This window comes from Glycine soja, chromosome 4 (assembly GCF_004193775.1).
Source record: "Glycine soja cultivar W05 chromosome 4, ASM419377v2, whole genome shotgun sequence".
In the NCBI taxonomy this organism is placed as follows: domain Eukaryota; kingdom Viridiplantae; phylum Streptophyta; class Magnoliopsida; order Fabales; family Fabaceae; genus Glycine; species Glycine soja.
In genome coordinates, this window is record NC_041005.1 from 48,528,218 (window position 1) to 48,589,165 (window position 60,948).

The 60,948-nt window shown below is 31.6% G+C and overlaps 6 protein-coding genes and 1 pseudogene across 9 annotated transcripts in view; 4 read left to right on the plus strand and 3 right to left on the minus strand.

Annotated features, from left to right (window-relative positions):
- The window catches only part of LOC114410135 (systemin receptor SR160-like), a 4,122-nt gene extending 2,443 nt beyond the window's left edge, over positions 1-1,679 (plus strand). The window contains exon 1 of the mRNA XM_028373932.1: positions 1-1,679. This exon is cut by the window's left edge and continues 2,443 nt beyond it. Within this exon, the coding sequence (XP_028229733.1) occupies positions 1-1,383 (1,383 nt within the window). The 3' untranslated portion in view covers positions 1,384-1,679.
- A 14,009-nt stretch (positions 1,680-15,688) lies between these two features.
- Positions 15,689-18,953, minus strand: LOC114410136 (probable WRKY transcription factor 13). 4 transcript variants are annotated; one of them, XM_028373937.1, is made up of 4 exons: positions 18,408-18,953; positions 17,949-18,173; positions 16,431-16,504; positions 15,955-16,096 (listed from the first exon to the last, which is right to left on the minus strand). In XM_028373937.1, the coding sequence occupies exons 1-3, from the start codon at positions 18,713-18,715 to the stop codon at positions 16,471-16,473; spliced, it is 567 nt and encodes a 188-aa protein (XP_028229738.1). In that variant the 5' UTR covers positions 18,716-18,953; the 3' UTR covers positions 15,955-16,096; positions 16,431-16,470. The 4 variants fall into 4 exon arrangements, with proteins under 4 accessions (XP_028229736.1, XP_028229735.1, XP_028229738.1 ...); XM_028373936.1 differs by having other exon boundaries at positions 16,431-16,519; XM_028373935.1 differs by lacking the exon at positions 16,431-16,504 and having other exon boundaries at positions 15,689-16,093; positions 18,408-18,951.
- Positions 18,954-31,565: 12,612 nt separating this feature from the next.
- On the plus strand, positions 31,566-35,956 carry LOC114410137 (protein SLOW GREEN 1, chloroplastic-like). Its single transcript, XM_028373938.1, has 4 exons — positions 31,566-32,343; positions 33,967-34,113; positions 34,283-34,363; positions 35,522-35,956. The coding sequence occupies exons 1-4, from the start codon at positions 31,687-31,689 to the stop codon at positions 35,705-35,707; spliced, it is 1,071 nt and encodes a 356-aa protein (XP_028229739.1). The 5' UTR covers positions 31,566-31,686; the 3' UTR covers positions 35,708-35,956.
- A 527-nt stretch (positions 35,957-36,483) lies between these two features.
- Positions 36,484-37,848, plus strand: LOC114410901 (annotated as a pseudogene).
- A 4,744-nt stretch (positions 37,849-42,592) lies between these two features.
- On the plus strand, positions 42,593-45,298 carry LOC114410138 (probable WRKY transcription factor 50). Its single transcript, XM_028373939.1, has 3 exons — positions 42,593-42,899; positions 43,067-43,216; positions 44,887-45,298. The coding sequence occupies exons 1-3, from the start codon at positions 42,658-42,660 to the stop codon at positions 45,083-45,085; spliced, it is 591 nt and encodes a 196-aa protein (XP_028229740.1). The 5' UTR covers positions 42,593-42,657; the 3' UTR covers positions 45,086-45,298.
- A 4,649-nt stretch (positions 45,299-49,947) lies between these two features.
- LOC114410139 (programmed cell death protein 2-like) lies at positions 49,948-52,545 on the minus strand. Its single transcript, XM_028373940.1, has 5 exons — positions 52,316-52,545; positions 51,771-52,197; positions 51,423-51,666; positions 51,118-51,319; positions 49,948-50,634 (listed from the first exon to the last, which is right to left on the minus strand). Exons 1-5 carry the CDS (start codon positions 52,418-52,420, stop codon positions 50,506-50,508), a joined length of 1,107 nt encoding a protein of 368 aa, XP_028229741.1. The 5' UTR covers positions 52,421-52,545; the 3' UTR covers positions 49,948-50,505.
- Positions 52,546-54,494: 1,949 nt separating this feature from the next.
- LOC114410140 (ABC transporter F family member 5-like) lies at positions 54,495-59,630 on the minus strand. Its single transcript, XM_028373942.1, has 9 exons — positions 58,637-59,630; positions 57,642-57,983; positions 57,056-57,196; positions 56,772-56,951; positions 56,487-56,642; positions 55,804-55,905; positions 55,585-55,713; positions 54,858-54,962; positions 54,495-54,743 (listed from the first exon to the last, which is right to left on the minus strand). The coding sequence occupies exons 1-9, from the start codon at positions 59,474-59,476 to the stop codon at positions 54,648-54,650; spliced, it is 2,091 nt and encodes a 696-aa protein (XP_028229743.1). The 5' UTR covers positions 59,477-59,630; the 3' UTR covers positions 54,495-54,647.
- Positions 59,631-60,948: the final 1,318 nt, after the last annotated feature.

The following is a 60,948-nucleotide window of genomic DNA, read 5'->3' on the forward strand; positions in this document are numbered from 1 at the left end:
TCCAACAACTTGCTTACCGGGACGATTCCTGAGTCGGGTCAATTTGATACTTTCCCTGCGGCGAAGTTTCAGAACAACTCTGGTCTATGTGGAGTTCCTCTGGGTCCGTGTGGTTCGGAGCCGGCAAACAATGGAAATGCGCAACATATGAAGTCTCACAGGAGGCAGGCTTCTCTGGCGGGGAGTGTGGCCATGGGGTTGTTGTTTTCCCTCTTTTGCGTCTTTGGTTTGATCATTATTGCCATTGAGACCAGGAAGAGGAGGAAGAAGAAGGAGGCTGCTCTTGAAGCCTATGGTGATGGTAATTCCCATTCGGGTCCGGCCAATGTGAGCTGGAAGCACACCAGTACTCGGGAAGCTCTTAGCATAAACCTTGCAACATTTGAGAAGCCGCTCCGGAAGCTTACTTTTGCGGACCTTCTTGACGCTACCAATGGTTTTCACAACGACAGTCTCATTGGCTCTGGCGGGTTTGGGGACGTGTACAAGGCTCAGTTGAAGGATGGAAGTGTTGTGGCTATCAAGAAGCTGATTCATGTTAGCGGACAAGGGGACAGGGAATTCACCGCTGAAATGGAGACTATTGGGAAAATCAAGCACAGGAACCTTGTTCCCCTGTTGGGATACTGCAAGGTAGGGGAAGAGAGGCTCTTGGTTTATGAGTACATGAAATATGGAAGTTTAGAGGATGTTCTACATGATCAGAAGAAAGCTGGGATCAAGCTGAACTGGGCCGTTAGGCGGAAAATTGCTATTGGAGCTGCTAGGGGATTGGCTTTTCTTCACCACAATTGTATCCCCCACATCATTCATAGAGATATGAAGTCGAGCAATGTGTTACTTGATGAAAACCTGGAAGCCAGAGTCTCTGATTTTGGAATGGCTAGGCTTATGAGTGCTATGGATACACATTTGAGTGTGAGCACATTGGCTGGCACACCGGGGTATGTTCCTCCCGAGTACTATCAGAGCTTCAGATGCTCCACAAAAGGTGATGTCTACAGTTATGGTGTGGTTTTGTTGGAGCTGCTAACTGGGAAAAGGCCAACGGACTCGGCTGATTTTGGAGATAATAATCTTGTTGGATGGGTTAAACAACATGCCAAGCTGAAAATCAGTGATATTTTTGACCCGGAGCTCATGAAGGAAGACCCCAATCTGGAGATGGAGCTTTTGCAGCACTTGAAGATTGCGGTTTCCTGTTTGGATGATCGACCGTGGAGGCGTCCGACGATGATTCAAGTGATGGCAATGTTCAAGGAGATTCAGGCGGGATCCGGGATTGATTCTCAGTCAACCATAGCCAATGACGAGGAAGGTTTCAATGCAGTTGAAATGGTGGAGATGAGCATTAAAGAAGCCCCTGAATTGAGCAAGCATTAGGCATTAAAGTGTCGTGTGGATTCTTTGGGAAACAGACAAGAAGAGAGGAGGAGATGACGGATTCAGCTCCCCTCAGTTTTTTCCTTCTTTGCCGCTTCAAATTATTTCAGACATAAGGGAAAACGGTTAAAAGGGGAATGAATGCTTTTGATGTATGTATTCTTGTTATTTTATACATAAAAAAAAGTTGTTTAACTTGTATATAAACAGCTTCAGTTGTTACCATCTGTGTTTTCCTAGAATTTTCAAAGTACTTTTCTCATTCAAATATAATCCTGAAAAGGTTCTCTGTTCAATCTGCGACCCCAGTGATGGCAACTAAGTGGATCAACAGCAACTTTTGCTCCGATTTGCGATATAATTTGTCAAAACATGCCTCTAAAATCACTCTAACATCAAATTTCTTGAATAACAATTTTATACACTCCCCTCCTCCAACTTGTTATGTGCCCTTCTGACCCTTCTTGTTTTGTTTGCTAGTTAACCATGTAGGAAAAAGTATCACTCCACTCAATAGTATTTTCACTTCATCTGGCCATAAATAATTTTGGCCTAATTCAGCATCACGTATCAGGAGTCAATAAGCTTGTCTGTCCGTCTGTATTTATCATCTCTCTTCGTGCTACTATCACCTCCCCTTTTCTTATGGATTTTTCCTGTTAAAAAACAAAAAGGAACAGGTAACCCACTTGAATTAGGACACCAATGTAGGTGCCACCACCCGTTTCCTTCTGTTGAGTGTGCACGCTTATTGGTTCAACCTCAGAATTAAATTCTTCATAATCCCCTGTTGAGAGAAAATTATAATAGACAAATCAAATTGTGTGGACTTGCCATTTCCCAAAACATTTTCATTTTGTGCGCGTGTGGGTGGTGGGGTGCGTTTTATTAGAATGAAGACTGTAAAAAAGAGGAGTGTAGGATGATAAGAAGTAGTAAATGTCAGTTGTCAAAAGATGAAAAGCAACGGAGGAAGGGACCAAACCTTGACCTATGGAAAACTGAGTGCTATGGTAATTATTGTCACAGGATTTAGGATGATTAATAATAGTTCGGACCACAAATAAACAGCTTTAAGAAGTTCAACTTTCCCCCACGGATAGCAAATTTGGTTGGACCATCTTTGATGAAAGTCCCCAATCTCATAATTGCCAACCTTTTTTATACGAAACTAGTATTTTCATAATTATCAAGAATCTTCAACTCATCAGTGATCGCTCATTTCTGATTAAGAAAAAAAAAGGGTGAGTAAATGAATCCATTTTGTCTGTTCTCCATGGATGTCGTGCTTAGCACGTGATGCATCATAGATGCGGTAAATTATTACTTTCTGTGACTGGGACAATGTGCTCCTCCAGTGGCCACGTATCGGTAAACCTTGTGCCAGAACACTAATATTTATATAATCAACAATAAAGAATGGTAAGCATTAGACAAAGACAAAAAACAATTTTTAATAATTTACCTGTACTAATTAGAAGGGGTTTGATTTAATTTTATTAAACTTGACATGTGCAATATGTCCCTTTGTTTAGAGGAAAACAATTACGGTATTTCCTTACTAACGTAAACTCTGAATATAATCATACATCTGTATTCTGAAAAAGAAAAAAGAACTAGAGATAAAAGCGTAGAAACAACAGTATGTGGTCATAGTCATACACGTAAAGGGATGAAAATTGAAAATAGAACCTGCAGGAAATAAGTTTGCATTTAATTTGGATATATATCTTGAAGTGTAAGGTTAACCTCTCAGCTATTAAATAGTACTACTACTAGCACTCAAATAGTACTACTACTAGCACTCACGGTAACAATCTCTTAGTAGAGATGGGAATAGGCCAGATCGACCTACAGGGACCTACGACTTGACATATATAAAATCTTGTCTGAATTGACCTATTTACTTAAAAGATTAGGTTCAAACTTTCTATTAAATTAAATATATCAGACTTAGACTTATTAAAAAATCTTATAAGCCTGATAAGCCGGCCTATATATATATATATATATATATATATATTATTTTTTTGGATACAATTAATTATTTTTTTGAAACTATCAGACTTTGATTACACATTTCTGCTCCATAACTTCTATTCTTATAATCAAGGACTTTAATTATAATTTAGGTGTGAGTCATGTGCCTTTTTATATTTCTTATTATTTTAATTGACTTTCATTTTTCTTTAACTTTCCTATTATGTGTATACTCCATAAAATATATTAAATATTTATTGTGAAGAAGACTTTTAAAAAGGCTATCAGGGCAGACCAGACTTTTAAAAAGGTCAGGCCGAGCCAAAATAAAAGTCTTTGATAGGCTATAGGCCAAACTCAAGCCTCAAAGATTCATCGTAGACTAGACTCAGGCCTTTCAAAGCCTAACCTAGCCTATTCCTACCCGTACTCATCAGTACCTTCACAGCTCATACTAATGGTATTTGTATAATTAATACCATAGTAGTTGTTTCTTCTGACTTACTCATAATTTCATTCTAGTTCTAATTTATTTTGTGCTCATCTCCTGTCGTTTCTTGTTCCATTTTCCGGGTTACAACTCTGAACGAGTTGGAAACACTTTTAGTCCTCTAATCTGCCATTTGAATTAGAAAATTACGATGCTATTGTCGTTATGAAAGTACATAAGGTGGTGCACTGGTGCGTACGGTTTAATTACCCATTACTAATTCTTAATATTGTGTTATTCCCTACGAATCTTTTTTACCACTCACTTAATAAGGTTTGGCATTTCCAACGAATATGTTCCTTCACTCAACTACACGAAACAAAGGAAAAAGAATACATTGCCAGAAAAATCAATCACGGAAAGAGAATTGGAAAGTTTCAAAAATTGAAACGGAACCTTATGGTTTTGTTTGTGGTTTAATTATATATATTTTTTCTTTTTCTACTAGCTAGCTTACGTTACTGAACCGTATTGTTGAAAGTGTCACGGACATCCATGTACATAGTGATGGAACTGTTTGACCCAAAACTGTATGAGGCATGTGGCATGTAGCTTTTGCAACATCATAGAAGCCCAACATGGGCTTTAAGAATTAAGATTCGTGTGGTTCGCACATTCCCAGCCACAACCATCAGAATGACACGCGCGCGCAGGGTGAGTGACACGTGGGCCAATGGACCATCTGGTTCTGTCGGAAAGCTTACCCTGCAATACGATGCCATCGCTTTCGGGCCCCGCTTCAATTGACCCCAGAGTTTAAAATATTAATCACCATGTGATGATTCCTTAAAATCCTCACTAGTTTCGGATTAGTATTTCATTAGACTAATTTTATTCGATACTATGCTAATATAATAATGAGCTTAAGTAAATATCCTAACGTCCACTAATTTGACATTTTCTTTTTGTAATGAAAAAGCTGAATGTTAAAATTTTAGTTGTCTTCAAACACGCGCATACTTAATGCCAAGATTGATTTGTGTGATATTTTTCATTTAATTAATGATTTTAAGTTAAAAATTTATGTACGCAGTTATATTAAGTAGTTAGAAATAGTAATCATACTTGATCTAAACAAGATTGCATCATCATATAAGATACTTGTTTGTACCCAAACAAATATTTATTACCTTATAAAACAAAACTTATCCATTGTTTGATTTATGGAAATAGGAGGAAAAATAAAATAAAGAGAGGAGCAGTATGATATAATCAAATTTTATTATTTTTATAGGAAAAATAAAAAGTATAAAGTTTTTTTTTTGTTTTTTTAAACCAACAATTGAAATATTATATCTTGCATATCAGTGCATGTTTTTCATTCAATTGCATTTTATATCTTATTTTTCACGCAGGAATGATTAGATTACATGATGTTATTCTTTTTTTAAAAAAATTTACATGATATTAGCTCAACTAGTAAAAATTTAATAGTATTTGATAACTAATGTAAAAATGTTTGCGGAAATGATGTTTTAGTTATCATTATATTACTAAAAGTAGTCGCCATACTTGTTGAAGTAGTTTGTTTCAAGCAAGTAACCATTGAGTTTCGGGCACCATTGTCTCAGCTTTTAGTGTCAATATCATTAAATTTAAGAGTTGTTGGATATGCCATTTTTTTTTATGTTATTCAAATTTACTTGTTTTTAGTTTTCTACGATTGTTCTCTTATTCTCCATTGTTTGTTTTGTATATTTTACTTGTACTTCTTTATTTTTATTTTACATGTTTTTTTTTCCTTATTTTGATTTTCTGTTTTAAACTTCTCTCTCCTATCGACTCCATATTTATGAGGTAGCATATATATTGTGATTAAAAAAAAGCTATTAAGCCATGGATACTCTTGAAAGTGTATTAGGAGGAGCAATTTAGAGCAATGTCAATCCAATCAACATAGTCAGCATGTTAGTTCTGTGGTGAAAATCATGAAACCAATTATTATGAATCATAATCTAGCTAGCATTTCTACCTTTGAGAATGTCTTTATAGATTTCATTGAAGTCAACCAAAGTTGTTTTTAAGAACCTAGCAAAGCTTCAATCAAGAATCTTGAAATTCAAGTTGGGCAATTAGTGGAACAAATTGCTGGGAAACAATATTTTTGAACATCCTATGACCAAAGACGATGAAAGTTAAACAAAAGAGGTAATTAAGATACATAATAAGAACATTTAACAAGAGCATATATACTTCAACAGAAAAATATGAAAGAAAAGGAACAAAAAATTAAGGAGTGGACAGTAAAGTTGGAGGAATATTTGAGGTTATAGATTCAACACAAAAGGTCTTCTACATGTCAAGATTACTCTCCATCAATCAACTGACAAGGAAGAGAGTTATATCAAACATAATAAGTTCTTAGACGTCCTCATGGCCTTGTCCATTAGCACCTTCCTTGCAAAAATATGAAAACCACTCGTTTGTATTTAAGCTTTATGGAATTTATAACTAAAAACCGAAAGTGAATAGAGGATGCATGCATTAATTCCTTGTGTCTACATATCTTCTAGAGAAATACTTAACACATTAACTCAAGATATTTTTCCCTTTACCTTTGGTTTTTAATTCATGTAGTTAATTTAGTTTGTCTTAAAAATTTAACTCCACTTTGTTTTGGTGCAGGGAAAACATAGAAAGGTGAACCGATTGCAGATGCTATGAAAACCCAATGCTGGAAATTAATAATCAAAATCAGTAATGTTTAGTTTCAATGTTCTAAATTTGTAAGTATTATATTTATTGCTGAATTTCAATATGAAGTGAAACTAGACTTATAAATGCATTTATTTTATTATTTAATATATCATATAAAATCTATAACATCTATGATGCGAAATTAAACCGACGAGATCCAACAAAACTACAAAGACATGTAGACAAAACGTTACGGTACAGTAGTAGGAGAGGAAGGAAGAAGGGGGGGCATGCACAATCACAATCACAGATCAGTGCGTGAATTTCACAGGTTAAGTGACGTTGTGTACTATATACATGCTCTAATGATTTTAAGAAAAGATTCTAGTAATGCAAAACGTGTACGAGCATGGAGTGTCGTTTATGCTCCCATGATTGGTCGCATATATATACTAGCTAGATCCATCAGGTAGTAGAAATAGAATTGTAGAAATGCAAAGACGGGTCACGCATTTTTCTCTCTTTTTTGTCCTTAATTTCCAATTTCGTTGTTGCAACTTGCAACAATTTCTCCCCTTGCTTGCCAAATTGGTTTTTTACTCGAACCGTGTCATACACAGGTTCGATACCATACATCCATGCCTGATGATGTCTAATTGTCTACCACTATATTTGATGAATATATACTTAATAGTATCAATTAAGCTTCATTATATAATAATTAAAAAAAAGCTTTAAGCTTTAATATTTGGTTTCTTAAACACTATATATTGAAAATAATTTATACTGCAGACGACCATAAGACTCCGATTTGATGGTCTTTTGTGAAATTTACTGCTAAAGGGAATTGAATATTTTTTATTTTTTTATTTTATATATCGTTAAGTTAGTTAAATGAGGTGGCTAAAAGATCGACATAGTTGGTTCAACATATTTTTTCTCTCTATCTTTTTATTTTATATTTTATATTTTAGGTTAGCATGATATTGATTTGTGGTGGAGAGAATCTCTTTATTAATAAATAATATTTATCGAAAAATTTATCTAATCATTTTTGGTTGAATCTCTTATTTCAATCATTTCTTTTTATTTGCAAAAACTCAAGTTGAAGACCTTGCTCACTTTCATTGGGACTAATGATATGTTGGCCTTTTAATTTTCTTATTTACGATTTTATCTAATGTTATCAAATGTCTTAATTTGCTTATGTTTATTATGTAATTATTATTATTATTTTAGATAAAGAAATTAATTAAATGTAAATTGATAACTATATAAAAATTAAACATTTTAAATAAAATAAATAATTAGTTATTAAAAATCAAGAAATTATCATGCATTAGTATAAAATTAAATATTTATACACAATAAATAAAAAACCCTTGAGCATATAGTAATTTATTTATTTTTATTATAACCGGATGACCTGGATTGGCTAAAAAAATTTTCAAAAGTTGAAGAAAACCTATTTAATCAAATATAATTTGTTTGGATTTGATTTTACCCTAAATCCAAACCAATTCAATTCGTAGATATCAGCAGTAATTCAAGTAATCACCAGAGAGTTTGATTACGCAAAGGGTGTATTAACAAAGTTTGCGTAAGAATTTTTTTTTTTAGTCGTTTGTATAAGAATTAAGATTATGAATGATTTATGATAGAAAAATATTTTAGATTTTTTTAATACATGCTGGTAAGCAAGTGTATGTACGTAATTACAAAAATGTTTTAAATAATTTGAATAGAAAGGATTCAAATAATTTATTACAAAAATTTAGATTCTTATCGAAGTAATTTCTTTTGTAGAAATACTCATAATAATACCATTAAAATTTATAACATGTCTTAAATTTAATAAGAAAATTTTCTATAATAAAACCTAGGAGACTTTTATTTCTTCTTCTTCCTCTCTCGCTTTATTTTCTACTATTCACTAAGAGATTTTGAGAAGGTTATCTTTACTTGCTCTTTGTTCCTCTTATTTACTCCAAGATTTATATATATAAAAGTCATGAGAGGGTTCTATATCAATTCTAAAACTGATGTAGAGTGTCATGAAAAAATGATCACTTTTTACATTGATTTATAATTCAATTATCATAAAAATTGATCACTTTTAACATCAATTAAGATACTAATCAATACAAAAATAAGTTTTTTTTTTTAATATTATTTATGTTTTAGCTTCATCTCAAGTTGCATATAATTATACACATGTCTGTGTTATGTTACAAGAATAAAAGAAATATGTGTTACTATTACAAGAATAAAAACTTTTTAAAGACAGATTATTAAAAATGATTTTTAAATAAATAAATAAACTCAAACTTGTAATCATTGTGTTTAATAATGTTTATGAAAATTTAAACACTTTTTATTTAAAAAATATATATCTAATTAAAGTTTTCTAACATTGATGATTAGGAATATCAAGTCAAGTTGAGTGGAAGAAATTGATCTCTTACAATATATATTCACCCTAACTTAATAAAAAGTATTAAGTACCTCTTCGGTAAAAAAAAAAAATATATTAAGCATCTTCTATTAAATACTTTAAATAATTAAAAGGGTAAATATTGAATTATTTTAAAGTATTTTATACAACAAATATATTTTATAACATTTTAAAAAATGTTTGTTGATGGATAAGAAAATGATAGAGATTCTTGTAAATTAATAAAGGGATGGCGTTGAAAGGCAAAGGTTGTAAGGGTCCCTATGGTAAGTGGGCCACACGAAATTATTGTAACCCTTACGAGCAGCCCCCTTCATCTCTTCTAGTCTTTCTACTATCTGCCCTCTCCACGTGCGTTCTCACTGGGCCCCACCTTCCATCTGGATAAACATCACCTTACCATTTTTTTAAAATATATATTTCTTCACCAGCTGCCAATTTTCTTTTTGTGCGCCGTGTTATTTTCATGCGGGAACCAAAAATCTTTATAACACCAATATTCAAAGCATTCAACTTTTTAGTAAGTTGCTAGTATTTTAAAAAATAAATAAATATTTCTTCTATAAAATTGACAAAAAAAAAAACTAAAATTCTCAGATTCCAAGCACGAACCTGGTCATGCTCCGTTCCTTCCGATTCTCTCATTACTAATCAATGACACATGTATTGTAAGTATGGGTAATCCAAACATGGATTGAGTTCACTAGAGAGCACTAATTTTCCACCAAAATACTGGATTGATCTTTATATTAAACTAAAAAAAAATATTTATCATAAACATAATAAGAGAATATAAAAAAATTCATATAATATAATTTTATGCATTTCAATAAAAATATTTTTTTAAAATTTTTTTAATTAATATCTTAAAAGTACTAATTAAATTTGTCTATATTTAAAGTAGTTTATCATGTTTCAAGTAAGATTATTTTTAATTTCATCTATGAAAAGCAAAAAAGGTGTCCGTATTTTCAATTTACATAGAAAATACATATAAAATATAACTAATGTAAAATAACTCGAAATTTTACAAATAATGTGTATTATCTCTTATCAAATAATGAGCTAAGAAATATAATCACTAAAGAGAATACATTTGACTTTAATGCATAAGAATACACAACAACTACAAGTCCAATAATTTTTTGCGGACACGGCTCAATTTATTTTTTTTACAATATAACTTCTATAAAATCTATTATGGAATATAATTTTAGTTTAACTTTTTCTAATTGATCGCTAGTATTCTTCGGAATCTTTTAAAATTACGCAATATGGCCGTCTTGTCTCTCATGCTTTTGGCCACTTTGTTTATTTTTGAAGGGTTAGACGATGATCATTAATAATAAGAAGAAAAAAAGGGGTTGGATGCTACTAGTTGTAAGTTGTGCTAGGAAATGGTTGGGACGATGGGTGGAAGACGTAGAAGTAAGTAACTAGAAAAGTTTGGGCCAGAGTGAACACAGCTCAATTATTTAATTTGAGGAATTAATAATTCCACAATACATGCTTGGGGTTCCTCATTCACCGGACAAGGTTCAGCATAAAACCTTTGGCTTGTCTACCAAAAGACAAGTTGTTAGATTCAAATCTGGGCCACACACTCCTCCTCCTCCTTCTATCTTAACGCGTTCAAACGCCATTTATTTTTTAAAACTACTACTATACTTCTACCATTCAAATAATTGAGACGGAAAATGTTTTAAATGTCCCCTTCTACTGTATTGATACTATATAGTATTATTTTATGGAACTAAAATAATCAACCACACACCAACTTTTACCATATAATTTATACTCAGCTCAGATCTCATAGGCCTTCACAACTTTCTCCTTTTCAAAGAGAGAACTTCATTAGACATGATATAAACATATATAGGAGATTCCGTGCGAGTGAGGAACACGCAAAAAAAAAAAAAGTCTCGAACTGCTTACAAAAAGTTGTTATGCTACTACATGACGAGGTAGTTTGATTTATATAAGGTAAAGTGACCCTAGAAAATGGAGGTAACCTTCGAAGTAGTTATAAGAAACAACGAGGAAAACAAAAGCCAATTATCTATGAAAATTGAAAAGGCAGCCACGGATAGTGAAAGACGTAGGTTAGTGCCTTAAAATTAGGGTTTGAACGTGCAAGACACGAGGGACCACGTGGGGGTCTCCGGTGTGCGTTCAAGGAAGCTTTGTTTAGGTTTTGGGCTTCTACTTATTTATCGAGGTCGACCCTGCTTTTTACGTGTTTGTTTTACCAATAATAATTATTTGATTAAGATCCATGCCATGCGTATTCTTTTCAAAGTAAGTGATTTTATATTTGTGATGGGCTTAGTAAAAAAATGTAAGGATAAACTTGGATTTTAGTAGCGGCTCACGTGCTTGTCTTATCCTTAAACAACGTGCTCCTTTTCTTTTCCACAATTTTCTAATCCCCAAACTTTGAGCCTCCAATTGTAATCTCTAATTTTTGGTTTTGGGTCAATGAGAATGAGCAATTCAAGGTAAGCATAGTTTGAAGAATCAATGCTAATGTCCGTGGGCTCTTCGAAAAGAAGGTTGGATTGCATAATGCCCAAAATTTTGGAATTTGTTTGGTGAGACAACTTGCTCCTGTGCAATGCATATATTAGTATTACATAAACATTTTATTCAAACTGCATGAATGAATGCATAAACGAACTACTCCAGAACAGAGAGATTAGTACTTAGTAGTAGTATTAATTCAATATACTGTAGCTAATAAGAAGTTCTTTTTTTTATTAGTATCATTAAAGCTAATAAGAAGTTCTATTAGGTCGTAACGCTAAGGCTTATTTATCCAGAGCAGAGAACGATCTGTGAGCCTAAGATATCCCTACAAAAATTAAATTAGTGATGCAATAATTTGTATGTAATTTTTAAATTGTTTATTATTAAATTTTTTGTTATCCTAATATTAGTGATGAAAAAGCTCTTTCGTCATTAAATTGGTCACTAATAACGTATTGATTACATTGATTTTAGAAAATTGCATCTTAGTATAATGAATGAATCCTAAGAACAATGAAACTATTTTCTGTAAAAAAAACAACGAAACGATTTATTCTCTCATTTTGGTACCATTCTAGTCTGGATATTTTTTTCCTTAAATTTTATATTGTATTTATTCTTTAAATTGAGTTGAAGACATGATTCTGCATGTTCTGCTAAAAAAAACTATTCCAAAACATTGTGAATTGTATCTCTGTACTTAGAACTGTTACACATGCATGCTTGTACAGCAAATTCTGTTTTAGAAATATTGTTTTTCCCATATATATACGTCACGTGGTGCAGTACTATTATTTTAGAAGGAGTTGTATTCCCAGCTTCATCAAACTATTTTCCATGTCTTACGTGTGCCAGTTCAGTTTGTATCTACATGGCCCAATAACGCCAGTCCAACAATTTTTTTTTTATTTCTCCATTTTTTCCCACTTCATTGATTGAAAATTAAAAATATATGATACCGATATGACCATATTAGTGATTTTACAAGCTTTCAAACATATATATATATATATAATACTCAAACTTTGAAAACTTTCTTCATAAATTTAAGTCAGTATGACATGTTGGTTGATTTTCTTAATTTTAAATATTCATATTTAATTTTAATATTTTTAATTCATATTTTTATTTACCATAATTAATTTTAATATTGAAATATTTTTTTTTGTTTTATTAGTTTGTTTTAAAAAAGATACATTAAAACATTTCATCTATTCAAAATGTAAATAATGAGTCTGAATATGACTATATAAATACTGATAGTGTAAAAGAATAAGTACAGAAATTACTATCCAAAAAATATAATTTCATAAATTTTAATATTATACTTAAACATTACCCATTCTCATCCCTAACTCTTGCAATGTTATCTTTTTTTTTTCAGCAATTATTTTTTCTTTTCATTTTATTGGTTGAAAACTTAAAAATATATATGATGTATGATACAGGTATACAGTGAACATAGCAGCTTCCAAACCTTTCTTTATGTGAGTCGAGCACCTTATTGCGCGTGCTGAGTTGTAAAACCACAACGTTTGAATCAGAACTTTTCTTTCTCTTTTTTTAATAAAACAAAACTTTTGAATTCGGACCCATGCATAATATTAGGTTTATTGTGCTTGCAAAGAAATTTCTAAATCTGAACCTTGATAAAAAAAATTGATAGAATACTAAAATAGTGTTTAAATAGTTCAGAAGAATTCATTAGTAGTTCCCTTAAAAAATAAAAAAGAATTCATTAGTAGTGATTTATTAATTTCAGCTGACTTCTGCCGAGAATTAATGATAACAGTATGAAAAGTTTTTGCTTATCGTGCTCAATTCTCTATCACTTCAAATCTAATATTGAAATATTTTTCCGACATTCAATCAGATAAAAAAATTAAAACAAGAAAATATAATAATCTTTTGAACTCTCATTGAAATTATGTTTGGATGGGAATTAAAATGAAATAAACTGAAACACAACAGAATTCATAATTACAATTTACATCACTTTTCTGTGTGTGGGTGTAAAGACTAGAAATAGAAAGATAAGAAAAGAAAGACCAAGCACAAAATGGTAGGCAGGACCAGCACATCAGCGATGCAATGTAAGTACAAGATAAGATCACCAAAGGCTAAAGCATGCTACTGTATATACCCGAATCTATCATAGGTACGAAGACTGAACAGCTCAACAGGAACACACTCTCCACTATTTTTGTTTAACTACTATACAAAATTAATTCCTATTTAGATAAAGATGAATATGGGATCATTTCTTTATGAGTTAAACTCTTTTAAACTTTGAATTCTTAAAGTATTTTTTAAATTACTTATAGAACCTTTCGAGATTAAAAATTTGAAAAAGTGTTTAATACACTTTGGAATTAAATTTTCAAAAAATATTTTAATAAATTTTGAAATTAAATTTTTCAATATGATTTCAAACCATTTCTGAAATTCGATATGATTAATTTTGGAGTAACAATTAAAAAATAAGATATAGGACCATTAGCCGAAAAATAAAGTAGTACAAAATGAAAATTTCAAGCTATTAGAACGCTCTTAGCTAGAAGCCGAAAACTGAAGCCCATTGCACCAAATAGGGTGGAGAATTTGGCCCGTGTATAATGCGTCTACTCAATCCGTCCCAGTAAAGGTGGATGGGCCCATTATACTTCAAACAAGTTTCGTTTACTTTTTTTTTCCAGCAATTATAATTACGAATTGACTAATCCATAAGTTAATGGGAATGTCAAAATATTTTTTTAGGCTTCTGGATTTGTTCTGAAAATATCCTAGCATTATTTTGGATTAAGTAATTTGGAATCCATGTTGTTTTCTGGATTACTAAGTTCGAAATAAAGCTATGATATTTTTGGAACAGTTACTCAAGAAGTTGATAGTATTATTCCGGATTAAGTAATTTGGATTATTCAATTTTAAATAATGTTAGAAAGGTACTGAATTTGGTGTTTTGGAACATTTTTAGCCAATAACACTTTGAAAAACTGGTTTGGATTTAGGCACGACTTCATGCTTGTCCAAATTCTCCACAAACCAGACTTCAACCAATAACAACAACAAGAATCCAAGAAAGACGCAAAACAATATTTGTCCATTCACTTTTCTTATGGGGTGCAGATAGCAAAATTTGGGTAGAAGAAGTAACGGCTTTGTCTCCTTATGTATACTTTCACCAACCCTTTCCTACCATGTTTTCGGACTTCTGTTTCATGCAACTCCCAGTTGCTTCCTATACTTCCTTTTTTATTTTTGGAATGACCAATTCAAAATGCATCCTTTTTCTGGTTTCTGAAATAACCAATAGAAAAAATATTTGGGAAAGGTTGCAGGAAGCAACAGTCTCTTTTGGGCCACTTGATCCGTAATTGCTCAGTTGTGTTAGCAGAGCCCGTCCAATTTAGAACTCAAGTTAACACTTTTGTTGTCCAAAACATTTTCAACCAAAGCGTGAGAACAAAATAAAGTCACTGGTGTTATTTTCTACTTTCCAAAGGAAAACTGTTTGATTTAAGACTATAAAGAAGTTACAGCAAGACGTTGCAAAGCTTGAATTAAGGCAGAGTCATTTCTAATCCATGGAAGATGATAAATGTCATCACTAGTTACATGTAACTACAAAAATTCTATTAAGTACCAGTAAAAGAAATGCTTTTTAACTCTCGTCAAATTTGAGGGTGTTTTCTCCTCTTTTTCTTGAGGTATATTATTCTATTCACTACTTTGTTAATATTGTGAAAGAGAAAACAAAATTTTCTAGATTTCTTTGTAATTAATATTTGTGTGTGTGTATATATATATATATATATATATAGAGCACATCAAATATATTTCTCATGAATTTTGCCTTAAAAATTCTGGTAATTTGAAGCAAGCTTTGGATGTGGACAACATTAATGTCATTAAGGATCTGAATTCATTGTACCTTAGTAGATGAATCATTGTAAGACTTGATCGCTTTCATATTTACCTTTTTTTTGGGTACTATACATAGAGGCCAAAGAAACTGTTTTGGTGTACAAGAGTCTAGGACTTTGTTTGAATTTTCCAAATTCTCCTGCCACTAGACCGATCCTAGTGGTTGGTTGAAGAAACTCTTTGAGCACAAGCTATCAAAATATTGTTACGTAAAAAAAATAAAAATTAAAAGCTTGAACACCCAGTTTGCAACTTAGAAATATTAATTATGCTTGTAAAACTAACAAAAAGAAGAAAAAAAAGCACAACTGTATATGTATATTTATTGTGCTCTTGGAAAGGGTGAAAATGGGAGGAATGGATGGAAACGAGTGAAAATTGACAATGAACCAAACAAAGCATGCATGCATCATTTCCAAGATACACTGTCAATTTTTACTCATTCCTCTCTACTTATTCGGTCTTCATCGATCTCTACTCTCTACGATTAAAATATACATATATGTAAACATTATGTTGGTGTAAACTACCACAAGAAATTACTAAGTTCAGAAGGGGTTTGCGAGTCTTCAAGTTCATTTGATGGCGAGTGCACGTGTCTCCCTTCATATGTGGTTATCACCATCCTTGGATCCTCTGCCAAGCGCTCCACGCGTTTCTTTACTCGACAGTTATCTTGTGTGCAACGGTAGTAGCTTCTACACATGCAGTGTAACCAAAACGCATCATTAGAGAATTTTATATATACTGTACTTGTAGAGGCAGTATATATAATTATAACTTTGACAGGATTAAATAATCATCATTATACGTAACTTTGAGATTTTTTTAAAATGTCAATGAATGAAGCCGCAAACAGTTTTTTTTTAATTATTACTTTGTTTATTATGTATGAATTTAAAGCATATGAACCCCTCAAATAGATGAAATTTACTCATCACTTTTTAAAAGTTACTACTTAGTCTATGTTTAAAAAATATATGCATTCAGCATTGCTACATAAAATTTTTATAGTTCTGGCCCCACAATTACCGTTAACCTGTCTCCAACCAAGCCTTTTGGGTCTATCTGGTCAGTCCTTCCAGCGAAAAAGAAGTTTATAATTTCTGCAACATGTTGCACTATAAATAAGTTTAGATCTTTTTACATAAATATGTTAGAGGCTAAAGTAGAATCTTTGAAATGATGCAATTTTGAAGGGTTGGTTTAAACTCTCGGCATTGCTTTGCATCAAATTAACAAGATCAAGTTTCTCCTTAATTAGGCCATTTACGAGTACATATATACTCGTATATTTTTAATTAGCTTGGTATATTCGACAATTCATTTCCCTAAAGTGCTCTAGTACTAATCAAGGCAGAGAATAAGCAGATAGACACTCGATCGCCATTAGGATATTCCTATCTAATTCATAGTTTGTAAATTCTCCTAGCCAGTGTGTGTGTGTAATATACAATTTTGAACCTAACATAAGGTTCCGGAGGCCCTCAAAACTAGCTAGCTAGTTAGCTTCATCGCAATGGCTTTACTATTTTTTCAAATCCTTTTTTTGAATAATAACTGATACTTTGCAAATTGATAGTTAATTAGTTCCCAGAAAACAGCACCCTTTTATAAGAGAGATGTTTATGACTTTGTGTACATCAATTGACAAAATTTTCAACCTCCCAGTTGCAATGTCAAACACCATGATTAAAAATGATAACCACAGTATGAATAAATGTCACAAAATTTTGCGGCATCCCTTTGTTGTAATTAATTACCCCGTCGAAAAATCGACGACGTAATTGAGTGTGAAATCATTGTTGAGCAAATATTCATGATAAAATCAGCATCCAAATATCAACATTGTTTTTTTGCAATAAAAAAGGCACAATAAGTCCTCTATATTTGTATATTAATTTTATGTTTCTACACAGCAAAGCATTCCTCAAGACACGAAAATCCTATGAAGGGATGGATGTCTGTGGGGAAAAACTTTAGTACAGACCTAGAGTAGCAATTCCATCAAAGTGTAAAAAAAGCTGTATTTTTGTACTTAAACATACCATAACATACATCTGAGATAAGTTCTATTTAGTTCTCTCTTTTTCTTTTCTTTTTGGTGTAAACAGCTTTGTGTTTTTGTGATCATATACATACCATAACATCTAAGAGTTATTTAGTTCTATAACATTGGCAGATTTACATCCTCTACTTTACAAAAAAAAGAAAGAAGAAAGAAAAAAACGATTTGCAGTTAACCCCCACAAAACATAATTAAAGTGAAATCTATATAGCTTTAATATGATTAATGATTATAATCATGTCAGCTAACCCAAATTAAGCCTTCCCAAAACCAGTAGTGAGCCAAATATTCAATTCTGATAAAAGTGTGAAACAATGATGAGAGGGGTCGAGAGGTTGGAAAGAAAGAGCGGGAGATCAGAGAGAGAGAGAGCATATCGGATTTAAACAAATATGCTTTCACCTTTTGTTAATCTATATGCAGTCACTCACTAATGAAGCCAAAACAGAAAAGAGAGAAAATTTTGAATTAAGGGGGTATACCTCGGGTGTTGTGTGTTCTTTACCACTTTCTGTCCGTACTTCCTCCACTTGTAGCCATCATCCAACACATCTACATCGCTCATAGTCTTGAAGCAAAACCTTGGCTCCCTCACCTTTCTCCTTGCTTTCATTTTCTTCATCTTCATGGCAGAAACCCCTAGATGATGATTATCATCTCCTCCAATTCTTTTACCCATCAAACAATCGCTTACTTCTTCCCATGCCCTAAATTCATAGGATGATATATATGCAACCATATATATATATATATATGAGACCTATCTCTTTATAAATCTTATCATAAAACAAAATGATTTGACTCCTCTCCCATGGTTTTGAAAACGAGGATATATAACAAGTATTGTTAAGTGATGAGTCATACAATTACTTATAAAACCAAAATGGCTAACTAACATGCATGATGAGATGTGATAATTAAATAACAGTTAATTTTCTCACCATGAATTCACTCTGGATCTGCTCAAGGAAAGGAGTTGGCCTCCTCCTCCAGCTAGCAAATTTGAAGTGAGATCTTCTCGTGGTCTTTGAACTGCGGTTGAAAGTAGGGTTTCAGAAAAACTTGTAGCAGATGAAAGTGAAGGAGCTATTGCACTGATGGATTTCAAAGTGCCTGTTTGGCAACCCAAAGGAGGGTATGTTTGGTTTGGTGGGAAAGGAATATTGAACAACCCCATCTGCGTAGGGATCTGATCTTGCTCTTCAAACAAGCTATGGTTAACATTAGTTTGGGATGTTGTTGACATCATTTCTTGATTATCTTCTCTACCCTTTGAGATCGATCCAACACACTCTCTAGCTATCTATCTCCCTTACTTAAACTAAGAGAAGATCATTGTAACAATAACAAGACAAAAGTGGTTAGTTCCCTTTACCGAAACGAAAGAGGGTTTCTCTCGAACTTTGGCGACGAGGTTACACCATGATCTGGAAGTATGTCTTATAACGACGTAGTTCAACCAACTTTCCCTTTTCTTTTTGGCTGTCTTTACTTGCTTTAAAGAATATATGTCAATTTCTAATAAATTCTTTCACGTCTCGTGTGGAGATTCATTAACTAGATAAATCCCGAAATAGGAAAAATAAATAATAAAAAAATAATAATAAATACATAGTTGGGTAGGGCAGAATGTTGAAAAAGGAAGTGGAAGAATATGCAAAAGGTGAGACTATAGTAACAATTCAATCTGACCTTGTGGTTTGCTTCAAATGATAATGGTACTGTTTGTCCTATAAAGCTTGGAAATTCCATGTCCTTCGTGGTTAGTGGAACTTCACTGTGACATGGAAGTCAACAATACAAGACAAATGAAAAAAAATGTATAATCTTTATTTTTTTACGCCCTAACTTTTATATGAACCTACATTTTTTAAATTATATTATATTTCTTACATTTATTGCTTTTTCTGATCTTTTTTTTTTTTTAATTTTCTCTTTTTTCATGTAAATACGATGTGAATTAATTTTTCATCCAAAATTATGAAACTTTCATGCAACAACCCCGTCACTGTAGATAATAATTATAATATGGGCAAAAGCAAAACTTGTTGAGTGCACAATAATAGAACGAGAGATACATAATCAAGTGTGAGTAAAAAATATCATTCGCCAATTCACCATGAATCTCTCAAAAGAAAAGAAAAAAGTAAAAAAGAGAGCGGATGAACTTATATCTTTTCCGCTTTGTAGGGTTACATTTTATATCTTTTATTATACACATGTGATCTCTTTCGGGGCACCATATATTATAAAAGAAATATCAGAGGACAATGATGATGAATCTTGGGCGCAAATCCATCACACACTCTCTGCATCGGCCGGGAAGATATCATTATGATGGATGAAAGAGGCCCTTTTTGACTTTTTTGCAGCAAAAAAGCTAATTGCCTTTCTCATGTGCCTTTTGTTATTTAACTTTCTAAAACTCGAACTAACCCACATCAATCCACCAACCTTTTCCCTCAAATTCCTCCAGAACAACCTTATAATATAGTTATCATCTCTTGAATTAATTGTGTAACATTCATTATTAACTTTATATTTTGTATGCCTAAACTTTACGTGGACCAATGTGGCGATTGAAAGCATAGTTTTCTCTACCCGGTTGAAAATTACCCACAATTCAATAATTATGTGTTCTTTTTTTGTACTTTATCTAGTTGCTTAACTAAGCACTAAATGATGAACTTCATTTGTAGAAATTAATGAATGAAATAAAAAGTAGCTGTTGAGTAATAATTTATACAGTGAAAGATTATATATATGATTGATGCAATCCATGAACAATTGATTATATGTATGCATTTAGAGTGAAAATCCTTAATTTGTTTTATTTGTCAGTAATGCTTGATACCCACTCTATTCGAAGGTGGGTTGGAAGATATATATAATAGGAGAAATTATATTATCCCAATTTTAATCATAAACTTACCATTATTTTTCCTGTGATAGTAAAAATGAGCTCTTAATAATAATTAAGTAGTTAATTATGTGACTTAGTTTGATTTTAGTTTTAGTGTTTTTGGTTGTTTATTTTATTTTTTGTAACAATATTTAATTAAATGTATCATTAAAAATCATTTTAATTAATTTTGACATGTTAAGTATTTTTTTATGATATAGAAAAATTTAAATTTTTACTCTTTATTTTCGTTATTAATGTTACCATTTTATTTATAATTTATAATGTAAGGGTTTCTTCTCAAGGTAATATTACATGCAATAATTTAATAATGTTATTAATTAATTGTTTCAAGGAAATTTTACTGTATAAAAATATAGATAAATTCTCTCTTCAAGTCAAGACAGCATGCATGCCTGAAACTGAAATGTCTTTCTTTCTAAATCTTTTATCTCCTAAATTCAACAAATAATTACAGCTTAATTCGTGTATAACTTGTTAAAAGAGTGTATATCATTATAAATTAATTTATACAAGCAGCATTCATTTTACACTTTCAAAATATATGTTTAAAGTTCTGCCATTGAATTGAACCGCTTAGCATATAATGGGCATGCTCATAATTCATAAAGTTAATTAAAAAACAGAAAACGTGAAACGGAAAGAACGTCGCTGTTGAAACGGGTCACCCTTTCGTCAGCTGTGATATCACCAAAATACTTAGCTACTAATACAACTAAGCAATTTTTTTAGCTTAATTTGCTTAATTCTTAATTGCGAGTATCTAATGAACGAAAAATTATATGTGCAATAATATATTAAGATTTCATTTTTTTAAATTACATTATTACTTAAAAGTCACATTTTAAAAGTTTATATGACTTATATGTTTGTATAATTTGTGATAAGTCAACACTTATATATATATAATTCTGCAAGTGTTATTTATGTTGTTTTTCAATTAAAATTGAATTTTCACTTCGAAAATATGCTTAATTTTTTTATTATGAAAATCTTTATTTTGCTATTATCACGGTGAAACTGTCCTTCTAATTGAAGAATAGCACAAATAATGTTTATAAAGCTACATGTAAGTTTTGTGTTTGTGACAAGATAAAATGTTCCATATTTATTTATCCTTCTCTTACAGAAATTTAGGTTCTCTAATTTAATATATCTCTTTTACAAAAAATGCTAGAAACATACGTTTTGTAAAGCTTTTTCGAATATTCTCTTTTATTTGTTAAAATTATTGAGAAACACAATTTTTTAAGTCTCATATCTTTTTAATAATTTTATTTTGTGATTTTTTAATTTTTAATAAACTTTAATCAATAAAAAAGCATGTTGATAATATTTGTCTCTGTTATGTCTATAAATGTATATTAGCATTTTTGCCTATCTGGCTTGAAGCTGAATGATCATGTATTCCTCCACAATTTAGCATCCAAGAATAACCTTTGGATATTAGTCTCTTTGTCTTTTTTTTACTAAAGACTGAAGGATTATTTATGTATCGATCCTTAGTTTAAGCACCTTGGTCGAACTTAAATGAAATTAAGGCTTATTCGATCTAGGACCAGTGTGGTTATATATCATTTTCTCTTTACTCGATACCTTTGGGGGATCACGTTGGCCCATAATTGTACTTGTTATTTGTCTGTGCTTAGATGTATTTCAAGTACCTATATTTTGTGGTGCCTTTTAACGATTCAATGTTCAAATATCAATAAGGTCTTTCGGTGATTTTACGGGTATCTAATTATCTGCTAAGAATGGATAAACTGCTACCCCGCAAGATCTGACATGACCTGGTGGTCATGTTTTCATAGAGTATATACCCCAAAGGCGATCGAAATCCTAAGGAACACGAGACAATTTTTTAATGCTCCATTCATTTGCTAGCCCTAAATCAGTAAATTATCTCTTGGGGTATTTAGTCATTGAAACATATATGAAAGTAAGAAGAATAAATTTGAACTCATGATAATTTTAAAGTTTTTTTGTATCCCGTGAAAAATATAATATTTCTACTAAATTAATTTTTGAATTTTTTTTTGTCTAATCAATGCACTTTAACATTGATTCTATTTTTAAAATACAAATACAAATTAATTATAACAAAAAATAAATAAATTATATTTTACAATGAATTTGATATAATTTGAAATTACTTATAAAAGTACTAAATGCTTTTCCATTTTTACACTCTAAATAATTAAATTTAATATTTTTATTTTAACTGATTTGGGGAAAATGTTAAAAATGATTGTCAAGGATATATAACTTCACCAGCTAGCCAAGTAAACATGGACGTACGAAGCCACGAAGGAAATAATATGAGAAATGGTATTGCTAGCGTGAGGCTAACGTGCCAATGATGTCATAAGGAGTACGTACCTTAGTAATAGGAATACAAGATGATTAAAGGATTGAATCGTCTACTACTCTCTACAGAAAAACTCCTTGTATATTGATAAATTATGTATGAATTTTAAATGATCATGCTTTTTCCTTTTTCGGATTAAGCCCTGAGTGAGTTAATTGGAGAAAGGGCATGCAGTGGCAAACATGCATCATTTCTTTATGCCACTGCCTATAGGTGGCCATTATAGCATTCGAACTACCACCTACTAATGATTAATCCACATTCTTCTCAATTTATTCTCTCCCTCCCTCTCCCTCCCTCTCTCTCTGTATTCTTTTTTGGCGCATCCTAGCTCTCTGTATTCACAGCCAACGTATATGATAAGTAGATGATTACTTACATACTTTACCAAAAATTAATTAATATCGTCTTTGAACGTAATTTTAATCATGGCATGTTCAAGTAGATGATTAATTTTTTGTCAGTATGAGTACATATATATATATATATATATATATATATATATATATATATATATATATATATATATATATATATATATATATATCAGTATGAACCCGTAATTATATATGATATTATTCTTTCTACCTTCGTGCGTGTACGTATAGCACGATTTGTTTTGAGAAGCCAAGGCAACAGATGCATAGCGTTCCTACATGTGATACATATTTTTATCAAGAACACACGATTTGCAATAATTTAGTTGCATGACGAGAAGGAACTTTACTGTTCCGGGAAGGTACAATATTGCAGCTTGTACTTACATAATAGAATATTAATTTATACGATCAATATACTTATTTATTTCCTCCAATCTTGATCTTTTTACATTCTATTTTACAGTCACTTACTTCTCTTTATTTGTCTCTTCTTAATGTTCTGGTCGCATCACCTGCGATCATTATTATTTTCTCTTCGTGTTGTAGAAAAAAATTGGAGAAGAAAAAAGTAAAGAAGAAAAATACCTAAATTGAGATATATTCAATTCGTTTGAAACAGGATGAGAAAAGGAGAGAAAGAAATAAAACTAAAGACTTACGAAAAGTTACTCATAAAATAAAACTTAAAATTTGAAGAAAAAACAGAGAGAAAAATGTAATGCACATATAAAATATTCATGATATCTTAAAAAACAAATAAAATATTATAGATTTAATTTCACTTTTTAGTCTCCTTAAATATCAAATACCAATCAAGTCGGTGTGAAAATAAACGCAACATTTAAAGAGTGCTAAAAAGAGAAATTTGAACTCATAATCATTTATTTTATCACTAAACTAAAAATCACTATGTTTTTTTTTTTCCATTCAAAGTTACTAAGTTATATTGCTTATTAAACACATGTATAAAAGTATGTTTTGTATAACATTACTGCGTGTGAGAGACCAAAAGTGTACATATATTTTTAAGGTACTAAATAAACAATATTATAAAAAAATATACTTTTCAATACTATATATTTTAATTACTACTATAACTTATTTGCTGTATATTAAATAACTTTTTATATAGAATTTTGTCATTATAGTGTTTTATTTTTTTGAGTAAATGTATTGACAATGTAAAGAGATTTTACATCACGTCATTTAATCATATGTATAATAAATTTATTAACTTTTATAATAATTATTTTAAATTTTATATTAATGATAATTTTTAATTGATTCATAATATAAAAAAATCCACATAACAATGCATAGAAATTAAAGTCTTGTTTTTTGTGTCATTAATGAAATATTGTTTTGTACTTTGCAATTTTTTTGTTAAATATAATGATATTTTTATAATTAATTTTATGCAATAACCTTTTTAATTTAATACTAAAAGGTTATATAATTCTAAAATTAAAAGAAAATATTTTACTGACAAATAGGATATTATTATAACGTTATTGATGTGATACTGTTTTAGTGAAATATAAAATAAAAGAGTTTAATTTTTATAAACTATATCGATGTCAAAAACTTACCTTGTTAATCAATAAAAAATTATTGTAAGTGTGAGTTTTATGATGATTGTTGCTAAAGTTACAAAATTTATCATACAAGTTAAATTTTTCCTTTCAAATCACAAGTATTCTTAACTAAAGTCAATTACCATCAAGACAGGTAGGATAACTATAAACAATAAAAAATTCGTTCTCTACATATTTAACATAAATACATACTCAAGAATCAATATTCGAATTTGAAGTTATTAGTTAAACTCAATTGATTGACACGTTTTATGGTTCATACATGTTATAGTGCTAATTTGTGATTGACTAATGGTACATATATAAACTTTAATATTGTCGGTGCAGAACTATTTTATCATATATAAAAATTGAAAAAGTTATTATTATTAAAATATTTTTTAATATTACAAAATTATATTATAATATAAGAATGAAAATGTCTTTTTACATTTTTTTTATTTGACCAAATTAATAAGAAGCAAAAACAACTAAATTTCAGTTTCCTTTATTTCTTACTTTTTTAATTTAAATAACTTAAAGTTAATCTACCTGTAATTTATTTATTTTTTCTTCTCTCAAAAAATTTTCTACCTTATTTCTTCTTGCATTTAAACAAAAATATAAGTCTCTCTCCTCCAAGGATACATACACCCAATTGGGGTTCAAAATTATATATATACTAGCATTAAAATTTAATTAAACTATTGTAAGAAAATAAATAGAAAATGACAGCATTTAATGATAAAAATGTCAAAATGAGTTCGTCCATTACAACTTGTTTCACCTTGTCGTGAACAACTGAGGTTCAACTGGCCCTCTGTTAAAAACATCAACATATCCCGCTTTAAAGGGAATTAACACGTTTAAAAATGAGAAGCATTGTTTGTATAATAATTGTATAACAATAATTTTTTTGTGCTTATCTCTCTCCCACGTATCATTTATCATAAATGTTTAAAAATTACAAGTGAAAAAACGACAACAGAATTGATGAAATATATATTAAAAAATAAAATTTAAACCTCATGATAAATAAATGAATAACTTAAACTGATATTAAAATGTAATCTTGTCCTACTGGTTATAGAGGAAACGGGTTCAAGAGAGTATTGAATACGTTTGATAAGTCACTTAAATAAAAGAGATTATAAGTTCTAAATTTTAACCTATATATATATATATTTTAGTTTTTGGTGTCTATTTTTATTCATCTGAATTCCAAAAAAAAAAGAATTGTGGTGGAGGAAAGTGAATTGGAATGTCAATCATCTCCAACTGTGTAGAATGATTACAGCACACCCCTTCCGCTCTAGTGTCTGTGTGCGTGGGTTTGCAATTCTTGTCCGTATCTTGTCTCTACAGAGACAACCCATGCCATGCCCTACAGTAACATGCTGCTGTTGTGACAAGACACTGCTCCCTCTATGATTTAATCTTCACATTTCGAAAGAACAACTGAGAATTGTCGTCGTTTTCTGAACTTTTATCCATAAGTATATATTTGTGTCTTCGCACGGCTGATTTGATTACTTTTACTTGTTTAATAACAAAATAAATAATATAATACATATTTATTTTTTAAGATCATTGTTGCAAAAGAATTAATGTTTATGTGATAAGTAAATTATTTTTAAAAAATTCAAATTATATTTTTGTGTGGCCAATAAATACACAAATCTTTGGATAAAAGCAAATACGTACGATGCAAGATTCTGTTGTAAGAAATATGATGTCATGCAAAATAAGAATAATCATAGATGAGATTCAAATTTAGTATATTACCATTATATTAAAAGGATAGACATGATAAACTAATTTTTAATTTAATAGTAATATAACATTATATGATAAATTGATTTAATAAAGAAAGGCAAATGGATCAAAGTATTTATTAATTTGAAAAATAAGATTAAAATAATTAAAAGAGTAAAAGATATTTAAATCTTATCCAAATATATAATTATTTAAAATAAAAAATATAAGTAATGACTATAAATAGACATAATCATATAACAAGGCAGGAATAGGTATGTCGTTTCACATCCTCATTTTCATTTCGGTCTCCATCCCCATTTAATAAAATTAAAAACCAAGAAATAAAACAATTCAAATATTAAAAGTTATTTTAGTCTTATTCAAATTTATAATATTCAACAACAAAAAATATATAAGTGATGTTTGTAAATAAACATGACAACATGTCAAGATGAGGATGAGTATGTCGTTTTCCATCTTCATCCCCACTCCTATCCTTGTCCTTGATCTCTTAAATGATAAAAATTTATATTTACTCTCGTCTTCTTAGGTGTATCTGTCCTGTTTTCATTTTTGTCCACTAAAATTGATTACTACTTTAAAATAATATATTTGTAGATATTTCTTGTCTAATTTTAAATTTAAAATTAATTTTAGATGCCATTAAATTGAATAAGTCATACAAATGCAATACCTTATAATTTTTTTTATTATAGATAAATAATAAGGAAAAATGAAAGAGAAGACATTAAAAGAAAAAAATCGCACACTATAAAGAAATAAAATATAGAAAAAAGTAAAATTAGAAAAGAAAAAAAAAGGAAAGAGTAAACGTTAAAAGAAAATAAATAAATAAAAATTGACTAGGATAAATAATAAAAAATATTTTTTTCCTATATAAAATAGATAGATGATAAAAGGAAAAATAAAAACAAAAAAATTGCAAAAGAAAAGTGGGAAAAAAAGACAAAAGGAGAGAGAAAGTTTTTGAAGGAAAAAAATATCACCAAAGGACTACACATATTTAAGGAGGTCATTGTTTTATTATAGTATATATAGAAGTATGCAGTTAATAGCGAAGATGATTTCATGTTTTGCTTGTTTTTTTTTTTTTTTTTAATTCACTTCTTCAAATATCCTATGAGTGCCGAACTTGGAAGTTGGAAAACTCAGAATCATGGACATGTTTTTGGATTATTCATGACAGAATAGATTGCTCTTATAATTAGGTATAAAAATAAACATAAAATAAGTTTTTATATAATTTATAATTTCTTATGCATTTTTAGTGTAAAAAACTATACATTGTCTCTCAATAAAATATTATCATTCAACTTTTGAAAATAATGTATTTGGTCCCTCTTTCAACTATATGGTGATAAAAAAATCATGACTAAATATTAAGTTTAAACATGAGAAGGAACTTGCTTGAAAGAATTTTCGAATCTATGAACACGATGAACGATTCTTGTAGGGATGACGATTTTGATGAGCAACAACAACGATTTTCACTGAGTGACAAGACATGCATGCACTTGCACAACAAGATATCGTGAGTCCTCAACCATATGGTAAGATCCAAAATACTTCCTGAACAGGATGATCGAATTTACATATTTTTTATTTCATTTAAAATATGTAGCAAATAATATGAGAAATTGATTTTTAAATTTTTTAGAAAAAGATTTAACTTATTTTAAATTTAAAATACTTCCAGAACAGGATGATCGAATTTACATTTTTTTTAAAAGTTAAAGACTAAATTTATAATTTAAAAATATAAGAATCAAAACTAAATTTAACTAATCCTATGTTTAGTAGAGAGGAAGGAAAATGAGAAAGAAAAAAAAATTAAATTTAAATTGGAAGAAAATTGATAGAAAAGAAATTTTAAAATTTTGTTTTTAAAATCAACTTTCTTATGATTTTTTGTTTTTTTTCTTTCAATTAAACAAAGAAAAAAAATATCCTTATCCACATTTTTTTCATCTTATTTTTTTTTCCTTCTATTTTCACTCCTTACAAACTAACCTTAAGAGTTCAAGAAAGAAAGGAAAAAAAAACATTTTTTCCCTACTAAAATATATAGTATATCTCTATTCTCTAGCATTGTTAGAGAAGTGGTAGTATAATTAGTTAGGCTGTAGCTATCTTGCTTATGTACTAAGGTGAGAACAAGCAGATTCATTCAACTCTGCACATTCCCTTCTGCAAAAGAATAAAGTATCACATCAACGAATCATGGTCGTCTAGTTGTCTGAAAATGACTGTTCAGGTAGACCAATAAGGGAGGTGGTGGTGGTGCTGCAGGTGGGGTTACGGTTGCTGCGTCGTCAATTGAGTAGTGAAGTGAGCTTTCTGAACTCTGAAGCGCTACCTAGCCTGACATGCGTGCACGCTCTATATCTTATTACACACCATGTTGCTCTGTTATTTGAGCCGAAACTGATCAATTATTATAATTAACCTAAATGATGTAATCTGAATCTGATATATATGACATATCTGTCACTCGGAGACCAAAGTCATTATTATAAAAGGAAACTTTAGTCATATTTCTATTTGATTTAAGATCTTGTAGTTATACTTAGGATTAGATATTTAGAATATGAAGTTAATTAATTTGGAGTACTAAATAATTAGATATTTAGATGAGATAACTCTAATAACATTATGTTAAAATTGATAGAAATATAATATTTTGCCTGTTGGGTTCAATTCGTTCTCAATTTCAATAAACATGGGCCTACTTCATCATGCAGCTCTGTCCTGCAATTTATTCCACTGCTCCCATAGTCATATCGAGATGCAATCATTGTTTGCTTGTTGACACTACCGTTCGGTTCTGGCTAGGTATATATATGTTTACAAGTTATGTCACGAATTTAGTAAGGATGTGTTAAGATGACTTAATAAAAGAATCGCGAATAACAATTATATCCAAAATCAGTCTGTCCACTTTAATTAATTTATAGTTAATTCATTATTAGTTTCGCTTTAAAGTTGGTTCTTTTTAACCAGAGTTACCCATTGCCTAATGAATGTGTTTCCACACACGTCCAATATGCGCGTATACTAAAAAAAAATCACATTAAATTAGGTCAATTACATAGAAGCCGTAACCTCTTGCTATATGAAAATATAAAAACAAACACATTAATTTTCAAAAGTGATTTTCTTCCTCTAATCGAGATCTAAAATATTAGTTATTGATTGAAATTACAAAATTTTAGTATCAATAATATTAGAAACATAGGAAAATAATTTGATATTTTTTTACTTATCATGTGATATATATATTGATTTGACTGATAATTAATTTTTATCGGTCAAAACTATTTTTAATCAAATTTCTTCTTGTATAACAGTATTTTTCTCATATACAAATGTCAAATGTGAAATCTTACTTTTTTTTTTAAGGAACGTGAAACCTTAAATAAGAAATTATCCAAATGAATCTTATATATATACACGCACCGTTGAGTTTCTACTTTAATGCCTAACTGTATTTTGGCAGATTGGTAGTCTTTCACTTATGGAACAAATTATAGTTTCAAAATAAAATAAAAAATATTTTATTAACGCAACAGGAATCATAATTACTTCTTTTAACTTTAACGTTATTTTTTTCGACGGGATTCGTTGGCTATAAAGTGACATATCCTAATGAAACAATGCTTTTCTACAGTAATTAATCCCTTTTACAATGCTTTTTATGTCTCTGTATATAAAATATCCTGACAAAGGTGAAATCTTCAATTCGTCCTCTTTCGGGGTATTTAAATGCGTGCTATGAGAAAAGGTCCCTACCATAAGGGAGAATTATTTTCCCTTAAAGTCTTTGTTATTATTACCTTTTGTTTGTGATTGCAAGCTATCGGGTTTAAAATTTTCTGAATAAGCAATTTTTTTTTTTATATTTGACATAATAAGGATTGACATTGAACACAAACAGAATAATATTATATCGTAAACAAATGGCAATCAGACAGGCCTTTATTTTTTCCCCTATCAGAATAAACACTACATATACATATATAACAGATGTCTTTCCAAATTTCGTCAATTTGTTGATTAATTATAGTTATTATAACTACATATCTTTCTCCCACTTTCCTCATTTTGAAAAGTAAAGCCATACCTTAACGCGACTTTATAAAAATAAATGTTTTTTACATTATGAAAACAAAGGTTAGTAATGCACTTTTTAGTAAAAAAAATTAAAATATATTTATTTTTAATTGAAATGTATTTAAAAAATACAGTATTATATCAGTATTTTTTATTTAATAAGTCTTATTTAGTATTCATAATTTTTAATAATTTTAATCAATAATAAAAAAGTGTTGAAAAATGTATTTTAATGGAGGCTTTTAAGGTACGGAAGGAATATGTCTGCTTGGTTGATATGTTTTTTCTAGCTTTAATTGGCACACATCTGATATTGTAAATCTTCAAATTCCCATTATAACATGTTAGAATAAAATTTTGGTTTATCATATGCTTCAAACCCAAGTTACTAGAAAGATACAGCAAGTCAATTTATATAATGGGTGAGACGACTTGTGTCGAAACGTGAGAGTACGTTCTCTATCACTAACGTACACTTGAAACAAAAATTAAAACACTATCTATTAAATTAAGAAATACAGTACTAAATAAAAATGATTATTTTTTATATAACAAAATAAAAATGGTTATTTTTAAAACCCTGTCTTGCACTAGCAAGTTATTAATTGATCTGATGTATCGCGGCGCGTTTGTAAAAACTGAGCTAAGAAGGATGTTCTCTTATTTGTTGGACTTACAGAATTTATAAATTACCTCAAAAATGATTCTTTTATAACTAAAAGAATCTTAAATCATAATTTTCATCTCTTATAATTTAAAATATGTGATTTTGATTATTTTATTTATAAATTAAGAAAAAGTTTTTTATGTTTAAAACAAGTAATTTTAGTCATTTTATCCTTAAAAATTAAATATTAACTTTGATAAGAAAAAACTATTTACTCAATTTTTAAATTTAAGATATTAAAAGAAAGAGTGATTTTACATTTTACCCAATAGTTTTTTTTTATTTTTTATTTTTATGGGGGAGGGGGAGGGGGGAGTGGGATAAAAGAAAACGGGGTGTCCTTGTCTCCTTGGTCACAAACGCCGACGACTACCGGCGAGTATTTTCCCGGCAAGAACATCGACGTCGACGACATCAACATGACGTCAACTTCAATCACTACCTTTTCCATCTACTCCCAATCCCAACCAAAGTTCCTCAATTTGCTTCAACACCCACTCATTCACACCCGCACCAAACGCACATCAATTTCGTTTCAGCCACCGATAGTTCGCGCCACCCTTTTCTCTACATTCACTTCTTCCCACACCCCTTCCACACCCTCCTCAAATTTCCCATCTGGAAGGGCTTTATCCAAATTCCTCTCAGAAAAGGTTGCATTTTTCCTCATTGGGTCGTTTCTCTTATCGGGTTGCTTCAGCAAAAGATCTGCCTTCGCAGAAGCAGCTCCTTCCGTGGGCTCTGGCGCAGTGTTGGAGCAGAATATGAATCCCACTGAAGAGAAAAACGAGGAAGAGAAAAGTGAGGAAGAGGTGGAGGAAATGTGGGAGAGCATTTTGGAGAAGGATCCGAAAAATGTTGAGGCTCTGAAGGTGGTTTTGTATGGGAAGATTAGGAAAGGGAAGTCGAAGGAGGCTGTGAAGTTTGTGGAGGATTTGATTGCTGCGGAGCCGAATGAGGTTGAGTGGAGGCTCTTGCTGGCACTTTGTTATGAGACTATGGGGCAATTGAGCAAGGCTAAAAAATTGTTCAGGGAAATCTTGAAGAAGAGGCCTCTTCTAGTTAGAGCTTTGCATGTAATATTTCTCTCTCTCTCTTTTTTCTGGTGGAATTTTGAATGCTTACTCGAAAGTTTGAATCTTGGTTATGATTGGAAAGGTGGGTGGATAGATAGGAATAGGATATGAGTGCTTTGTTTTAGTAAGTCGTATGTTGTTAGTGAGGGGTTAGAAATTTTTGGAAATGTGGCCCAGTTTTAGTTATTTGAAATTTGAATGTTGATAAGTATTCTATTGTTATGCTAGTCATCATTCTTGAAGAGTGCACATCATAAAAATTGCTCTTCTGTGGAAAAGATAACTTGTTTTTTGTTCTGTATGCAAATGTGTTAATGATGATTGCAGGTTGGCATTTTATATCTTCCATAATTTCTTTAGTTTTTATTTCGTGATGTTCATTCACCAGAAGCGTAGAACATTGATGTCAGATTTTTTAGTATTGTTTCCAGAGGTGATGCTTCTATTAGAGGGTAGTGGATTCATATCAATACTCAAAAGCTTTAGTAGATAGATTGGGAAGAGGATTTCTCTGGTGAATATGATGAATGTTAGTGGCAGTTATGATAATTTTTAGCCAATTGTTAAAATAACTACTATAACTATATTGTAATGTAACACTTTGGAAGGATTGATTTGGGACTAATTCAAATTAGAGATGAATTACATAAACTTGTCTCAGTCTGGGAAACAAAGGGGAAAATGAAAGAAACTGAAATGAAGAGAAGGCTGATCTTACGTTGCACCAAAGTCAGTTTCCTATGAAACAGAGAGAAAGTAAACAGAAAATAAGAATATACAGTTTTGTATTCTAAATTACACAATATTATTCTTAGAATGCCATCTACAAAAATCAGTTAGGAGAGAACATGTAATGTAACTCTCCATTCATTACTGCCTCTCCTCATTTTTTTTAAACAAAGGTCAAACATTTGACTTTTGCATTTTACCCAAAAAAAAGGTCAGGGTCAAGCATTGAAATAGGCTTGAGATAATTGATCAATATACATACCAATGTAGATGACTTGTCTCGTAGGAGGGATACCAATTGGCAGTTGCTTTAAGCATATTTATTGCTTATGTATTGTCAATTTGTCATGGTTCTGCAGCTTACCAAGTTCTGTTCAATATTGTGTTTGACTGTATTATTTTCATTTTCTTTTAAAGTGTGTTGGTATTATTATTTGTACTATTTCTGCAGAAAAGGTATATTAGTCATTGTCCTGTGAACCTTGCTTCAACATCTTGTAAGTTATAACAATTAAGTGTGCTGGTATTATTATTTGTTTGGCTTGAAGTTCAAAGAGTTATTGTAACAAGCATCCTGCCATTATTTCTGCGCCATAAATAATATGGATTTTTTTTATTAATATTATTCTGGCCTTATCATTTGCTGTATGCATTCTTTAGGTAGTATTTGATCAGATTAGTTGAAAAATACTTCTTCATTCCAAGAGATATGTTGCATACTTTTAGATTTAGCTTTGGAGGTAGCATGTTAGATGTTTCCTTGACAACTTTTTGTTGCTGATATATTAAAAGAAATATGGTTCCCATATTAATACTGTATTATAATCAAGTTACCATCAAACTTTGTAATGTTTTTACATTTATGACTGAAATGTGTGATACTCTCATTTACAGGGTTTGGCTATGGCGATGCACAAAAATCATGAAGGCCCTGCTGTATTTGAAATGCTAAATAATGCTCAAGAGTTAGCTTCTCGTGAAAATAGAGTTACTGAGGAGAGAAATATAAGAATCTTAATTGCACAAATGCATGTTGTCCAGGTGAACTGTTGATCCATCAGTTTGGGGTGGGGCTGTTTTAAATTGTTCTAGTACCAGACAAGTTTCCTTTCCTCTTTCTCTGCTTATCTGCTACCAATTTAGGATAAACCATAAGCAATATCTTTTAGCCATTAATAACTTAACAAGCATAGCTTTGTGTGCTTTGCAGGGTAATTTGGAGGAGGGCTTAAAAAGATTTCAAGAATTGATTGATCAAAATCCTCGAGATTTTAGGCCTTATATTTGCCAGGTGAGTTTGTCAGCTAGTCAATTACGATTTGTGCATAGTGCATACAATGGTGTACATTGGTTAATCTATGAGACTCGTTCTGAAAAAGTAGGATAGCACCAATGCTTTCTATAGACAAAAGTTCTGTGTATCATAATATTGCCAAAATTTATGTTCATTTGGTTTTATAACTTCAAAATTGGAATATGTTTTATGAGCTCACTCACTTATTAATCCGTTAGATAAAAAGTAAATGACTAAGGTCATAATGTTAGCTCTGCCAGCTGGACTGAAACATCATTGGCTTGGACACTTGGTCCCAAAGTTGGTTCAGTCGAGTCCTTTGATCTCAGTCAATTAGTGAAGTGGGTAAGAAAAGGAGAAAGGGGTAAAAATGAAAAACAAGAACAAAAGTCTGACAAAATGGAAATATTTGACATTTTCTATTAAGTTATAACATTGCTCACATTAAATAGTTTAAGGGGACAACCTAGCAAAATCTAACACTGTCATACTTGATATATCTTGCCATCTCAACAAAGACAATGGACAGCTAAGCAAAATCTAACACTCATAACTTTCATATACAATAGACTGGTTTGTGAACAATTTTTCTTGTAGGGACCCAAATGTAGAGTTATTTCATATGAGGACTAAAACAAAAAAAAAAAACTGTCAGGTGTAGGTACTAAGTTTTTAATTTAACAGTATTTTTATTTGAAAAACTTCAGAGTATACATGGGAGAGGACTGAGGAGAGGTTTTCAAGAGACTCTGCAAATTATCCTGTGTCATTATAGTTTGACTGTATATAACAAAAGTTCTTGGGTGTGAAAAGTAAGAAACCCTTGTAAATAGATAACCTAAGCATTAAGGGCTTTCTCCTTTAGCTCGTCTTTTCCTCTCTTTTCTGGGTGCTCTTGTTTAGAGAGAAGGATTAGTTGGATCCCTAAATTCTTTTGCTGTCTTGTGAAGAGTGGAGTTAATAATCTGTTGAACAGAATGCTTTGACTTTAGAGCCCCCCCCGCCCCCTTTCCGCATCTTGTAGTTTTCTCCAATAAACTTCATTTCAGTCATCAGCATTTTCGGCCTTCCAATTCCATTCCGTTTTTTCTGTTTGTAAGATAACTCACACAGTGAAGGACTACTTTACTAAATTGATTTTAAACAAAATTGCAGGGTATAATATACAGTCTCCTGGGTAAAAATGAGGAAGCAGCACAACAGTTTGAAACATATCAAACTCTTGTACCTGAAGAATTTCCTCAGAGAGGATTTCTTGATGATGTTGCCATAGCAGCAAAAAGAACATCCCTGGAACAGTTTAAGAAGGAATTTAGGGATCAATTTTCTTATCGGAAATAAAGATAATATAGGACGTTTTCTTCTTTGCTGTCTTGGCAATAAACATCAGTGCAATTCAGTAGCAGGCTCTTGTAGAAGCGAAAAGCTAGACCACTTTCATGATGTACTGCAATGTAATGTATATCAGCTTTTTTTTTCCCTGGGCTTATAGCACATGGTTTGGATAGGATTTTCTTGTTTTACTTTGGTTAGATCACGTATTTCAATCATTAAATATGGTGCTTTATTTTGGAATCACCTTTTTTGTTCTCTTTTGAGGGTGTTAGGAACTTGCTGGGCGAGTTCATTGAGGATCGACACCTCTTTGAAATGTTTTATCTTCCCATCCAATCTGTGGATAGAAGTCTTAATGTGTTATATAATATATACTATTTGATACTTTTTTCAATACAATTCTTTTTTGTCATGAGTTGGAGCTCAGGCGTGTTTCTTAATCAATTGGATTAAAGATTAATTTTGTTTGTGGTGCGTAACTTTTGTACAAAGTGAAAATCAAACACAAATTCTCTCGTTAAATAGATACTTCTTCTCATGTGAATGTAACAAAATTTTACATTTTTTTTCCAATACATGTTATGTTAGGTAGCGACCTTCCTATTATAATTAAAAAAATGATAATTATAGATTTAATTATTAATTTGATCTGTATAGTTTTATAAACTTTACTTTTTACTTCTTATATTTAAAAATTATTGTTTTTAGTTCTTATATATATATATATATATATATATATATATATTATTTTTAATTCTTTTTATTCCTCATCATCTTAACTCATGCACGAAAATGGATTATGTAATTATGAGAATTAAACGAGTAATTAAATAAAAATTATATTATTATTTAAACAAAATTAAAAAATAAGATTTATATTTAAATTGTGTTATTGATATTATTATATATCATCTTTAAATTAAAAAATAAGATTTACCATCTGTTGGAAATGAGCCATTCATTAAAGATTACAAGGGTTCATATGTGAAGACCACATTCCCAGCAATGCAAAACATTCAGAAGGCCATAGACAAGGCTGGTCTTGGAGACACAGTGAAGGTGACAACGGCTTTGAATGCCGGATGTTTACGAGTCTGCCTCGGACAAGCCATCAGATGGAGATTTTCGCAGTGACATTCGTGACGCCATAAAACAAATACTGAGTTTGATTCTCGAAAGGAACTCTCCATTTCTTGTCAACATATACCCTTTCCTTAGTCTCAACCAGAACACCTATTTTCCTGAAGAATTTGCATTCTTTGATGGTCAAGGCAGAATAATTCAAGACAAAGATGCACAATACAGCAATGTGTATGACGCAAATTTAGACACCCTTGTTTGGTCATTGAAAAAGGCTGGCTAACCTGACTTGAGAATAGTGGTTGGTGAAATTGGATGGCCAACTGATGGTAACAAAAATGCTAACAACAACAATGCAAAAAGGTTCTACCAAGGGATACTCAAGAAAATGGCACACAAGAAAGGAACTCCTCTTCACCCCGGAGCGATGGATATTTATCTGTTTTCTCTAACTGATGAGAACTTGAAGAGCATTGAGCCTGGCAACTTTGAGCGTCATTGGGAAATTTTTCGCTACGACGGAAGGCCAAAGTTTCCCATTGATTTTTCTGGCCAGGGACAGGACAAATGGCCAGTGGCAGCCAAAGGTGTCGTGTACCAAGAACGTAAGTGGTGATGTTAAGAACATGAGTTTGGTGCCAAGTGCATTGGACTATGCTTGTGATGCTTCTGATTGCACAAGCTTAGGATTTGGTTGTTCTTGTGAAAATTTGGACCTTGCTGGCAATGCTTCATTTGCTTTCAACCAGTATTTTCAGACAAGGGACCAAAGTGTTGAGGCGTGTGATTTCAATGGAATGGCAACTATTGTGAAACAGGATCCATCCAAGGGAAGTTGCTTGTTCCCTATAGAAATTCAGAGCAGTGGTGAAATGCTCAGAGCAATGTGTACAATTGGAAGCCTTTTTATTGGATTGCCATTGTTTTTCATAACATTTACGTAGAGACCATATAATGTTTATCATGATTGATATAACATGCCATTAGTTTTTATTTCCTCTTGCGGTTAGTGAAGATGATTTAGGAAATATATCATCTAGGATGATTTTGGAAATAGATCGTCTAGAGACTAGAGTCAAGTGCTGTTATTATAATCTAATGATTACAATTTTCAGTTTGTGTTTATTATCAGGTTGAAATACTATATTTATATAGTTCAAATGCAAGATTTAGTAACAGATGTAGAGCCTGTTTACATATAAGGCTAGAAGTGTTTTTAAGAGTTATATTTTTAGTAAAAAAGATTTCAAAAACACTTGTGGCTTGTATCCAAATAGGCTCGTATTAAGCTAGTTGAGAATAATCTTACAATGAGAAAATAAAAAATAAAATAAGAAAAACGTTTTACTTTTTTTTTCATTCTTTCTTTATGTTTGTAAAATATCAAATCCCTTGATACAAATTAAAGAGAGAGGACAAGAAAAAAGACTCTTTTTAATTACTATAGTGGTGAATGTAAAAATCACTCATTCTAATTTTTTTTTCTTTAAAAATCCTCATTACCTAACCAAAAAAGAGAATTATGTCCAAATATTGTTGCTTAAAAATTCTGCTTCAATACAATCACTTACCCCCCTTCTAAGGTTTATTTCTTGTACTTTCATTTATGCAAGTTTCTCACGTGTTTCTTTTTTATTGAAATATTTTTATTGAAATATAAGTGTGAGGTGAAATTTTATAAACAAAATTTGAGCACCATATATGTGTAGAAGTAAAAAAGTTAAGTACAATACAAATAAGAAAAAAACCCATAAGCTTAAATATGAAGGTTTTAGATTAAAGTGTCTTGTCTAGTTTCTTTATGTGATTGTTATTCATTGGGGAATTCATTCTTAAAAATAGTATAATACATTGAACCTTTCCACAAGGTTGAGATTTGTCCCTTACGAGTTTTAACTTATAATTATGGTTTCTGTTATATTAATATTAACAAAATAATATATGTATTCCTGATTTATTTTTAATAGTTGTTTAAAGGATAATTTTTAAGTTTTAAAAAATGAAATTTAAATATTTAGAAAAAGGATAAAAATACAATCTTTATAGAAAAATCATGAAATAGTGATCATAAAATACTAAAACTTATAATTAAATAGTTTGATGGATATTATAATCCCTACCATAGTTAATGTACTTACATATTGTTGATTCTAATAATAAAAAAAAGAATTAACTAGAGTACACAATTTCATTATATTAATAAAAATATTTATATAAAATATGTTTGCATTTATAATATAACTCTCTAATTATTTATTTTAATATATACTTTATATATCAGCACTATACTGTACAGTGTACCCGATATACTATATTTTACATTTAATTTATTTATGTAATTGAAGTCACACTATAACGAACCATCAGCATTGGCACCAAGACTTCTATTTAGCGGAATCATTTATGCAGAAATAATTTATTAATTTACACGAAGAGACATTCCATCTTTTTTTTTAATTACCTTTTTAGTAATTAATAGAAGTGCATTAATTTTTTTTTTGGGAAAAAAATGTAAAGTGCATTAATTTTAAATATATTCTTAAGTGATTTTTATTCTTCTCAAACACTTTTGTTTTCTTTTTACTTTATGTGTGTACACACATACATAAAGAAATCATTTAAAATTTCACTCTGAACAAGAAAATTGTGATTTTAACAATAATAATAATAATAACGGCAACTACGCTGGAGAAGAAGTTAGTTATGCTTTTCTCGTCGAGTCATCTTTGCCAAAAGTGAGAATCTGAACTCTTTTTGAACATAATAGGGAAAAGGAATGTTAAAAAATGAAGTAAATGTAAAGCATAACAATGGCATTTACTTTTTCGTTATTATTTTAATTTTTATTTTGTGAAATTATTATCATCATTTAAGGGTATAATTTTTTAATTTAATTATTTAAAATATATAATGTATTTTAAAAGGTTGAGATTTCATGTAGTCACTGTTGTGACTGCAGACAATTCATTTCCTATATGTGCCTCCCTATTCCCTGTACCATGGTATAAGTGCATACCATGAATGAAACAATATATCAAATTTGTAACTAAACAAATATCCAACATGAAATAAAAGATTTTTCTTTAGCATAATAAAATAAAATTATCAGACACTCAAGTTTTGGATGCACAAAGGTGTATATAAGAAAAGAGACAACATAACCATGAATAATTAATACCAAAATTTAGTGTCTAGTAAAAATCTAAAATGGACGTGCATGTGTGCTAATTAATGCCTCAAAATGTATACTAGAATAAAAAAATTCTGTGACCCTGCTGAAGTACGTACAATCCTAACAATATTGAATTTACTATATTCGTTCAGTCCAAAGTGTGGATTGTAATGATCCGAACTTGAGCAATATCCAGTGATTCGAACTCTGAGAGGTAATAGTTCGAACTCTTAAATGCCGTAACCCTAAAGCCAACTTCACAATTCCAAACGTACTGCACTAGTGATGATCGGCGTACCTGACATTAAAGACACATGATAATATACTTAATTTAGGAAAGACTCCTCTTAAGATATACTTATAATAACTGTATAAACCTGTCAGTAAGGGGTGATTCTCAAACATTGCGTAAGTCATATCAAACATGATTTATTATTATTAGTTAATGGTGTAAAAATTAAAAATATATAATTATTAAATTTTTTTATATTATGTGTATTTATACATACAGAGAGAGGATGTGAGAATCATCGTGAAAATAAAGATAACTAATCTAAATCGTTACATTAAAATGAAAGGTTAACAATAAAATATTTTAAATTAAAATTAAAATTGTATTTAATTATAAAATTTCTGTAAGATTCATCAAATAGAAAATTAAATATCCTAAGATGTAATTTACATCAAGTTTACAACTGTGATCGTCGTCCAATCATCACGGTGATCATCGTTATAACCACCGTTGTCACCATCAACATGATTACCGTCAACGGTTGTGATGGCAACAATCATGTTGATGGCGACGACGAACTACGACCACAATAGTGATGATGGTGGTAGCAATCACGATGGTAGTTGTGGTGGTGATCATGATAACTATGGTAGAAATGATCATAATGATGGTGGTAGTAACTATGATGATGATATGTTTGAGATGTTTTAAGACATCATATATTAAATCTTTAAGATATTTGATTTTTTGTTTAACAAATCTTATAAAGATTTTATAGTTAAATGAAATTTTAAATTGAATTTAAAATATTTTAATTGTGTCTTTCATTTTAATCTAACAGTCTCATTCTCATGTAAGATGATGTTCTCATATGTGACAACTATTACACCATTCTTTAACAATATTCAACTGAATAATATTTTCTTAAAACTCACCATTAAATTGAAAGTTATTTTTACATCAATCACATATGTTAAATCTCATATTAATCCAACATTATTTGTTACTTCGTTCATATAGACTAAAATATGAATCATTATATTACCTTCTTGTTGTTATTCAATTTTTATAAAATTTGACATAAATGATTTTGGTAATATGTAAATATAATTTATTGATGATTGTTATTAATTATTCTCATTCGACAAAGTGTTCCCCCACATGAGTCATATATATATATATATATATAGACGTTTCATTTGAGAATCATCATGTTATGTAAGAATGAGAATGATCATTCTTATCCATTAGAAAAAAATGAAATGTCAAAGATTAAAATATTTTATATCCAAATTAAAGTCTTATTTAATTGTAAAATTTATATAAGATTTACCAAACAGTAAATCAAATATTTTAAAATTTTAATTTATGTCAAGATCATTATCACGACAATCACCATCATTATCGCAATCACTATCATTATGATTGATGTCATCATGGTCTTTTGTCTGTGATGACGATCTTATCCTAAATTAAATGTTTAAAATATTTGATTTTTTACTTGATAAATCTTATATAAATTTTATATTTAAATGAGATTTTAATTTAAATTTTAAGTATTTTAATCTTGATCTTTCATCTTAATCCCACGGTAATGAGTCTCGGCATAAAAAGATATATAAATATGAAAGCTTCGTATATTCTTATATATCCCACATGTATTTAAATTAATTTTAAAATTTCAGAGAAAATTAATAATCTTAGATAATATTAAAGCATTTGATTTTGCGTGAAATATGTAATAAGCTAAGAGAACATGTAACCTATTTACATTTGGGTGAAATTAAATACTATGCAGCTTCAAAAACGTTCGTCCCCTTAAACAAATAATAAACATATCAATTATATACAACTATATAGATAAGTAAACCTTTTTAAAAATATTGCAAAGGGAATTTGAGTGTGAACACGGAATCTAGAGGCAATTATATATCAGTGGCTGAAGTAAGTTGCCCTGCGAGTTGCAATACATACCCAGTTGTAGATAAGCAGGGATGGTCCAGTGTCGATGGATAGCCACAACATAATACATATATATTTGATTTAAGTTAAAGAAAATGATGAAACGACTAGGAAATAGGAATAACACCACCACATCGATCGGCATCGTCTAAAAAAGTAACAACATGGTATATATCACTGACTTGACGGTTCCATTTTCACCCATTGTGCAAATTGAAAGTAGTAGTAGGCCCTACCATAGCTACTACGTCATAACAAAGACGTCAGCTTAACGTCTCTCGTGTTGACATGTAGCTCAGTCAGGCCAGTTCTCTGCATCTTCCAAGAAGGTGTTTGGAAGGATCCTTCCAACTCTAAAAGCAAGCATATTTAAAAAGAAAAAAGAAAACACAATTTACTTTTATTCTGAAATTATTATTTGTATTTATATACATTCAAGGCGTGAAAAAAGGCCAAAGTCTCTTGGGTCTTTGGCTCTTTGCAAGTGACACATATCTAGCTATTACCTCAATGGATTACTATTTTGGAAACCCTAATCCTAAACCTTATGATAACCGTCACTCTGCCGTAGTAAACACGGAATCTCCTTCCTCCGAGTTCATGCTATCTGATTATCTCGTGTTGGAAGATGCTGTCGATAATCAAGAGTCTTGGTCACAAAGCACTGAAACTGAATCATCGGAGAAAGGAAACTCCAGCGATGTCAGTCATGGGTTTGGTGATGCAACCTTCAGCAACACCAACATGCATATGCAAGTGCTTCTTGTCTCGATTTTTTTTTTTTTATATTTCATTAAACAAGAAAATGGTATATCGTGTATTCTATGCTATTTTATGTGTGTAAGTATGCATAAACGGTAACTAATGTTCTAGGGATTTTAATCGTTGATATAGAGTAAATTATGGATTCCTTTGACAGAAAGTGCGAAAATAATGGGATAAAGCGAAAGAAGGAAGAAGTGAGTCAAATGATCACGTTTAGAACCAGATCGCAGCTTGAGGTTATGGATGATGGATATAAATGGAGGAAATACGGAAAGAAGACAGTGAAGAACAATCCCAACCCAAGGTAATAAATATTCTCTATCTCTCTATTTAATTTTATTATCAAAAATGTTTTTATTGAAAGAATTAGAATATTGTTATGAATCCATTTAAGTATTTAGGTATAAAATTAAATACTAATAAACAAGGTTAGTTCTGAAAAAATAATTAATATTTTTTTTTCATTTTTTAAGTAATAAGTATTTTGAGACATTAAAATGTTCAAAGAAAAGTAAACTAGGATCGAATTGAAGGAATATTAGCAAACAAAATGAATCTGATGTGATATAGTTAACTCATACTCGATCGATCTATTGTTCTAATATTCCAACTTCCTTCCTGCATGTGTCATGAAATGATCGACTATATTTTAAAGATTAAGTTAGGATCTAAGTTGGTGAATTTAGATTAAACAAATCAATGTCTAGACATGATTATGAATGGAGGGGGAAATCCGGGAATCATGTCAACCATGCACTGTTAAATAGGATAGGATATTGGGCCCGATATGTGATACCTAGCTAGATAAACATGAATAATGTGCATGGGGCGGCTGATATTTATAATGATTTTAAGAGGGGGACAAGGACTTCTGGGCCTTAATCCTCCATGATTGGAGTGTTATCAATGGACCCATATTGAAGCTTAGATAATATGTATGCATTTTTAGCTGCTTAATTAAGAAGCAAGTGGTCAAGGATTAATTAACTCTAAGTGCTCAGTGTATGTGGGGTTCGTTTGTTTTGATTAATAAAAGTAGCAAAATGGTTTCAATTTGCGGTTACGACAATTAGACAAGTATTATCTCTTTATGAACACGGGTGTATCTGTAAGACCGTGACGTGCATCACTACTCCGATGATTGCCACTTTTGCTGGCTTTAGCTCCCTTGTCTGCCAGGTATAGCCTATAAAAAGAATAAGAAAAATTAAAAACAAAAAAATATTTACTAGTTATAATTTAATATTTACGGCAACTAATATTTTAGACTGACTTTATATAATTAGAATTTAGCAACTGTGAAAATATTTTGAAGGCTGTCAAGTTTGAACTCCTGTTTAAAGTTATTACGTATTGGCGAAATAAAAGTAGATCTCCCATCGTCATAAGCTGCCTGCAGTTTGACATCATTGTATTTGCGTGCGTATATGCTGTATAGTTCTTCTAAAAAGTTGAGAGATATATGATAGTACTCATGTTGTATCTGTGTATAATTCTTCTAAAAAATAAATAAATATATATATATATATATATATATATATATATATATCATATATTCCTAAAATATGATTTTTACTTTTTATTGATTCATTTATTAAATTATAATTAACTATTAACATTAATTAATTGATTATTTGTGTTAAATTTTATCAAAATTGAATAATTATAATATATAATCAAAGGGTTATTATTTTTATATATTTTAAGAATATAAATTATGTTAAATTTTATGTATGTTAGTGGACTATTAAATAACCTTAAATTAATATAATTTTTTATAAACATAATCTATGCGATAAAAACTTTAAATCTAATGGTAATTTTGAAATAAAATTATCTAATTAAAAATTACAAATATATATATATGGTCATCTTACAGCTTAATTAATTAATTATTCCATTAAAATTTGTTAAGTTTAATAGATAATAAATTCTAGTTTTCAAATTAACTATTAATCGATGATGATGATGCAGGAACTACTACAAGTGTTCAGGTGAAGGATGCAATGTGAAGAAAAGGGTGGAAAGAGACAGGGATGACTCGAACTATGTTTTAACAACGTACGACGGTGTCCACAATCATGAGAGCCCGTCGACTGCCTACTACAGCCAAATTCCCTTGGTGCATTCTAACCATGATTGGCCCCAGCTGCACCCTTCTGCAAACTCATGATCCTCTTCAATACAGTAATATATATATATATATATATATATATATATATATATATATATATGTGTGTGTGTGTGTGTGTGTGTTTTTGACATATATACATATATATGTTCTTTCGTATATTGCTGGTCAATAACCGTTATTATATGTTTCGTTTTTTTTTGGTTTCCCACCATTTGTCTTCTTTTTTTGGAACCAATATAATCCTATTCGAACTATGAGATATTAAATATGAATATTTTTTCCACTGAAATTCGAACCTTATTCACTAATATTGTGAGAGATTAATCTTTTTCGTTAAACTCAATCCTTTTGGCTAAAACCAACCCCTGCTGATATTATTTTATGTATATTGATTATGCACATGCCAATCCACGCTGAATAACACCATCCCAATCCCTTGCATATATATCCTCGCGCGCAAGGAAAGGTTTTAGTTGGTAATTAGCTATTGGTTATTATCGATTTCCCTAATTAATCATAATTATTTCTATATTGTTGCATGTGTAATTACTCATTTCATTGTCCATGCAAGCCTTCATTTTCAAATTTATATTCTTCGATGTATCCAGATAAACTGGCGGCGACACGAATATTTAATTTGCAACTGTTAAGTATATATATGATGGAATATTAATTAATGACTTCGAAAAGAATATTGGGAGAACGTAGTACCTGATGATGTTTGTGATTGACAAGGAGGAGCTGCTAGCAATACAATCTTTATCGTACTTCTAATCTAATAGCACATTCTCTATAACACTGCAATTCACTCTATAGGAAATCTTCTTTTAGATCTTAAATATTTGTTTATGTAGAAACCTATAAAGCTACGAACGACTGAATGTAAAAATGTGTATAATAATTTTAAGTAGCTAGATAAATCTAGATTAAATGAAATGCAATCAATTTAAGGCAATCAAAGTGTATTAATTGAGACAAAGTCAAATGACCGGTGCCAAAATAAAGTCAAATTATCAAAATCATTGGACACATAAACAACAGAAGTAATGGAAAAAAAAATAACGAGTTTGTCTTTATTAATTAAACTCAACATGAAAAAAGGATCAAATGTATACTTGACTTATTCAAGAAATTATGTTGTGTCAAAGGATTTGTCAGGATAAAGCCAAACATTCCAACCACCTTTTTATGTTTTTTCCATCATAGATATTTTATGAACGAAACCGTGATACAGAAATCAAACACGTGATAGGTGCTTCCAAGGTACAAACCGATCGATAGATGCATATTATATCATTTTACATTAAATGATTAAATAAGTTTTTGTATCATATAATGACATATATTAAAAATGTAAAGTAGTTTAATATACTAATTTTAATTTGTCAAAAGATCGACACAAGTATTTCTCTACGATGAAAATCCAACTCCATCAAGTAGTGGTTAGTACTGGGGAGCCGTCAATGGACGCCAACATCCTAAGCGAATAATATAAATCATCCATGGTCATCCTCAGTAAATGTTATTATAAATCATCCTAACTACATAACTAGGCTTTGTCATACACAACTCAACACGTAAAAGATTTCCAAATTTTTATTAAGAAAAAAGAAATATATTCAGTTGAGTACAAGAAATACTTAAGTCAGGAAATTTTGATACAAATTAGGAAACAAATAAACCAGAGACAGCTGCAATATGAACCAGCAAACCCCTTTACAAAGCCCACTGCAAAAGCAGAATGATCTGAATGGATAAGCAATGAACAAATTTGATAAGTGCTTATATAGTTGGGTAGATTATCCCTTATGAACCGGTTTTTAAGAAATCTTTGGGATATATTTGGGTGCCAATAGCAATTCTAAACCAGCATCTTCAGCCCACGTCAGACTTCAATCAGTCCAAATAGGTGCACTTTTACCCAAAAAAAATGTCTTAAATATTTTCTTTTTAATTATGTCCTCCGGGCTGACGGGTCATTTTGGGCTTCTTGAATGTGATACACTTTCATTTTCAGTAATGTTTTTTAAAAAATGATTAAATGTTATTTTTTATCCTTTATATTTTAGTATTTGTTAAATTTTGATACATTTATTTTATTAGATTTATTACGTTTTTATGCTTTCTTTTGATTCTTTTTTCAATTTTCCTGTAATAATGGTGTTTGGTTAAATTTTTAATTTTAAAACAATTAATTTAATATAATAATGGTTATTAAGTATAATAACCGCCAGAAATTTGTTTCCCGTCCTTTCAAAATAGTTTTTCCCTTCCGGCTTTCACCTTCTCTCAAACATGAATCGCACAGGTTTTGTCATATTGAGCCTAAATCAAGCTCAACAACCCATCTTCCTTTTAGTTGTTGTTTACGTTTTTTGTTCATACGAGTAGCTTAAGCTTTTGTAATGGGCAAATCTAACAAGAAACAATTTGGAATTTGTGGTCAATTTAGATCTAAAAGCCAGAGTAGCGTAACGTCTTCTTATCGGTGCACAACAAAAGTGCAAGGCAACAAACAAGTGAGGGTTCAAAATTTCATACCAGAGTTTCGTCAGAATCTGAAATTTTACCCTGTCTGACTCTACGGACGCTTCCTCTTCCAATATCTCTGCCGAGCTAGACACCTAAACCTTCAACATCTTCTTACTCTTTTTGAACAGACCTCTGTATCTGAAAACCTTTGGATTTGGGAGAGAAAAGGAAAACAAAATAAAGAGAAAGATTGATTACTAGAGACAAAAATTTTAAACTTTTTTTCTCTCCATTCAAATTTTAAATTTTTCTCTCTTTCAATCGAAACAGAGGATTAGTGTTGAGTTTAACAGGTGAAAATAATTTAAGGTTGCAGAAACAGGTTTCCAAGGTGGGAGGGAACAACAAAAATGATGTTAGATTTGGAGATCTAGGTTGGAGGAGATGCGATACTTTTTTAGTGATTTATAATGTTTGATGTAAAATAAAGATAATGATAATTTTAGGTGTAATTATTTCAAATTTAAGTTTTGACACAAGCATAGCATAAAAAATTTTAAAATTTAATGTATCAAAATAAAAAAAATACTAAACATAAAGATCAGAAGTAACATTTAACCTTAAAAATTAAAGTTAAAATTAATTGTTAAGAGTGTATTTGGGATAATTGCAAAAATTAGATTATTTCAATAATCAATTATATGTATAGTTGATTATTGTTAGAATCGATTATAATCAAAAAATTAATTTTTGTTTGTGTAAGTTTGCTAAAGAGTGATTTGAAGATAATTAATTTCTTTTGCATGCAAAAAAAAACCAGTTTTTTTATGATAAAATAGTATAAAAATAACTGAAATATAAAAAAAAGTTGTTGGAAAATAATGTTAAGCTACAAATTTTCATATTAATAAAAATAACTTATTTTTTTTTAGAAAAAGCTTTTTTCTATATTTAAGCTAAAATATCCAAACAAGCTGAAATTTTTTTAGCAATGCAATTGTCCAAATATCCAAACAAGCTGAAATTCTTTTTCTAACTTTTAACAAAAATAGCTAAAAACTGAAAATTTAATTTAAGTTGTAGCAAACATGTAGGCTTTGAGGATTTAAAAATTAGAAAATATAGTTATTTTGAAATTGATCAATTCATTCCATATTTGAGTGTTTCATTTTAGGAAATGTTTTGTGTCTGTATTTGCATTTTGCCATTTTCAATGGATAAATATGAATTGAATTTCAAGGAATAAATATTAGGCTTAATTGTCCAGTTTAGCACCAAACTTCTATCATTTTGCTGCATTGAAATTCTTATGGTGTGACCGTGTATGATATGAAGGAGCTAGTGATTGTCTTGTTTGTAATAGTTAATATGTTGGTTCGATAGACTTGGATGATGTTATCTCAAGTATGAGGTTCTCTTTTTTTTTGGATTATTTTATATATGGTGATTTCAGTCTATATCATTAATATATTTATAAGACTATCAACTAAATTAACATTAGATTAAAAATTAAGTCAAATTATATATTAAGACCTTATTTAGTCTATCATAGAAGGTGTATTATTTCTTTGATAAAAACAACTATCAAAGAGATATTAAAGGTTTATTGTGAAGAAGGCTTCTAAAAAGGTTTCTAGACCAGGTTAGATCTTTAAAAAGGTCCAAAATAAAGATCTTTGATAAAACTCAGACCTAAAAAATTCATTATAGGCTACTTGACAACCTATTTCCACCCCTAACTAGCAGCAATACCGTTATTAAAAAAGTAATTTCCAACCAATAATTTTCAGATTAACCATTAAAACATTGAATTTTGTGACTAATAATAAATTATGGTGCAATCATTATTAATTTCTTTGTGTGCTAGGTTCCTTCACCCTCCCATGACATGAATCATTTGGTACATAGTGCCTACAATGCAAATTTCATTCCGACCAATCTTTATCTTACACTTCCTTTTATCTCTTGCCCTCTTCATAACTTGTGTTCAAATCCGTCGCCGAAGTGGTTAATTTTCTGGGAATCGCAAATCGTGTGCTTTCTGCACATACATGTGTACAAATGGGGTGTCAGTTTTTTTTTCTCTTTTGCCTCAAGTAATTCTCGACTTTTTTACGCCTGCTACAACATATAAGAACATGGAGAATTTCTGGAGAACAACTGTAATATTCTCTTTTGCGTCCAAATCATTCTTCAAATTCAGCCAGGAGTGCGTAAATGACGTACAAATTAGCACAAATCAGTTGATGCACATTAAGTACACATCTCTCCCTTGCAACTATCGTAACGTTTCATGTGTTCATTTCCATAGTTTTGAAGAACAAATAACGTAAGTACGTAACTAAAATGCCAGTGCCCACCATATTCAGAGACGGTTATTAAAAGCACATATGGTATATATTGTGTACTTTTTTTACGGCTACAAACACTTATAAGAACCACTTAACTGCAACAAATATTATTTGATTTTAAAGCAAACTTCCATAGGTAAAAATTTCATTAAGAATTCGTTCCTATATCTGCAACAATTGATAAAAATTATGTGAACACCTAAAATATGGACTACATGCCCATGACCAAAAACTAACATTTACAATTCAAATGAATCAGACACTGAATTCATGAAGGAGAATCCATGAGAAATATTCTTCAACTTAAACCAGCAATCATTTAAATTGAGACATTTGTGATGATGTGACCATTTATGAGTGTGTTGGCATGTGACTCCACCTGGTTGTTCTACAATTTGAGAGCCTACGGAAGCCTGCTTCAAAATTATAAACAATTGAACATAACTTGTTTAGAAAGACCAGGGAAGGCAGCGTATGCAACATCCATCTTGTTGCTCTCTAGCTCAAGCCAGGAGTATTGTGTAGCAGGTTAGAAGGTCCAAATGGATACACCAGACACAATTTCAACTCACCAAATCTTACTTTGTAAATGCAATTCCAATACTAAGTAACACACTGCTAACTCCTTTTCTTTGATTAAGCTATAGCTTCCTCAACACCAAGCTGAACGGCCAAGGGTTCCTCACATTGAGCTACAACTGCCTCCTCTGCTATAATCCAGCCCTTGTTATTGGACTTTGCTTGTTCAATCCCTTCACAGCAACTCTGAGAAAATCAAAGACATAAGAACACAATAGGCACAAAAAGACAAGTTCACAAGATAGACATTATTCTCTAAAACATTTAAACCTACAACATCCTTCCACAAAATAAAGAACAAATCTCTAAATACAAACCTAGTTGTCTGCAGCCATACATTGTTTGCACAAAACACAGACACCTTATACTCCCATCAATGAAACACAATGAAGATAGTTGAATCAAAATCAGAAAATGCAAAATGTTTAAAGGAGGAAATATAGCAACTAAGGCTAATATGAAGGGGTAAAATGGCTGGACAATCAACCAGGTTTCGAGGGATGGCTGCATTTTTTAATAAGCAAGCATCTGGCTGATATAACTAGCATGGTACATACTATAGATACAATTGGCATCTAACAGCTTTATCACTGCAAAGCCTTTCTTATATAGTGAAACTTGTAAATGGGTAAGGAAAACTTATGAAGTCGGCAATGGAAGAATACCAACCTCTGAGCAAGTATATACAATAAGGGTCATCCAATCCCATTTTTCCACCATCTTTCTTTGGTCACCAAGTGCTTCCTGAAGAAAGTATAGTAATGGAGGCATCAGCTGCATCTCAAATTGCATTGGTCTGCCACAGAGACTGCAACTGCCGGGGTTTATTTTATCAGCTGCAGCTAAAATTGGTCTCCCACCATATGAATATCTACACAGAAATTATAAGAAAAACATGTTAGTAAGCCACACAAATAGGAACGAATACGTGTTTAACACTATAGTCCACATCAAATAATCATCTGTTTCCACACCTAAAACATTGCTCAGGATACGCGTCCAATCGTTTCTTGAACTTGAGGTACGTCCTATCGGCATTCAAAGCTTTATCGTATTCATATTGTTCCTTTTCCCAGGTTTCTTCAGCCTGTGAAGGATCGGGATCCTCCACGTCACTTCCATTCCCTTTAATAGAAAGGGACGAGTAACTAGAACATACAGAACTAATATCCCCCAAAGACTGCTCTTCCTGTGCATATATATAAAAGCATGGCACCACTGAAAACAACCAACAAACACAATAACCAATGACATCAATTTTATCACAACATTAGGTAACTAATAGTAGTACTAATTACATCAATTTTATCACAAACAGTTACCAGGCACGTCATTTTGAACTATAGTTGTTGTTGTTTTTGGATGTGGAGAAGACGAAGGGAGCTTGTTCTGGCATTTCTTCCGCGGTTTCTTGCGCTTGGTGTTGGAAGCGAGCGTCCCGGCTTCGAAGAGTGCCTTACCGAGTTGTTCGAAATCCATGTCAATTGCGTCGTCGTCGTCGTCGTCCGACACGGTGGCAATTGGAACTTCAGCAACGGACGCGGCGTGTTTTTGCTGAGAGGTGTCCACGTCAGCAACGTTCTGAAGTCGAAGAACGCGCCAAGCGGTTCCGCAATTGGGCGAGACGCAACCGAGAACGAAGAGAGTCCGGTGGTGAGAAAGGGGAGCGTAAACCTGCGCCACCAGACATAGTTGGCCGGCGCACTCGGCGCAGCGAAGCAAATCGGTGTTTATGGGAAGGGGCCAGTCCTGTCATCAAATATAAACCAATCTTAAAAACCAATTTCACGAAAAAAACTAATATGAATTCAGTGTTCGAAAATTGTGCGCGATTGAAAAGAAGAAAAGAGAAGAGTGAGTAGTTTACAGGGAGTCCTCCAATTTTAGTTGTATAGGGATCAGATGGCTCGTGATAATCGTAAGCCCATGGCCCCGGCATGCCTAGCAAAGTTGAACTTGCAGTTGCAGACATCTTCTTCTTCTTCTTCCTCCCAAGTCGCAACCAAAAAGCGGCTCCTACTCCTAGGGTTTAGTCAAACAAACCACAAGTACTGCCTGGATGGGTTTACAAACTTCAACTTAACTCATTTACTTTCTACATAAGTTTTTATATAAAAATTAAAATAATATTCTTTATATGAAAAAGTATATAAATAACATGTGGATCACGACAAAACAATAAACTAATAACATGTCTATGCTTTACTTCTACTATTCTACATTTGAGCATCTCAGAACTAAGTTGGAGTTGAGGTCTCAAAAGTACATCTTTCTTGGTTTCAAATTTGGTGTGAAAGAATAGTATATAGCTTTTTATTTATATTCCAGAGAAATTCTTATACCTCGTAATGTAGTCTTCCATGACCATGAGCACATTTTTTCATACTCAGACAGACCAAATCCCTCACCAAGCATAGTCATAGATTTAGACTCGTTCAAGTTTTTTACTTGATTCATCCCCACAATTGAATTCGTCTTCGAGGTGCTCCAACTCGAGGCTTATTCTTTTCCACAAATTCCTCTTTCCAATTGAAGGCCTTTAGTGACTCTATCCCATCATTCACTGATCCATCACTAGATTCTGCATCTTTCTTGGCACCTCCCTCACGCTCTTCTTCTGATGCAGAATACCAATGTTTGGATCCACTATTGTGAGCTTCAATGGCTCAAATACTTGTAACAAGATCTCTCGCTTCCTTTCATCCCTCCTCCTTTGTTGAACTGCGAAACATACTAGGCACTAGCTTTCAGGGACACACAAAACATTTTGATATAGATTGCCTCATTGTCAGAGAAAAACTTCAATTCCAACTCTCCCATCTACTCTCAATTAGCTTGCACATTTCTTCATAAAACCCCTTGATATTTCCCCATTTCAGCCACTAATGTCCAAGCTGGGAGTGTCATCCATTCACTCTCCTGCTTAAGGAAGTGTTAGCCGTTAGGGTATAATGACAAATGTTACCGAGTTATAGTGTGTCTGAATCAGATTCATGGTGAGAAATAATAAATGATTTTTCATAGTGAAGGCAAAGAAACAAATAGACATTTCTACTTTTTCATGTTATTATCACCATGGTTTTATGGGGTAGAATTTTTCTCTTTGATGTTATCCAAACACTATAAATTGTTGTACAACAAGCTTAGTAGTTACTCAAGTCATTTACCTACAGTATTGATCTATATATAAGTTGGACAGTATACCTACTGTATTCATTCTTTATCATGCAATTATCTACAAGATTAAGCAGATTCTTCAATTAGACTGGAATGCCTCAATTCATAATGTCAATAAACAAGCAAACTTCTGTGCTGACTGGTTGGCAAAGCATGGAGCTTCTTCCTTGGCTCCTCTTCATGTATGGGATTCTTCTCCCCCAGCTCTAAGTTCTCTGATCCTTGTGGATGCCACGGCTGTTCTATATCTAACTTAGATTTTTTTTATTTATTGCTTTTTTAGCTTCTTGTTTGTTTGTTTTTTACAGATAAAAAAATATTCATTCTACTCCATCAAATATAAAAAATAAATCATAAATTTAATCCATAAAGTACTATTATCTATTAAATAATTCTTAAAATAATAAAATTATAAGTAGTTCTTAATTAATAAAAATCCATCAGTCAACTCTATATTAACATATTTAGATTAATTTGAAAAAAGTTCCAATACTTCAAAAAATTTGTAGCATGATTTTTAACATTTTAAAGAATATTTATATAATTTCATTACTTTAAAGATTACTTAAAAGAGAAAAATACTTTAATTACCAATTTAACTATTTATTATATATATATATATATATATATAAAGTTGTTAAGCCTAAAAAAAGCTTTTTCAACACAAGTTATTTATCCAGCTTAATTGATTGAATAGAGTGTGTAAGAATTGTAAGTCTCTTAATACTTGTTTTCGATTACTACCGTTAAAAAAAATTGATATCAGGGCCAGCTGCTTTCTTCAATTTATTAGGGAATTCACGAGTAAATTAGCATAATAGATGAAAATAATACGACGGGGGAAGGGGGAGAGGGTTAGCAAGTCGCAGTTGAGAATCACATATGGTGTAATCATCCTTTTATATTTCCGTAAATGAGTTAGTGAATAGATACATGATTATACAAAGGCTGTGTAGCTTAACCCAATATGCTAGCTACATCACCTTCTGGCGGTAAATTAGTGTAACAATGAAATGGTTCACTCAATTCCATCTCTTGGCATTTTTCACGCCTTTGGACTTCTGTTTTGCTGCCTGAAAGGCCTGCATCTTTTGTTTCTTCCGTGCCTCTTTCTCAGCCTGTTATTGCAAAAACAGAAAGAAAGAAACGAATTTACAAGCTCCCTGGAAATTATGCAATACTGTTTAGTGTTAACCTTGGACATCTCATGGATTTAACTAACAAAAGTTTACCTTGGACATCTTAGATTTGGCTTTCACTTTAGGAGCTTTGCTATCAAGCTCAGCCTCGCGTTCAAGTTCTCTTTCCCTAGCATCAAAATTCTTCTCTAAATAATACTGCAATTTTTTTAGATTTCAACATGTTAGAAACCTATAATGAGCCATGCAATGGCTGGTCTTGTCATTGAATATAAACAAAACCGGATGAGGTTTAAATGAGCTATATAAGAAGCCAAAATATTACAATTCAATGTCTATTAAATCATTTCAATGAAAATATAGTGTCGGAAAATGATCTTGAAGTTACCATAAATTAAATATAATAATATTATATACACAACTGAGACTAGACATGAAAAAGATCATCGAGTAGGGGGTAACTGGGATAACATATAAGAGAATTGAGAATCAAGCAGGGGATAATATAAAACAATTGAGGATCAAGTGCAGTCAGGTATCCAAAATCATCCTAAGCATCTAGATAATATTAAACACCAAAATACTGCCAATGATTCAAACATAAAAAAGTTTATAAGAAAATAGTACAACTAAAAAACGCATTGTACAAATGATCAATGAGTTCCTAGGATCAATTGCGTCATGAATAAAGTTCACTTAACCCTTTTTAAACTAACTCTAATCCTAAAATATAAAAATAAAATAAATTGTATACTATCACACTCAATGAGCCACAGAAAGGGTAGGGTAAGAGAAGAGATCAAGGGATCGATTAACTTACATCGTAATCACCTGCATAATCCTGTATGGTGCCATCTTTAATTTCTATCACTCTATTAACTATTTGCTTTATAAAGTATCGGTCATGAGATACTGTGATAACAGTGCCCTGGTATTCATTTATTGCTTCCTGGGAGAAGAATCAGAAATCAGCAGGCTGAAAGGTGACAACAAGCTTTTTATTTTATATAGAAAAGCATATGACAAAAGTGAGACAAACCTCGAGCATTTCTTTAGAAGGTATATCCAAGTGATTGGTTGGTTCATCCAACACAAGCATAGTTGATGGCTTTACCATGAATTTGCAAAAGGCCAGCCGTGCCTAGTAAAACACAAAACGGGATAAATCCAAATATTTAAGCATCATATGCAAAGAGTGAGAAAGAGTGGAACATTGCAATGAAACTACCAAAGCCATTCATGTATATACTATTCTTGATGCTACAGTTCAAGAAAGTGACTAAAGGAATGCATGCATCCTGAGATTATCGAATACATTTATGGGTGGAAAAACATTGCCCCTCATTTCTCAATGCTTGAGGTTGGATGGTCTTAATATCATTTAGCAATTACAACTCTTCTTGATTCCTATATTTCATTCAAGACAATCATCAAAGCTTTTACTCAAGCAATAACCACTTGAACATCTAGTATGAGATTTTCAAAATGTCTATTACAATTAACAGAAAATTCACACAAATCTGCAGGTAACAAAGTAATTCTCAATTAACTAATAAAACTAACATTCGTCAAAAGATTCTCGGTTAACTAATATGAATAACAAACTTAATTCCAAAAAGTGAACCATTCAGTCATAGAATTAAGTTGGAATTTGAATGTTATGTTGCTCACAAATGCTAAATAAATGTCAACTGAAAAAGAAGACACAAATCTTGAATTTACCTTCTCACCACCACTCAATAGTGAAACTTTTCGGTCAAGCATATCAGCTTTAAAATTACAACGCCCAAGAAGCCCTTTAATATCATCAATCCTCCAGTCCTCTGCAGCTTCCTCTACTGTCTCGAGCACTGTTTTTTCCAGATCAAGTGCCTCAGCCTGTTAAATAAATGAAGTCAGCACTAAAAAATTATTAACCACACAAATTTGTTGACATAAAGAACAGGAACTGGTAGCAAATTCATCAATTGAATTACAATTAACATTTCCTAGGTTAAAGTAGCACACCTGATTCTGCTCAAAATAGTTAGGTAATACATTATGCTCCCCAAGCAAAACTTCACCCCCGGTTGGCTTTTCCAAACCCATAATCAATTTCAGTAAAGTACTCTTGCCACATCCATTTGGACCAATAATGGCAATTTTTTCTCCCCTTTCAATTGTAAGATTTGCCTTTTTGAAAAGTGTCTGGCACAGTAAAACATGATCAGTTGATATCATATAACGATGACATACAGACAGTAAGGTATTTTAATGATCAGGTTTTCAATAATAAGATCATGCTAACTCACCTTATCCTCAAAGCCAAATTCCAAGTTATTAATTGCTACAACAGATCTTCCACTCCTTCCACGCTCAGGGAACCTGATTTTCATTTGTTTCCGTTCAAAAGGTTTCTCCACTAGTTCCTCTTCCTGAAGTCTCTCCAGCTTCTGTGGTCATGTATAAAGAAAGGAAATTCTTTTAAGCAAATAACATAGAACAACAAATCATTAAAATATTCAATGTGACAGGATGCAATGAAACTAGTATGTGTAATTAACACAAGCACCATGTTTTTAAGTCATCTTAAGTTATGTAAGATTGCTAATAACTTGTTAAAATAAAGTGTCTATGAACTCCTATAACCCATTAGATTAAGCTTTCGGGAGTGTTGATTCTTGACATGGTATTAGAGCCTTCTTAAATTATAACCAAGTGATTAGGAGTTTGATCCTTGGCAGCCTTATTCTTCTAAATGAAAATTAAATTTCATCGCAAGCTATGGTAGACTTGTACACTTCAAGCTCAAACAGCCCTAGCATAAAGACATGTTAGATATAAAATAAATTCATGAACAACCCTTTAAACTTGGGAAAATATATTCTTGACATATACCTTCTCGGCAGAAGAAGCACGGCCAGAATTTGCTCCAGCACCTAATCTACTTATCAAGTCTCTTGTCTGCTCAATTTCTTTCTGCTGCTTCTCCCATGCAGCATACTGTGCTTCAATCCATGCTGCTTTTGAAATTACATACTGAGAGTAATTCCCCTCAAACGTCCTGGACACACCCATGTCAGTTTCCACAATTTTTGTACACAGCTGATCAAGAAAAGCTCGATCATGGGATATGATAACCATTGGAACATCCTGCTGGTTAAGATAGTCTTCAAGCCACTCAATGGTGTCAAGATCAAGGTGATTTGTAGGCTCATCTAACAGCAACAAATCAGGCTCCTGCAAACAAACATAAGTTCCCATTCTTATCATCAACACTTGCAACACTCAAACACGCATCATCTACACCACAAAACAGTGTACTCAGTGAGACATTTTATCACCCAGGAAATTGAATTATTCCTTTCTAAACAAAGCAAAGCAATAAAGTGTATGTCAAAGTGCAAATGACACCCACGTGATGGCTGAACACGCAGTATCCTATACAAATAGCACCATATTGTGAAGTATCAATGTATTTGGATTGGCATTTCATCGTACGTATTCCCAACTTTTCAGGACAAACCAAAGAAAAATGCAAAAGCTACTAATAGTAACTTTCAGCTTGACATGAGTCCAATGTTGAGACATTGAACCAAACATGCACTACAACTAAGTATGTGTTTGGATAAATGCTTGTAGAATTGATTTTGGTTAAATTTAATTTTCAAGTAATGTGATTTATATTTAGATGTTTCTATTCTAAAAGTAAGTTACTAGTAGAATTCGATATAAAACATTTAATCCAACGTAAAAGCTAAAAGTTAGCTCAACTCAAAATCAATTGAAGTAATTCCTCAACATGAAAACAAACATGTGAACATTTACTTGAAATAACATTAGCTGATATTTCAAGATGATTCAGGACAATCCAACATGAAGCATTAACACACCTGAAGTAGAATCTTGCCGAGACACATCCTCATCTGCCAGCCTCCACTGAAAGACGCGACCAGCCTATCAGAATCCTCAGGAGCAAAACCAAGCTCAGGCATCAACTTACTAATCTTGGCATCAACCTCATCCAAGTTCACATTCTGCGCCCTCCTCTGAAGCAAATCGAACTCATCCAAGAGCCTCCCCATGAGCTCCAAATCATTAACGGCACCCTCGAGCGCCTTCTGCACCTTCTCCAGCTTCCCTGCCACCTCCATCTCCTCCTTGAATGCGTTCATGAACTCCTCCCTCACCGTCCTGCTCGGCGCCACCTCGAACTCCTGGTTCAGAAACGCGATTTTCATGTTCGCCTTCGCCTTCACCACGTTCCCGAAATCCGGCTCCTCAAGGCCCGCGATTATCCTCATCTGCGTCGTCTTCCCGGCGCCGTTCACGCCGACCAGGCCCACCTTCTCCCCCTTCTTCACCTCCCAGCTCACGTCCTTCAGCACCGTCACGCCCTTGTAGGCTTTCCCCACGTTTTCGAGCTTCACCCCGGAGGAAATCCCCGACGCCCCAATGCTCGGTTGCTTCCTCACGCGCCGCTCCTCCTCCGAGTTCGTCTCGGAGAAAAGAGACTCGATATCGTCCTCGACGGTTATCATGGACAGGCCCGTTGAGGAAGCGGAATTGGGCCTCGGTGGGCCCGAGAACCGGTTCGTGTAAATCAAATTGGTGTTGGTGTTTGTTCTGCTGAGAACGCGTGGCGGAAGGTGGCGGAGTGCGGAGGGCTTTCGGGCGTCCAAAATGACCACGCCGGTCAGGTCTAAGTGGTGAAGCTTCGCGGCCAAGTCCATTGATAATGGATATGGTGTGAGTGCTCTTCTCTTCCCCCACAAATCCTGAACCAGACTTCAACCCATAAACCAGTTTCGCCAACTGTTGGAAAATTTTGCGCTTCCTTCACTGGGTTTTGTAATTTTGTGTAGGTAGAAGGATATGTTGTCTCGGACGGGGAAAAATTAAATTATTTAAAATGTTCCATTTGGATTTATTGTGGCCACAACATAAATATGAAAAATCAACCAACAGATAGATAACGATCCTGGTAGAATATGTGTTTTGTGCGGTGCAGAGAAGTGCAATAGGTCCCTCTCTTTTTGTGACACGCTGTCTCGGTGTGTGACTCTCATCGTTCTCTTCGGTCCACGTCGCACCGCCGCAAACAACCAAAATTTCTCACTTCTTTCTTTGTTTTCTTTTAACCCATTATTGGGGGGTTTAGATCATCTGATGGGTTTTTGTTTTTTTCTTGGCCCAACACTATCTTCTAAACGAACCGCCCATTGAAAAACCTGGGCTACTACTGTCTTCGTGTTTTCTTTTGCTCCTTGTATGACCTTGTCTTTTGAAACCGAACCATTTCTCTAAAAACAAAGTGAATAAATCATTGCCTGCTGGACTGTTTGAGTGACTTAGGTTGAGTTTTTTTAAACTTAAAATAAATAGTTTTAAAATAAGTGTTTTAAAAAAACCACTTATTTAATAAGTAGCATGATTTGTTTATCAAAATAAACAAAAACACTTTAGATATACACCCTGAAAAACAAAAAGTTGTTTATTTTATTAAAATAAGTATTTTTTAACAAATAAGTTTAAACAAACTAATCCTAAGAGGCCAACCCATGAAACTAAGTTGTTACTTGTTAGTAACACGAAACAATTATGCCATACATGCTCAATGTCTAAAAGGTTGTTGATCATTCAATCAAAAGACTGACCTACAAAATTGACTTGCCAGCAATACAAAGCACTTATACCTTATTAGCTCAATGTTTAGGGAGTTGTGGATTATCCAACCAAATAGTCAACCCACAAGACCGAATGAATACGTAACTCACACTAGTTTGTCACCAAAATTAACCCTAAATTGACCATTGGAGGAACATATCTACCCCACAATCCCCTTGTCCATACTGGAGGCAAGACGCACACACCTATCGACCTATCGAGTAGGGTAAACCTAAGGGTAAAACAATTAAAGCTTAAGTTTTAGGTTTACCAATAAAATTTATTTACTATTAATTTTTTAAAAGATCACATATTGGCTAAAAGGCCTTAATATATCACTACTTTCTCTAAAGTAAAAAAGTTTATCTCAACTTTTGCTTTTGATCTTACTTTATGTTGGATCATTCTTGAGTAGTAAAAAGTGACGTCAAGTGTCTCTAGTAAGGAAATCATGAGTCTCGTAGGATATTGCAAACAAAATCTATACTACTAATTAATACAGAACGCGACAACATGATAAGTAATACATAGCGGCTTC

What these genes read in the sequence shown, in the direction of transcription:
- LOC114410139 (XM_028373940.1), bottom strand. Translation starts at nt 52,420, where the DNA reads ATGTCTGCAACTGCAAGTTCAACTTTGCTAGGCATGCCGGGGCCATGG. An exon ending in TATCCTGAGCAATGTTTTAG is followed by an intron (nt 51,320 to 51,422) that starts GTGTGGAAACAG and finishes ATTTCTGTGTAG; the next exon opens with ATATTCATATGGTGGGAGAC. An exon ending in TTGTATATACTTGCTCAGAG is followed by an intron (nt 50,635 to 51,117) that starts GTTGGTATTCTT and finishes TGATTTTCTCAG; the next exon opens with AGTTGCTGTGAAGGGATTGA.
- LOC114410138 (XM_028373939.1), top strand. Translation starts at nt 42,658, where the DNA reads ATGGATTACTATTTTGGAAACCCTAATCCTAAACCTTATGATAACCGT. An exon ending in AGCAACACCAACATGCATAT is followed by an intron (nt 42,900 to 43,066) that starts GCAAGTGCTTCT and finishes TTCCTTTGACAG; the next exon opens with AAAGTGCGAAAATAATGGGA. An exon ending in AAGAACAATCCCAACCCAAG is followed by an intron (nt 43,217 to 44,886) that starts GTAATAAATATT and finishes ATGATGATGCAG; the next exon opens with GAACTACTACAAGTGTTCAG.
- LOC114410140 (XM_028373942.1), bottom strand. Translation starts at nt 59,476, where the DNA reads ATGGACTTGGCCGCGAAGCTTCACCACTTAGACCTGACCGGCGTGGTC. An exon ending in TCGGCAAGATTCTACTTCAG is followed by an intron (nt 57,984 to 58,636) that starts GTGTGTTAATGC and finishes GTTTGTTTGCAG; the next exon opens with GAGCCTGATTTGTTGCTGTT. An exon ending in TATTGAGTGGTGGTGAGAAG is followed by an intron (nt 55,906 to 56,486) that starts GTAAATTCAAGA and finishes GTGTTTTACTAG; the next exon opens with GCACGGCTGGCCTTTTGCAA.
- LOC114410136 (XM_028373934.1), bottom strand. Translation starts at nt 18,715, where the DNA reads ATGATGTCAACAACATCCCAAACTAATGTTAACCATAGCTTGTTTGAA. An exon ending in AGATCCAGAGTGAATTCATG is followed by an intron (nt 18,174 to 18,407) that starts GTGAGAAAATTA and finishes CTATGAATTTAG; the next exon opens with GGCATGGGAAGAAGTAAGCG. An exon ending in AAGAACACACAACACCCGAG is followed by an intron (nt 16,097 to 17,948) that starts GTATACCCCCTT and finishes CTGCATGTGTAG; the next exon opens with AAGCTACTACCGTTGCACAC.
- LOC114410137 (XM_028373938.1), top strand. Translation starts at nt 31,687, where the DNA reads ATGACGTCAACTTCAATCACTACCTTTTCCATCTACTCCCAATCCCAA. An exon ending in CACAAATGCATGTTGTCCAG is followed by an intron (nt 34,114 to 34,282) that starts GTGAACTGTTGA and finishes TGTGCTTTGCAG; the next exon opens with GGTAATTTGGAGGAGGGCTT. An exon ending in TTAGGCCTTATATTTGCCAG is followed by an intron (nt 34,364 to 35,521) that starts GTGAGTTTGTCA and finishes ACAAAATTGCAG; the next exon opens with GGTATAATATACAGTCTCCT.